This window comes from Lepeophtheirus salmonis, chromosome 1 (assembly GCF_016086655.4).
Source record: "Lepeophtheirus salmonis chromosome 1, UVic_Lsal_1.4, whole genome shotgun sequence".
Classification (NCBI taxonomy): Eukaryota; Metazoa; Arthropoda; class Copepoda; order Siphonostomatoida; family Caligidae; genus Lepeophtheirus; species Lepeophtheirus salmonis.
In genome coordinates this window covers 11,973,906-12,045,994 of record NC_052131.2, presented here as the reverse complement: position 1 = coordinate 12,045,994, position 72,089 = coordinate 11,973,906, and the positions used below count along the sequence as shown (strand labels likewise).

The 72,089-nt window shown below is 29.0% G+C and overlaps 2 protein-coding genes across 11 annotated transcripts; both read left to right on the top strand.

Annotated features, from left to right (window-relative positions):
• The first annotated feature begins 3,516 nt into the window (after positions 1-3,516).
• On the top strand, positions 3,517-14,124 carry LOC121132103 (epithelial sodium channel subunit gamma-like). The gene is made up of 10 exons (XM_040727551.2): positions 3,517-3,756; positions 3,819-3,931; positions 4,617-4,844; positions 10,911-11,261; positions 11,317-11,695; positions 11,753-11,860; positions 12,411-12,537; positions 13,408-13,547; positions 13,600-13,764; positions 13,827-14,124. Exons 1-10 carry the CDS (start codon positions 3,604-3,606, stop codon positions 14,016-14,018), a joined length of 1,956 nt encoding a protein of 651 aa, XP_040583485.1. The 5' UTR covers positions 3,517-3,603; the 3' UTR covers positions 14,019-14,124.
• An 18,503-nt stretch (positions 14,125-32,627) lies between these two features.
• wupA (wings up A) lies at positions 32,628-42,820 on the top strand. Of its 10 annotated transcripts, XM_040711198.2 has the most exons (10): positions 32,665-32,751; positions 32,933-32,961; positions 34,539-34,672; positions 34,736-34,859; positions 34,921-35,021; positions 39,202-39,245; positions 39,306-39,447; positions 40,729-40,731; positions 41,794-41,847; positions 42,593-42,820. In XM_040711198.2, exons 3-10 carry the CDS (start codon positions 34,544-34,546, stop codon positions 42,614-42,616), a joined length of 621 nt encoding a protein of 206 aa, XP_040567132.1. In that variant the 5' UTR covers positions 32,665-32,751; positions 32,933-32,961; positions 34,539-34,543; the 3' UTR covers positions 42,617-42,820. The 10 variants fall into 10 exon arrangements, with proteins under 10 accessions (XP_040567120.1, XP_040567140.1, XP_071744090.1 ...); XM_040711186.2 differs by lacking the exon at positions 32,933-32,961 and having other exon boundaries at positions 32,628-32,751; XM_040711191.2 differs by lacking the exon at positions 32,933-32,961 and having other exon boundaries at positions 32,658-32,751; positions 34,520-34,672.
• The last annotated feature ends 29,269 nt before the right edge of the window (positions 42,821-72,089 follow it).

The following is a 72,089-nucleotide window of genomic DNA, read 5'->3' as shown; positions in this document are numbered from 1 at the left end:
CACATATTTTGGTGTAGATTATAACATTACAAGATGTAACACAACGAAAAAATGGTGTGAAATTCATATAATAAATTGGTTATAACTCCCTTAATATTGAAACTACAGACATGATTTTATTATCAATATGTCTTTTTTACTATTATCTAGTAGATAAAACGGGTTTAAAACGGAAAAATTGAATTGGATTTTTGTTGTAACATACATTCATAAAGAGTTGTCAAGGTCAAATACGAGTGAAAAATTTGCGGTGCTCATTTTCATTGAGCGGGAGTGCGCTCACAAAACTAGTTACTGAGCGGGAGTAGGAGCGCACACATAATTTCTTGAGCGGACTAACGCTTTGGTAAGAACTAATTCGTGTAAAAAACTTTATAAAGTATTGTCAGGTGACAATCAATACCTCATTTTAATTCACATTCATCATTTTGAGTTATTTTATGCAAATCGATGAAAAATTAAATTTTGAAAAATATTTGATATAGTAATAGTAACAATTAAATAATTAGTTTATGTTTTTTGGTAGATATTCAATTAATATGAGATTGTGGTAAGCCAAAAATGAAAGTGGTCAGTGTGATAATATGAAGAATGTTTGGAAGAAGAGAAGCTTAATTGTCATGACCTTTCATCACATAGCTCCTCGCAGATCCAACGATATAGGCAGGAATGAATCTGATGTTGATCCTCAATTCTAGTCCGACTCCAAAAAGAACTTACACTTATAAATCCGTGACAAATCTTTTGTGTTACTTTTTATCTTTCACAAACAAGTGATTACATAATCCTTCGAAAATAAAAGAATAATGATAACAGCAATGAAAAAATTATGTGGATGTACCACAAATCAACGTGAGCAAACTTTTGTTCCTCCTGCATCTTAATTAAGTCATCCGTGATATTACTTCAAGACATTTACTAAGCACACAATGACATATTATTTATGAATTTAATCTCAATTGCTCTCAATGACGGTCTCCAAGCGGCCACGGAAGATAGAGATTGGAAGAAGTGACATTGTTGTGGTGTGATCTGCAGGGCTTGGACTCGACTTGCCACCAGATTGAGTAATCCAAAGGATTCAGATTGGGTATCTTGGGAGGCCAGAATTTCTTGGACCAAAACTCCATGTTCTCTTCCATCCAAGCTTGTCAAAACATTGGCTTTGTGGGCGGGTGCCCCATCCTGCTGGAATACGTAGGACGCCATGCCCGACATCCTGGTGATCTTGAGGACCTACGGGAGTATCTTGGTCTTCAAGATCTCCAAGTAGTCGGGAAAGGCGTTCTACGATTTTCACCAGGATGGGACACCCACTCATCCGTCTTGGACACATGACAAATGTCTTCAAATGTGTCTTCAAAGTAAACAACTCGATTTTTCTGCTTGTTGAAGACGGAATCGATAGTGAATGTTTTTTATCCGAGAAGAAGATCATACGGTTGCCATGAAGCTTCAGGCCATTTAGGGAGGTGTTTGACCCGTTCCAAACGGAGACTTGGTTGATGTCGGTCATTAATGGTCTTTCCCCGTATATCCTTGACTTTCTTTCGACGGATTTGATCGCTGTGGACACAACTGAGAGAGCCACTCACTTTTTTTTGGCAAATTTGGCATGGACATAGTGGGTTTGGCCTCTAACACCTTCTTGCCCACTTCTGAGGTCAGTTTGGCCAGCTTTCCCCTACTGGGTGTGATTTTTAAGGCGTTTCCCTCTCTCATGAGCTTTCTGACCCTGCATACGGTGTTGTTAGACTCAGAGTATGATTGAGGATCGTTATCAGTGTAATTCTTACTTGTTTATTTCCTTACCCCTCTTTAGTCAATGCTACTTGTAGCTGATTTTACAAAACGTTATCATACGTAACTGCTCTCCTCCCAAAATTCTTCAAGTTGTGGGAGTTTCTATGTTGATTTTTGGTTTCTTTATAAACATACCCAAAATGAACAAGATTTTCATCATTAGATATATTTATATTATAATACCAATGTTTGTCCGGTTTTTTTTTCATTTGCACAATACCGGTACTTCTGCTGGTACTATGTATATACAAGGTTGACCATTAGTTTTAAGCCTCAGTATTTTTTATTAATTCAGTGATAGGTTAATCGTAGAGTAAAACACTAAAAGTAAATTTTTCATAAAAACTATTAAACTAAACGGAATTTCGATTTTTTACGAAAAATATTATTCTAAATTTCATAATTTATTCAATAGATTCGTCTTGTTTATTAACTACTTCTCTTAGACGATATTGAAATGTTTCATATGCTTCACACACCACAACTTTGGGAAGTTTGGCCAATGCCGTCTCAATTGTGACACGTTCATTTTCCAAATTTGAATATTGGCGCGATATTACCTTCAACTCGAGATAATTTTACACAAAGTAGTCGAGAGGGTTAAGAACTAGACTCGAAGAGGGTTCCATAAACTTGTCTCAAAAAAGAATTTTTGCTTTAAGCCACTCTTGGCAATTAATGCTGGTATGGGTTGGAGCTCCGCCTAGCAAAAAGATCATCTTTTTCGTTTTGGATGGTTTGGCCTCAAGCAATGGAAGACAACAGGCTCCAAAACATATGAAATATAATCATCTGTCTTCATTCAGCCGGGATAAAACCCAAAGGGTGCTCTCCTCTTTTACTTGAAACCCCTACCCAAACCATAAGGGATCACCTATTAGCCTACTTTGGAACTTTTCAGATGTGTATTTTATAAGGATAACATGATTTGGTCGTTTTATGGGTTAAATTTTTATCATCCGAAAGAAAAATCTGCATGCAAAATTCTAATTTTTTAAACTTATTTCAAAACTTTTCATCCGTAAATTTAATGTAACTAAATAGCAATATATTAATAAATAATACAGACTTAAGAACGGAGTGGATATAACACACCATAGTTCATATTTAACTCATAGCAATTACGATTTATATTTTATTAATAAATATATTTATGTAACGGAGAAAAATGACTGTTGCAGCATCTCCATAACTGAGAGCTGGTTTAACAAAGAGATGCAAACATTGAACAGTTTATACTTGGATCTGTTTTTTATCGATTAGATTTATGTTTAATTTATACCTGCTACATGCTTTATTTTGAAATTAAATGAAATATGACCTGTCAAATATTGCATTTGTCCTCATAGCTAGAGATGGTTCCAACACTTAAAGAAATATGAATGAAATGTATTTAAACTCAAGATATAATAAAGATAAATATATTATATATATATGCATAAGAAACACTAGTTTAAAGTTTGCGTTTGCCACAAACTACCATAAAAGTTTTTCTTAATGAAGCAAGAAGAATATAAAGATCCGCATATTTTGTATAAAAATTCAATAGTTATTTACTAAAAAGGTTAAATTCAAATATGTAATCAATAATATTAAGTCATTAATTGGTCTCTTTGTGACTCAGTCTCATAAAACTAAAATATTAATATATGGTTATTCTTCTTGTTCTTTTATTAATTATGATAATTCATAGGTACGTAGGAAAAACACATTTCTCTTCTGTAGTTAATCTCTCTATAAGTAAAGAGAAAAACAGTATTCCTTTTCATTTCAACATATACCTATGTTCATACAAGAACCATGGGAATATTGCATATATTATCTGAAGTGTGTAAAAACTTTGGCAAAAAAACTTCAATTGCTGGCTTAAACCATGCAGTCAACAGTTCTTCGCATTTAAGACGATTTGCTTGGCTGTCCATTTTTTTTATTCTAATGGTGTTTACTTTCCAGGTAGGTTTTAGCTATATATTTTTACTCGATCTCTTAAAATTCTTTGATTTTTTTTCAATTAGACATTCCTCGACACTGTTCTTGATTTTACATCATATCCTGTCCTCACATCCGTCAACGTCACTCGAAAGTTTAATTTACCCTTTCCTGCAGTGACAATTTGTAATTTAAATAGGTAAATATAATTAAATCACAACAACTTTATAGAAAAATTGACCTATATTATTTTTTCTATATTGAACTCAAAATACCAAATCAGCTAGAACTCTTGAATAGATGAAAGTTGTATTTCTAAATAGATGTCGGAATTATTAATAAATTCATATTTGGTACTTTAGTGACTTTTTTATATTTAGGTATAACATTAAAACACTTTTAATGTGGTTTCTTCATTTATTACAGTATTTCAAAAAGTCATAAAACATGAGGATCATACAAAATAATTTTAATAATTTAAAAATGTTGAATATATTCAATACATAATTATATACTAGTTTTTATAAAGAATATCCACAAAATTACAGAACCCTCGAAAATTGAATACTTTCTTCCTAAATTATTGTTTCTTATTCTCTAAGTTATCTTAATTATTAGCTAACAAAATAATACTCCATATTTAACCTCAATTCAAAAATTTACATACTTATGAGACAATTTAATGCAGTTTGGGATTTAAAAAAATCACTTTGACTTAAAATAGGACAAAATATCAAAGTAAGGATACAACTTTCACTTAATTACAGTAGATCAATGCAAATGTATTTCTTTTTAAATGAAAAATGATTTCTCCCAATTTGAATTTGAAACATTGATATGTAAGAACCTATAAATATTTTATATATGAAGTTATTTTTTCTTAGAGTTCAATGCACGAATTTGGTTTATACTCAATACCAGGAATCTGAAAAAATGAAGCTCTCTCCAACCAACGGCACTATCGATACCGTACAATTACTGAATGAACTCGTTGACTTAACAAAATGTCTGGAACAACTTTGTAATAAAATGAACAAGTTTGTTGGGCCTGTTCGAGTTGGACCATTAGGAAATTATGTTGACACGACCTTGTTAGCAATTGCTAACTTAAAGTGAGAAATTCATTTGTAAATATGTTGATTTTAGGCTAACTAGTAGGCTGCTTGACATTATTTTTCCAGTTGCTATCCCTTACATTATCGTTAGCTCCACTTCTAATTATAACTGGTTAACATTTGAAATGATCACTAGATGATGCCATTGATAAGCCCTTATATTTGAATTAAATCAATGTAATATTTTATGAAAATGAAATGGTTAGATATGAGCAATTAATTATCTTTTTTTTACAAGAAAAGTATATTAATTAAAGAAACATAAAGAGTCTTTGCATATATTACATATAATGTATTGTTTCTACTAGGAGTCACCTAAGGTTAATATAAATACAAGATTATACCATAGTGTGATCGGACTTTCCAAAATTTCCAATTTGATGTACCGTTCCGACTGCTGGGCAAAATCGACAGATTTTGACGACATAGAGTATACCAATGGTACTCTAACAGCAACAGACAAGGAAAATAAATATAGTAAATCTTAGTTACAGTTTTACATCACAACTAAAAAGAATTCAAAAATCAGTCGGAAAAACGTTATGGCATATCCTTTTATGTCTATTAATCTACATTACATTATTACATTATTGGTGCCTTATAATGTTGTTATAAAATAAGTTACAACTTAATTTTTGTCGTCCAGTCTTTTTAAAGTTGAGAGCAACCAGCTTAAAAATATGTAAAAACAAATCAAGAAATCAAAATCATTCATTTTTTTTAGAACAGTTCCAGTGGGTGATTAAGAAGAAGCTAACAGGTGACTAGTTGCCTGTAGGTAAAGGATTTATGAGCCCTGACCTACACAATAGAAATAAGATAGTATAAGGATGAAATACCATGCTTTTAATATATCTTATGCCCAGATTTATAATTATCAGAGGATTAGAGGATCATAATCTTCTAAAAGAAAGTACGGGTATCAACCCTTTTATTCATTGGCTCCACCTTGAGATCTAAATACACACTTATAGTTCACTATTAGTGTAATAAAAAAAAATTATTTTTCTATTTGTTTATTCTTCTAAAACTTGGATTTTAGGCCCCTAAAATGGACGACATCAACAATGCCGACGTCAATGGAGACTTTACATATTTGGGAACAAGAAAAACATTGAAAGGGAGGACGGGGTTGGTTTTTACTTAAGTTATATGCAGAATATAGGTTCAATATAGGACTTATCCTATAAAGTATACTTTATATGTCGTTTTTGGTGAACAAACGGCAAAGTAATGAACTATTCCATATAAAAACTTTCCAATTACCAGTATTGTTTGCTCTTGTGTCTTTCGATCAATTGTTGGTAGAGTATTGGGTAAAGAGGCAAAGTAGAACTATGAAATCATACTCCACAAAATCCACGCAAAACGGTACATAGAGCAATAAGGCATAGTTCATTACTAGGTAATAGGCATTACTTGACTTACTCAATTTAGTACGCCTTCAGTTTAAAATGGTTCTTGGTAATTATGTTGCAAGCATTATCGATGCATACCTTTTTTGCCACCTTGGAGATTTTCCCACATTATATTTTTAAGTTTGTATATTATAGGTTCAAACTTTACATTTATTATTTACTGTTGAAATATTTCATTCGAAGGAGTTTCCTGCATTTCTTCAAGCCTCGACTAAGTTCTATAATAAGAATAAGATTCCACTAGTCAATGAGTGCTTTAAAAATTGACTCATTGACTCACGATCCTAAATCTGTGTGTCCTTCATCCTTAAAACACAATTTCTTCCTAATTTTATCACTATTTTCAAAACAGTAAAGAAAAAAAGGTAAGTTCTAACTTATTTTATAACAATATTCAAAGGCAACGAATATGTAAAATAAAATAGAGCTAAAAATTACCAAAGGCAAAAATGTTCAAATCAAAATTAACGGTAAATAACCGACTATTAATTAAAAAAAATATATATTTAACGAGCTTCAAATCACAGACTCATTATTTTTCATTAAAAACTATGTCTAATGACTCAAGTAAGAATATATTTAATACATTCATTATTAAATTGATATTATATTGACGTCCATCAATTCAAATGCTTTTTTCAGATTTGAGGTTCATGAATAGTTGCATATATAATGAATCAATAACAAACAAAATCCAGCTAAATAATTATACCCTCAAAAGTTATTCCAAGCATAAAATGAATCAAAGTTAATCATACTGTGACAACCAATTCATGAGCGAGCAAGTTTTTCATATTTGAAAAATAATTAAAAAAATTTAAATTAGTAGTTTATGATGAAGGTTCATCAAAATTTATAAATAAAAAGTTACATTCAGTTCAATTTCAGGTGAAATAAAGGAATACATGACATGGTGTTGCCATTCTAACTCAAGATTTGTAAGAAATAAGACCATGGAGAGTGAAACTTTTTTCAGTTGCACTAATATAGTGTTTTTATTTTTTAAGCTGTTACAGTAGGATTTTGTATGGAATCAAGGAAAGAAAATTCAAAACCAATTCGTGATAATATTGAATACTATTTTTAGCTATATTTTTTTTATTCAATATATCATTCATTGCAAGCAATAACAGCTTTGACACGCGAGCAATCAGATTGAATGCTCTTGAAAATAAAGGCAATGTCTATGGTATACCCTACTGCCATAATGGTAGCTCATAGCGAATCCTAATTTGAATGAAAGGTCTGGTAGAAACTCTTTTCCAAGACATCTACCTCTACAATTCCAAAGCGTTAAGATTAGGTATGGAAGAGGGTAAATAGAGGCAGGACAGAAGTTTTGCAACAGTATTTTTGGTTCTGCTTGACTTTATAGGGATCCAATGCCCTTACTGCTATTGTATGCAGCCCATATGGAGATACCAACGGTGTCTGCAGCTTTTTCTGTACGAATCCTGGTGAAAAGGAGATCACACACGCTTTGTCTTTTTTGTTGTTGTTCCAACATTTTTAGAATTAGAGACATGGGGTAAAGCCATAACTTGCTTATTTTTGTTTCAGCTGTCCTTTAATAATGAAATCTTTTAATTAATAAATAATAGGTATAAAACTGTTATTCAATGTTCCTGCAAGTTTTTTGATCCCCCTCTGTAAAGTAATCACAAGTACTTCGTGAAAGACTAAGAGTATCAGTGAATAATTTAAGTGTAGGTTCGTGTTAGACTCGGAGTAAAATTAAGGAATAATTTCTTGTTTACATTTATGTTCTTGCTTGATATAGAATGGGAAATGTGTTTATTTCCTTCCTCTTACGTCGCTTTGCAACCGATCTGCTAAGTCGTCATGACAACTAAGCTGCTCTACTTCAAAACATTCTTCAAATCGTCAGGGTTACCAAGTTATTTGATACATTGATCAGTTTCTCTTATTTTTGTATAGCGTGAGGTCATATTTTATACAACTCTCATTATTAAGGTTGTTAATGTTAAGCATTTTCTAGTATGATAAGTTTTTGGTTGGTTTCTGAAAAGTGTTTGAGGATGGAACACTTATGAATACATAAAGTGGGTATGCTCTTGAATGACCGATACTTTGTTGGGGTTATTTCTTGTTATACTTGTAGTAGAATTGAGAATCGACATCAGAGTAATTACTGCTAAAGTTCTTTCCTGAGTAATTGTGCTTAATTCCTTCACTTTTGAGGTGCTTATAGGTAAACTAATGAACCACTTTGACAGTTAAGTTGTTCTCCCGCAGAACATTCTTCAAATCGTCAGGTTTACTATAGCAATTATTGTTTGCTTTTATTCTTACATATCGACATATAATATATTCTACAACTCTACTGATAAGTTGAGATATTTACACTTTCTTTACGTTATAATTAAAAAAAAATATATTAGTACTTTTTAATAAAATAATCGACATTTTCTATTCATTTAAATATATACAAACTCTCAGATCAAAAACCGTTACTTTAAATTCCAAATTCAATTTGATTTTAAAATTTATTGTCTTGGTATTATGGTACACGTGTCCACAACATTTGCATTGTTAGTTTGTTTTTTTACGAATAAAAAGGTTAGACGTCTTTTGGAATGCTCCACAATTTTCTACTATCGAGAAAAATTAACTTAGGGAATTATTGTGTGGGAAAAATAATTTACAAAAGTCAAAACGTATATTCTTTAAACATGATCATGAAAACTTATGTAAAACGACAAAATATGACGATACAAAAACAATTTGTATATTAAGTTGTGTGATATACATTTTATAATACAAGGAAATGAGTTCAGTAGATGGTCAAAGCTAAATAAACGAAGTATCTCTTTAGTTTCCATATAGGGAGTCAATTATAAATTGTTATTAAAAAGTCTCTTCTGAATGTATAATTAAGAAGCATCTCCCAAGCAACCACCTCAAACAATTATTTATTAAACGAAATGAACGAAGGAATTTGTATCTACTTGACTAGATAACGATTTTGTGTCTAATTGTTCTTATTTTCTTGCTAATTCACAAATTTAATTTTTCAAATGACTCTTTCAATCAATCGACAGATCATTCATAAATAAAGGTGTAACAATCCCTTAGAAATCAGTATAAATGTTATTTATGAAAAATGTTATCTCTAATGAAATCTGTTTACTTTATTTAAAAAAAGTAATAATTAAACATTAGGAAGAGGGTGTGAAAGTTAAAAAAATGACAATAAGTATTATGCTTCTACAAATGGATTTACACGGTTATTTGCATACAAAAATCATTGCTTCCACTTAGTTTGCTAAGCCCAACCCTTTCAAAACTACGATCAACGCCAATTTTTTGGGAAAATATTTTTTTATGCATAAAGTTTGGATTTACAGCTTCTTCCAGACAACCATTTCCATTCCTTTGATCTGGAGGACCAGCATTGTTTGGTTTTATAAAATAGTTATTTTTTTACAGAAGCCTTAATTTTAAGAATAAAAAATCTCTCTAAAAAATTAAGTAGTATTTTCTGAATTTTAAATTTATAATTCTAGTAGAAGCTAAAATTGATACCAACGGATCCCCTTTAAATAGAGAATTGATGTAGTTCATCAGGATCAGTTAACTGCAAATTTATTTATTTAAGAAAAAACCTACATTTTTAAAATCTGTGCGGAGTAGTCCATATCTAGGGTTTAAGAAAGTATAAAATTGTAAGATGCTTTTTTTTTCTTCGATAGCTACTCTTTTGTTCTTGAATGAATACCAAAGAGAATTAAATAGACCAATCTGACTGGAAATTGGTGTGTGTTCTTTGAATAGATACTATTAACTAAATATAACATCGATTCGCGCCAGTATTGCCATCTCTCGGATGTTGCGAGAACTTTTCCATCGACACTAGTATATCATTGCTAGATACGGATTGGGGTTTGTGAATATTTCCTGCATCTCAAAGATACTCGCTACTAATTCAGTGGAACGCCATGACAGCTAATCGGCTCTCCTCCCTAACATTCTTCAAACTGTCAGGATGACCACGTTAAATAAGTTTTTTATTACATTCCGGCGTGCGATGATGACAGTGATAGCACAATTTTATGTGGGACGGAAATATAAAAAAAAATCTTACTACATAAATTGTGCCATCACTGTTATAATCACACTTTTTTTGGATTTACCCGTCTTCCTCCCCCGTTAGAGGAAAGAACCTACTTTTATTGCACTTTTATTTTTTCAAACAAATTATGCTTTCTAATAGTATATAGCAATGGAATAATAATTTAGGAAATAAGACGTAAATTGAGATTTAGTAATTTGCATATCTAAGACTTTTCGTTCTATTATATTATCAATAACATATATATTTAAATCTCTGCCCATATCTCATAAACTAATTTCAAACATAAAATCAAATGACTGTATACAACACCTTATTTAAAAATTATGATTTTTTATTTTATTTTTTGAAATAAAAATTCGTGGAGCACACCAAAATATACCTTATGTCTTTGAAAAAAAAAACTAACAATGCAAAAAGGCTAATATTGTCAACATATTTTGTTTACATGCTTACTCAAATATTTACAAAAATATATTTGAGAATCGAATGATAATATTTTTCAATCAGAGTAGTAATTTTTTCTTTTTTCTTGTATGAAACAATATTTAGGTGTCCCGTTTCTATTCATATTGGTCGGAATTGTTACTATTACAAATCAATTGAAGAAGAGGCCTATAAATTAAATAATACTGAATTATACAATCGAAGTATAGAAGCTTGGAATTATCAAAAATGTAAGGCGGAGGAAGCGTGTTCATACAAACCTCAATCGGATGTACCTTTACAAGTTAGATTTGAACCTCTCAAATTTTGTGAAGGAAAGAAATTTAAGACCCCTTCACTGTTTAAAGGCAAATTTACAAAGCGTCACAAAAATCCCCTTGTCATGGTAGAAGAAGCTAAATTTTTTAACATCTTCTTCAAACTTCCTATTTACATTCAGAACGCAATAGGGCATCAGTAACTTAATGTTTTGACTCATGAAAAATTAGAAAAATAAATTTGTATCCAACAGGTTTGAAAGTAAATTACAGTACATCCATCAATATGAATTAACCACAAAGGGATTCATATTGTCATGTCAATATAGAGGAGAGTCATGCCTTGAGAAAAATGCTTCGTGGACGATGATCAATTTGCCTCGATATGGAAACTGTTATACCCTCAATTCCATGAACTATCCCTACAATAAACTACAGTCCACTTCTCTTACTGGTGCTGCCAACGGAATTGAATTATCTTTTTTTGTAGATCAAGACAATTATATTGTTTCAAGACTGTCTGAAAAGGCTGGTGTTAGAATTATTATTCATGAACCTGGAGATTTTCCCCTTCCAGATGAAAATGGGATTGATCTACAACCCGGAACAGCAACATCAATTGCAATTCAAAAGGTAAACAAATACCTTAAAATAAGAATAAAATATTTGTAAAATAATTATCATTTGAAGAGTGATATTATTCGATTACCAAAACCGTACAAATCAGAATGTTTCTCTAATTGGTCTGAAACTCCATACGAAAATATGACGTTAGACCATCCATCCTATTCAATTATAGTAAGTATCTGTTTTCCATGTATGCCAATATAAGATAAGTTAAGATACACTAATGCCAGGTTCTCCCAGACTGACATAAATTAAATGCAACAACATCTTAAGTTCCTACATAGTTTGAATTTAAGTCAATTAGGTCTAACCGGGTCAAAGACAGTAAGCGCATTTGTAAATGTGATAAACATTTTGTTGAACCCATAGACTACACGAAGATATTTACGCAAATATAATTTCATTTTTATGTAATTTTGCAAATGTTACACAGTTTAAACGTGCCTTGATCCAACACTTTAGACATAGACTGAGAGTTTGTACGCGTTCCTGCATATTATATAAAATCAAAAACGGCGAGGGAAAATGTCATTACTGTGCAAAAAACTAACTTTTGAAATAACAATTTACAAATGTGAGCTATGTGGCATTTATTTGTGGTTTATATAATATTCTGTAGAATATTATATCAGCTGAAATAAGATTCATAATTTTTTTCCCTTACTTTTTAAACATCTCCCTTTTTGAGATAAACAAAGATAACAAAATATTTGGATTCCAGGTATGCCAGCGAATTTGCCTTCAAAAGTGGTTGAAACAGAAATGTGGTTGTACTCATCCCCATATTAGACAAATAGGCGGATTTTCAAAAAGGAAAATATGTAATATTACTCCCGATGCTAAAGAAAGTAAGGTTGTTTCTTCCATTTAATACATGTATCCCTTCTTTTGACCAATGAATGTAACATTTAACAATCAATTAAATAAATTGGGGAAAAATACTTTTGTATTTCGTGCTCTTTTTTTAACTATGTATATCTTGTTTATTAATGATCACATCGAATTATACGATAAAGCGTTGTAAAGGTATGAGTGTAAACTACAAACACTTTTATAGCCCTTGGACTGTTTAGTCGTGAATTATCATGTGTCGAGTATGGAGGTATGGTGGAAAACGCCCTAGAAAATTTACAATGTATACATTATTATATATAATGTAAATCGAGGGATTTCCATCTCGCTCAATTCTGCCCAGTCTGTACTGTGAACAACACGACCATTTGAAGTTGGGATCGAACTGAAGCGACCAGCATTGGTGAATAGGAGACAACAAGACATTATCAAGACAACGCTCGGCCTCAGCCATTTTTGATGATGAGTCAGAAGCTCCAGTAGCCATAATGGGAAGTTCTTATGTATCTACCCTATAGTTGGGACTGGCACTAAGTGACTACCACCTGTTTCTGTCTATGGCCAACCTGCTTGACGTACAAATTTAGTCTGAATAGAGGCCTGTGAAAATTGGTAGTCCGAGTGTTTTGCCAATAGGACAAGGTAATCTAAGAGAAGAGCATAATGAAGTTGGATTCTAGTTGGTAACAAGTTATCAAGCTGAACGGGGTATACTTGGCTTAAATTGGATATTTGTTACACTTCTTATAAAGCATTGAAATAAAGTGAAAAGTACGAAATTATTTTTTCCCCAGCCTATTATTTTTTGAAGACTCTTTGGCTTGTATGAATACATATTTTTTTTTATCTCAACAAATATTATGTAGATATGGATTATAAATGCTTTTTAGAATTCATAGAAAGATTTGACAATGGATCATATAATTGTCAATGTAATGTTGCCTGCTTAGAAGTCGATTATTCCTGTCAAAATACAGTATCAACATGGCCATCAAATGAATTTTGGGTAATTATAACAAGTTACTCCGTATTAAATCCACACTTATTTTTGAAAATAGGAAACCTTGGCTCTGGAACTCAATCTCATTGATGAAAATCTTTTACCTCTCCCAGAAACACTTGAAAACAAATTTCGAACGGATATACAAAAGAATTTTGTAAAAACAGATATCTATTATCAAACCATGAGTGTCAAGGTTATAGAGCAAATTCCAAAATATTCTGTAAGTTGTATTTTTTTAATGAAAATATGAATCTATATATTGACCTTTCATTTGCATAAAAGTATGGAACTTTTATAGCTGGACTTGGGGGATCTCTGAGCTTATATCTTGGAATTGCCATCATTATGATATTTGAAATTTTAGAGTTCATCATTGATTTGTTCAGTCGTTTGGGATATTATTTTGTTAAGGGGAATAAAGTAAAAATCATCAGCATCAAAAACAGAAGCCTAACATCTCATCCGAAATATTAAAATATTAAATAAAAATAATTTCATAATAAATTAGACATATATTTAACAAAAAAAAAAAAACATTATTCGTCAAAAAAGGTTTTACAATTTCATTACAAATGAGGCAAATGTGAATTTTTATTATTTCAATTTATTCAATTACTTGGATGTCATTTTGAATTTATTCTAATCTTTACTCTATAAAATAAGTCTAAACTAAATTTAAATTAATTTACTGAAAAAATAAAATTATATTTATCGTCTTTCCTAATTGGCTTATAATTGTCAACTGCTAAAAGTTTCCAAAAATTATAGTAGGTAGAGTGTATATAATATTAGTTGACTGATACGGTAGCTAGATTGTATTTCTTTTTAAATGCCATCCTTACACAGTTCTATACAACAAGGAAGGCGACATAACTGGAGAAGTTACTATTTTTCCTTTTTCCTTCTACTTTTCCTGTGTAGTAGGATTAGAGGAAAGATTCCGTTTTTTCTTCAAAGGTTCACAATATTCGTGATTATTTAATAACGTTTAATAAATGTACCAAAAATCCTAAAAATCGGTTATGGTCATGCCGTGAGGCTGTGTACAGTTGACATGGAATTACCCTATATTGTATTATTATATTTGTTCTGGGAAATCAAGTTTAAAAGTTATAATTTTCATTATTTAGAATCATAGGATCAAAACCAAATCCAAAAGTTGCAGCCTCTAGGATGTTTTTCAGGTCTGGGTTGATCCTTTTGCTCAGAATTACATTTTTTTCTAGCTAAATTTCGTCCTAGCTCTTTTTTAGTATCGTTGACAATATTGGCCTTTTTTATATTGTTGACTCAAGACACAGTTTCTTTAAAAATTATAGCCTTTCCATTTTTCTATTAACATTTTTGCTATATATGAAGAATGCATTGCTTCAAAGAACATTTAGTACGCGTAGAAAGTAACAAATACCCAGCCTCTAGTATTCCTGGAATAATTATATGCTAATTATATTTGATTAACATAATCAACTTCTCCTTTGGTGGTGTTTAAAAATGTTCATGTTTCTGGTTTTTATTTGATCTAGTATTCTTGCTAATTGTGCCATCGTTCTGTAGTGTCAAAAAAAGATAAACAGGAATTTTAGGAATATACGTAACCAGAGTGCAGTTATTTATAAATTCATGCAAAGTTGATTTAACATCTTTGTCCAAAAATTTACAAATTCCGGATGAATTCCTATTTTATTCTTTCTCAACATGCCTACTAAGACCAATTTTTACTTCAGCAATTTTGTGTAGAAATTTATGGCTTATAAACCAATTTTCCTCCTCAGTTATACCTTTAATCTAGACGTTTCACAACATCTGCAGGACTAAGACTAACTTCAGGAGTACCATTTGCCTGTAATCCAAAATACATTGTTTATCACTTCCAAGGTATCGGCGGAAGGTATAATTTTTTTCCTTTGATTGTCAGAAAAGTATGTTTCTATGCCATATTATTTCGGCTTTGACGGGATATACTGGCTTAAACAACATGGAAAGAAGTACAACAATACAAATTTCTGTTAATTTGATAAAAATATAAAAATGTTCGGGTATATAATTTTCTCAAACGATTAACTGTTTCTAAATATGCTTTTTTAAATAAATTAACTACGCTTGGGTCTGTCAAATCCAATGCAAACTTGCCAATGTTAACGAACAATTTCACACAGTGAGTTGATGCTGTAGCGTGGCTTCGATTGAGATTTATTGAATAAATTTACCTTACGGGTATAGTTGTATCGGAACTAATAGTGTTGTGTCGTACAAAACACTAAAAATGTGAACTACTTAATCTAAAACTAGTTCCTTTTCCTACGTTAAAAATTGAAATTACAATTAAATCGTTCGTTGTTGATTTGTAAAGGGTAGGCTGGATGGGATTTTTGTAGAACACAAAAAGAAGGTGGAATGAAAGTTCAGTACTACTTCTGAATTAAAAATATTGTTAACATCAACTGCCTTTTATATATATTGTGATCCTAGAAACCTTGCACATATTTTAATAATATTTGTGCAGTGAATATGTTATGAAATTATATTTCAAGATATACATATTATATTGATGCAATTATCCTTAAAATTAGAAATCCTTGTCAGAATCAGCAAAACCTAATTTTGGTTCCACAACTAGTTAAGTACAACCCAAATAGAAATTTTTAGCAAATTTGGTAAACTTTGATCTCTATCATAATTGCAATTTCTGAACACGTAGAAGCAAAAAAAAAAAAAAATTGTGAGTTATTTTACGAACATGTTTTTCAATAAATGTTTCTATGAACAAAAAAAAAAAAAGATTAGGATCTTATAGAATTTTCTTTTGTGACTCTAATTTCCTTGATTTTAGAGAGAAATAGGGGATTGGGCATATACCTTTATTAAGTATAATAGACATTATTACACTTCAGTAAAAAAGAAAACCTTTCTTAATTTTTTTCTTATAAATTATCCTTTTAATATAATATAAATTTAAATTTAGAATGTAAATAAAGTATTTATATTCTGTTTTGCATTCGGAGTGTTGCAGTTCTCCCCTCACCCCCCCCCCCCAATCATAAATCATCATCAGAAACAGATGACCCTTTCTATAGTGCTGCAATAGCATCAGTTGAACACATATACAGATACCATTACTAGTACATATGTAAAATTTTACTGCATAGTGCGTAATTTTTCATTTTTTTATTTTGTATCAAGTAGGTAATAATGATTGATGAATTTGAATTCGCAGGCCATGCTTTGTTCATTAGTAGCATCGGTAAATATTTGAGTGTTGAGTTAAACTATCCTTTAGTCTAAGTCATTATTTTGTTGCAATATGAAGGACCTCAATGGCCCATTCTGGACGATAGACTAGAAGTGGAGAAGAAGATATCCTTCAGATTTGCATAACGTAGTTCACTGAGTCTTTTGTTAGAGGGGATTGTAAGGAACTGGTAATGGTAGTAATTTTCTATGTAAGTGAGGTAAAGGATAACGTTTTTGAAAGTACATCTGAACTAGTGCCTCACATTAGGCAAGGTGAATATCAACCTTAACCTTCTCTATGCTATAAAAATAGAAAGGAGATGCAGCAATCAAGGCATTCTTGTTACCCAACTGAAGAACTTATACCATTAGCATTATTTCTTGATCAAGTTTGAAATGACATCAAAACATACAAGGTATCGAAATTGCTTACTTTAACACAAAGACTCTTCAGTGACAGGCATGGCTCATGATTAAATTAAATTAAAGAAACAAAAAGCAAAAAAAAAAGTAGTTTTCAATTTAAAAATTGACGAATGATATATGTCTTTATAGGTGTAAAGTAGTTAATAATTTAATTATATTTTCATATTATTGTATAAAGATGATAACTATTATTATAAAAAATTACTACAAAGGAAAAACGATTATTATTTTTCTTCTTCTTTTCTCTACCAAAGTTTAATAGTGTCTTTTTTATTTACTAAATGGTGTAGCCACAATCACTTATTGTTTAATACAATCAAAGCAAGTAAGGTGACAAAAAAATAAAAACAAGAAAATCTTTATTTGATTATATAAATATGTTATCAACATGTTTTTTTTTATAAACCCCATAATAACAAAGTTTTGCTTAATGCACGTTTACAAATTGCAATTGTGCTAGATGTATACGTTAACCAAATTTGTTATTACTTTTTTTCTTTTGTATTTGTGTTCTACTTACCTATTTGCAGTACCAAAATTAGATTTTGCTGATTCTGATAATGTTAGAGCAACTGCATCACTCTAATACATATATTATTATCGTATTATCCATTAAAAAAATACAAAAAAATACACAAAGAGTAATAGGAAATTAATTTATTTGGGAGATATTTTACTCTACGACAATCTATGAAAGAATGAAGCAAATAGAATAGTAAAAACTCTTTTGTCCTTTTCTAATAGAAAACTGATATTTTTATCATTTTTTTGTTCATTCTTAGTTATTAAGTTATGTCTGTATCTTAAACTATTTTTTATATTTTATATTAATTATCAATCTATCAGAGAATAAAAAAATTCTTTAACTTTTGAAGTTAATATTTTCAATAAATAACCCTAATAATATTAACCTTATTAAAAGTTATTGGACTTCCATCACATATTAAAATAGCCCGAGCATTCCCGGGCAACCCTTTGCAAGTATTTTCAAATGAAAGGGTATCCTCAATGAAAACTTTTTTTAAAAACTATATCAATTAAGTAATGATTTCTTATTAATAAGTTAAATGATAGTAGTCAACTACTTGATGATCATTGGAGAATAATTTTTCCAATGCATCAAAAAATAATCCCAAAACAGTTTGAAAAATCAAATTGGCTGTTAAGTATCTATATATAATCAGGGTTTGTTTTAGAAGATGAAGACTGGTAGAGATTGTACGAATCCCCACTTTTGGCCGGAATGATATTTAGGTTAGTTTTATTTTGTCTCCATTCAATGCAACTACAAAACTTAGCATAATTACTTATACTTGATGTTTCGTCTTAGATATTTCATGGATTTAATTGTATTATATTATTATTGATGACTGGATTAATATGGAATCAGAAAAAATATAAAAAACTTTCAATCATGCAAAATCAAATTAAATACTTGCTTGAAATTGAGACGACATTTTCTCTACCTAAGAGAACAGATTTGGTAATAGAACGGTTGGTATACGGTGGCAAAATACAAAATTGTTCTGAGAAAACTCAACCCTGGATATTCTTCGAAGGTTTATTTGTAGTATCTGGATTAAGTTTAAACAGACCTTTCTTAGCGAAGACCATTCCAAGAGCTTTTTCCATTTTATTCGCGTTGACTTACTTTGTAAGCTATAAAATAGTCTATCTTCAGCTGTTTACTGATGTCGGGGGCGATCTTGACGACACAGATTATATTTTTTCATATAATGATAGACGAGTTGTCAATGAAACAATAAATAAAGTTATCACTAGATTTAAAAGCATTCACGCACTAAGCTAAGAACCATCAAATGCTCCATTCGAAGCAACAATCTTTTGCTATGTCCCAAGATATTTTCATTATTCAAATTTACGATTTATCGTCTTTATTTATTTTAAGCTGGTAACTTTATACGGTTATTTTCCGAGAATATAACTGCTCTGACCATCCAACGAGCTTAGTGCATGGCACCGGGAGGTATATATATATTTAAATCATTGTTTCTACATAAAAATATAAAGCATAGTTCTATGAGCTCCATTTATTCATCTCCCACAATTTCTTTTAATAGTTCACTACGATAATATTCTAATAAATCTTCAATTTCCGAAAGTTATTGGTTATTATGTACTAATGATCGTAAGGATTATATTTTGAAGGAGTCTATATTTTATCAATAATCTTTTAATTTGTGAAAGAAAGGAACATTTGGACTTGTTGTTACATTTTTCATTTTCAATTCGAAAACTCTTTTTAAAACCTAGTCAAGAAGATGATGACGCCAAGTAAATAAAAGCATTTCTCTTTCAAATTTTAGCCCCAACGGCATAAGGGTACTATTAATACGACCAGTATTTGAAATTGTGGTATCACAGTTAAGAAATTGCACATTTTCTTTGACTTCCCAGTCTAAAATTGCTTTCCATATGTCAGAAAATCGACAGATTTTCTTCATTCATCTTCCCGTTATTCAATGCAGGCAGTAATTTTCCATCCCAAATAAAGCTACAACATTTGGAAACAAAACTGTTTCTGGACGCTCCTGCTATTTTCCATTTATATATCACAATATTGAATATTACAAATGCACTCTTGCTGGGGATAGTCGAGCTTGGTGTGCAATCGACACTTATACAAATACAAACGAAGCAAAATTTTAGGAATATGGTTATTGGACTTGTAAGGTTGCAGCTACAAGTCCATAATTCCTTTTTTTTAATTATTGTTAATTGATTACAAAGGTAAATAAAATAGTTTAAAATTATTGGAAACATATGTGAGAGTTGTAATTTGCCTAAAGCAATTGTAAAGGGTCGTGGACTAAAAGTGGAACAAACTTTGACCTCTTCCAGTTACTAAACAAAGGTATTTTTACGATTTTGTTGGCTTTATGTGATAGCATAGATAGTAAAAAAATTAGTTAGTTAGAAATTTATTACTGTTTACCATAGTACATACAAATAAAATAAAATAGTACAGATATGCTTACATTACAAAACTATACATACATTTGGCAAAGAATACGACCACACAAAAGAGTATACCATATTTTCTACTACAGCAGAAATGGATCTTAAGTCCTACCTAATTTTATAGTTATTATCAATAATTTGTTTATTTTTGTAAATTTAATAAATTTAAGAATATGAAAATCTTCATCCTCTTCTTACTGGGCTTGATATTTCTCATATGAGAGCGATAGACTTCTGTTAATAATGTTGTCTGCGCTAGCATTGCATATCAATTTCTAATATCCTCCATGGCCCTTAATTCTTCCACTAACTTAACATTTTTCTTCAGCGATATTGAGTCGTTTTTCTACTAAATTTATTTTTGATTTCCTCTCTTATTTCATAAACAGTTTCCCTTATAATCGGTTGCCAACTATATGTACATTTGATTTTTACAATTTATGTATGTGTCACTTCTATTACTTCAGCCACTAGCAATGGTTTGAACTGAGATTTGATACTTATTTTATTCGATTTGGAAGTCTGTACTCTGTTTTTGATTGTTTGAGTATCCTAAGTAGTTTTTTAGGCTACAGTTTGTTTTCTTCAAATAAAATATGGGAATTATATTCTTTTGTATCACTTAAGAAAAATAACTTCAGTGAAACGTTTGAAAATAAGTATTAAAGCTTTAAATTTTAAAATTATAAACCTCTGTATCCCTTTACATATATATTACAAATGTTATTTTCAAATGGCTATACAATAAATATGTCATAAAAACTATCTTTGAAGACTTAAACATTCCACACATAGTTTTTAATCAATCCACAACAAAAGATACAATCAACAGATACCCCTATAAATAAAAGACCCTAGTACACATGATAGATTAGAATTGCGAAAAAGGTCAACTTTTTATGACCTTTGACCTCTAATATTATTCTTGTTGTATTTAAAATGTTATAAAATTATTCAATCAAATATAAAAAGGCTTTAATGATCATAACATACTTGAATATTTTGATTAAGTCCAGTTCAAGTCCTCAAAAAATAAAAATAAGTGTCTCAAGTCTTTGCACTCACAAGTCCAAGTTTTATCAAGTCCAGTTTATCTACTTGAATATTTCCATTGAGTCTAGTTCAAGTCCTCAAAAAATAAAGGATTATTTAAAAATTACATCATATCCAGAAAAAAAAGTTGAAATTAGATTCGAGTTCAAGTCGATTTGCAAGTCTTAGCTTTTGAGTTCAAGTCAAATTGATAAAGCCTTCCCAAATGTTGTATTGGTATTAATTGGGAGATTAATGAAGATTTATTTGCTTAAAAAAGTTTCTTAACAGTATATTTGGATTTATATGAGTCAATTTTTATTAATTAGATTTGAATAACCATTGTGTAAATGTAGGGCAGAAAATCTGTGATGAATTTCCATTTCCATAACTCTTACTGAGGATTTAAACCAAAGCTAATTAGAACTATATCTAATACTAAATTTAACTTCGTCTAAATCTGTTATATTGAACGTAAAAATTATCCTTTCTTGTAACAAATGTTATACTTTGTGACATTTAGTTTGTATTTAAAAAAATATAAGTTCTATAATAATCAATTATATTTGTAAAGTCCACTTTTAAGGTGTGTATTTATTATGATTTGTTCTTAACATAAAGGGAAGTGTGTATTAGAGATAAATAATACAATAAAATGTACCTGTCAAATCTTGTGGTATTTTTCTATGCGGAAAAGCAAACGTATATTATGAGTAAAGATATTAAGCAACAATCAATCAAGTACAATCGTGTTAAAAGTATTGAAATAAAAATAAAATTATTTTTTATTGAATAAATGATCATTTTTTCGTAATTTATGATGTCTGATCCCTTCAATATTATCCATGAATAGGGAATGAGCCTAATTTAACACATTTAACAAGAAATGTCTACTTTTGAATTGCTATAGTTTGAGTAAAATTGACAAATGTTTTATGAAGTTTATTCCTTTTTTTAGTGAACTTGAGATCTGGATATTGTGACAAGTAACAATTTTGCTCCTCCCAGACTTTGTTTTGCCCAAAAAATAACCTTAATAGTCACTCATATTAATTTAAAATGACAAAACAAAATTCTTACTCTGCTTAATTTGCAAATATGATACTGTCTAAAATGTGTCATATAAATTATCATTATAGTAAATATACATTATCATCTACTAAGAAAATTATGATTACTTATCAATGTTATTGTAAATTGATATTTATTAAATAGACTAATAATTAAATTTATAATACATTGATGTTATTCTCTAATGATGTTATTTAGATAAATTGTTGAAAATACCTCATGATGTCTTTTATATTATATACTGATAAGATGTCGCATATGTTTGTTCCAATCTGTCAATTTAGATAAAGTTAAAAAAATAAATAACTTTATTTTGTGTCTTGCAATTCGTAGCATAATCCATGCAATTTGGCTATCGTTTTCATTGATTTGTGACACGCATTTTTTTGATGAAACATCACATTTTCCCCTTTAAATATGGCATTTAAAAAAATCATCCAAAGAAGGTTCCAAAATATTTTCAATTCCCATTTTCTCTATTTTTATCATTATTACTAATTTTGTGTGGGTTTGTCTTTTTTAGAACAAGCAGATTCTACTTTTTAGAATTCAGTAATATGATTCAGCTAACAACTACAAAAACTTAAATTGTCAATAATAAAGATAATTTTGATAGAACTAGGGTTTAATATATTTATAAAATACATTACCCGACCTAATTAAATTTACCTTATTATGAAATAATTTAATACAGGATTTCCCAGGAATTTTCCCTGAAAACAGGATCCCAGAAGAGAATCCCTGGTAACTAAATATTAAGTATACTTCATAAGACTCGTATGTGTACAGTGATGGGGTTTGGTATGGAAAACTTAGACTGGCCGTAGGCCATTATAGTTTATCTAAGACCAAGCTAATTAGGCCAAAGTTTTGTTTTTTTCTCTATTGGTCACATAGAGTTATACCAATTAGGTATAAATATAATTTATGTTTATAACCTTCTAAAATGTTTACTTCCTTTTTTAGGAGAGACCTGGTATCTAACTAACGCAAAATGATTTCAGTACAATAATTAGGGTTGTGGGAATTGTGTGTTTGCGCATGCGCGCCCGCAAATACAACTTCAACTATCTGGTTCCTCCGTTTTCTTTCGGACATAAACAAACTTTTATTCATAAATCATACTAGATGGCCGATGGGTAATTTCGAACATACTTATAAGATATCTCAATTATGATTTTTTTAACATTACACCTTATCTGAAAATTTACTAATATAGAAGCCTTCCTTTACCAAAATATAGCTTTACTTTGTACTATTTAACCATAATAATATTATCAAGAAAATGCCCTTATGTTAGCTATAATTTATTGTATGATCCAAATAGTATTAAATATTAATTGTCATACTATAAAATTTTGGTTACGAATATCAATATACAAGGTGGATATAACAAATCGTAAATAGCATGTGTGTAAATTAATTACAAACTATCATAATTTTTGCATGAGGCTGTAGATGTTCATTCGTTACAGGGGGACGTAAAACCATTTAGATAAAGAAAAATCTGTCGCGACAATCTAAGTCTAAGGGAGAAATAGTCTTAAATTTGGTCGAAATACTTATACCTTGTGAGTAAGAAGTTGAGTAACATATTATGCAATGCCGCAATGGTAATGTGTGAGCCCCTAGAATAGAAATCCGCATAAGGGACGTCTTGTATATTATTAATATATAATTACCATATAAATAACTAAATATAAATTTTTATTATATTAAAATTATGTAAGACAAAATATATTGTTCGAAAAATATATTATCCACCCAAAAATCGTTTAGTTTCCTTAATGTCTATATAAATTATTGTCAATAATTTAACTCCAGCGCATTATACACTGAGCTATGCCGTTCCGGTTGTTGTTCGACTTGATCTAGTCCCGTAGTAAAATTTGGTGCTAAAAAAAAGTTGGAATAAAATCAAATTATTTTTAGCTCATATCAACAGATTTGTAATCAGAGGATGTACCTAGTACTGCAAGAATTGAATAAGGACTTCAATTTTTTGTTGACTTGTGTCATCAGAAGAGCGGAACGCAACGATTCCAAATTGCGTGGAACTTCCTCAAAACAGCATCCTTTCATTGATTACTGCATTTCACGATTAAATCATTTACTAGGTATGTTAATAAAGTAGAGGGCGCCACCGATAATTTTTCCACAGGGGAATTATTTAGCTCTACCATATGATTCATTTTCAAACCGGTTCTTAAACGAATGTTTGCTTATTGAATAATTAAACATTATTTGATTTGAATATTGTATTTTTGGTAAAATTTCGCAAAAGGGTATTATATGTATTGAGTTTAACGTTTACAAAAACATCCCAGCAACATCACTGCTTAAAAGAATATTCAATTCCTTGAAATATGAATATATTATTTCGTCATTTAAGGTAGTGCCTTCAAATTCTTGTCACAGATAGTTTTTATATTTCGACTCCAGATTCTCTCCAGTTAACTTGAAAGATTTTATGAATACATGTTCCACAAGTTGTAGGGTTTTATACATTATCTGTCCAAATTTTATCATACATTATACTAGTTATTGACCTTCAGGTCGTCCGCTAACTACGGCCATAATTATTTAAGTTGAATTAATTTGATTTTTTCCGTTTATTACAAAGGGTGTGATATAATTGAACCATGTCTCCTTCTAAGAAGAGGCAAATGCATGAAAGTGCTATAACAAAGACTGAAATTCCTAAAACGTTTATTTGTCAGCATTTCAACTCATTTCCAGGGTCAAGCCAGGATCTTTGAAATGGACACATTCTTTATGTCTATGTAACATCTGAAAACCATAATGCAATGAAATCTTGTATAAAAAATTCAAATATGAGATTTTCAGACGAATACAATAAACTGTTCCTTTGGTCGCCTAACGCTTTTGAGCCTATAAATCCTTCTCCATATACCTCGAACTTAAATGACCCTCAGACCTCTCTTTCTCAAAGTGCCTCCAAAAGAACTCAAAATACCTTCGAGTTAAATGAAACCCAAGCGTCTCTTTCCCAAAGTGCACCTAAAACATTCAATGAAATATTTGTCTCACTTTCTTCACTCCAAAAGAAAAACACAGACTTGGAAATTTTAGTGTCAAAATATGGGGTAAAGTCCGAAAGACTGGAACATTCCATTTATGAAGATTTTAATAATCCTACTTATTCAACCCAAATTCATGTTCTAGCTGTGCTGGACAAACTTCTGACGGGGAAATGAATGAAGAAATTTTACAACTCATATGATAGCCAATTGAACTATCTTGATATGATTCAAATAGTTAAAGAAGTTGTCGAACGATTAAAAAAGAGTTTATTAGATCCTACATCTATTTCTAAATTAAATAATGATTTCTTTTGAGAACCATTAGTTATGGAGAGCACTTTTCGTAAACTTCAAAGAATTAAAATTAATTCTTCCTTCAATGATATGATGAAAGCTTGCATTTCTTTCACAATAGTTTTTTTAGAGAGAAAATATTTTTAATTAGACTTTGATAACTTATTTGAAAGATTGAAGGAAGAAATTACGTCGGCAATGTGCCACAACATGGACGCTAAAGAACTGATTGGTATGTTTTCAGGAATAAAAAATTAATTTTTAAGTGCTACTATAGACTATATATTATGTCGATTAAGAGTTTCAAAGAATGGTACTATACATTATTTAGAAAAGATGGATACATCACTTAGAGAAGACATCATAAAAAAAAGTGTAAAATTTGCAAGAATTCATATAAATATTTAATATTAATGCAATTAATTAGTATTTACTTCTTGTAAATAGAGATTATTACTGAATTAATAATGATTAAACTACATAATTAATATATTTATATAGATTTCTAAAATTTTTATGTTTTCATTAAGTTTATTTATTATTATTCATAATAAGTATGCGTCATGTTTATTATGATTTCTGACGTCATTTTCAAATTTGCAGCGCCAACAAGTGTTCAACTAGATTAAACATACACAAGTTGCTCATAAACAAAGGGTGAGGTTTACAAGAATTTTTTTAAATTTTTTCCGACGAAAAATTGCAATTACTTTTTTTTGTAAATATTTTTGTTATCATTGCATTATACAGCTAAAATTACATAATTGATATTATATAAAAAATACAAAAAATGCTGTTTTGATTTTTTGTTAACATAGCTACATTTAAAAAAAAAAACATAGTATAAGGAAACCCTCATCATATCCCAAAATACATACCAGCTCTCAAGTTGTACAAATGAAGTACTGAACCAAAATAAAGTTCAACTGCAACACCGCCGTATTTCTAACCACCAAGAACCCTTCTAATATGCTAGAATACACCCCACCCACTGGAGTAGGCTATGGGTCCCTAAAGTAGGTTATATTCTTCTACAACTGCTTCTCTGAGCATTAAAAGAACTTTTCTAATATCCAAAATACACCCCCCGTCCGTCAGGTTGTACAGGTGAAGTGTAGGCCAAAATAAACTTTAAGTCCTACCGCTGCTGTTTTTCTAGGAACCCGTTTAGTAAATCCCCGCCCACGGGTTGTGCAGCTGAACTGTTGGGTACCAGTCAAGTTAAATATCTCACCACAACTTCCTTGAGCATCAAGAAACCTTCTTAATATCCAAAAATAAACACCGGCTCTCAATTTGTGCTGGTGAAGTACTGGACCTCAGGCAGTTTAAACTGTCCTGTTGCTGCATTTCTTAGCACCAATAACCTCTTCTAATATGGTAAAATACACCCCGCCCACGGATTGTGGGCTGCTGGTCACTGAGACAAGTTAAATTTTTCCATCACCGCTTCCCTGAGCAGCAAAGAACCCATCTAATTATCCAAAATATACCATGGCCCTCAAGTGAAGTGCTAAAAATTGATATTTAAAGGCCACCACGGCCCTGAAGACCAAAAAAGACTATATACGTACGTAACTTCATACTAGCATATATATTAAATAATAAGATTGTATAATTAAGGGGAGTGTCTTGTATTTCATTTGATACCTACACTTAGAACTTTTGGTTATTACTCAATATACAAACATGAATGCTGAATAAATATTTGTTATGTTCTAATCATTTAAATTTTACAGTATTGAGTTCCAGTGTTGTCTGGCTCACATTATTAACCATACTAAAAGAAAAATATTAAATACATGACTTGAATAATAATTTTTTCCGTTTTACGGGTTTTAGTACTAAAAATTCCCGTAAAATCCCGATAATCAGGGACCACTTGTATATGAATTAAAATACTTTACCTACAATAATGCAATTTTTAATGTAACTGTATTTGATTTTCTTAACCCAAAATCATTTAACAGGCAGCTGATATTAATAAGGTTCTTAACTCAGGAGTACCATTTGTCTACCTACCGCCTTCTTTTTGCACTCTTACAAAATTTTCATCTCTAGTAAGGGGATAAAAAAAAGGAAAAATAAGAAAATATAAAAATGATACGAGGTTGAGCTAACTTATGCTTATAATAACTTCCGTTCAAAATAATTGTATCATAACTATAATAAATTTTTATAAATCGCCTGATTTGTTATATAATTATGTTTAAATATGCTTAAAAATTGTGTATTATTATGCCTCTGTATTTCAATTTTATTTATTTATTTCTATGATTGAGCTTTTTATGTGAGACGTACTTTATTGGATTACAACATTTTTAAAAGAAATAATAGGATTTTTTTATTAAAATTGATTTTCTTTTATAATACTGTTATTTATTTAAATACCTAGAGGACACTTTTATTCCTTAATTCAAAAAAGTTATATTAAATTTTAGTTTTATTCAATTGATTCTATATATTTCTTATGTATTAATGGGGTTAAAGAACTCAAAGGGAAAAAGTGAACAAGTTTATTAAACAAGATAATTTATATTTTTCGTCTTTGCAAATTAGTTTAAAATTGTCCGGTATTATAAGTTCACAATAACTCACGTGTGGGTTTTGTTAGATTCCTACAATAGTTATTTGTTTTAGTAATTTTCACGTAAGTAATGTAAATGCAGCAGCAAAATCAATTAGTTCTAACTATAGTAAAAAAAAAAAATGAATGCTCATTATGTTTATAGCAAAACAATTTAATTAAAATATCTTAAAAAATAATATAAAAAAGATAACATTTTAATTAAATTTATTCACGTATAATTCATTTTAATTTTGTTCGAAGTATCACTGCATCAGAGTCGACTTTTCTTCTGATATGACTGTATCTCTCAACATTTCCTCCAGAAAAAAAAAAAAAGAGTCCAACAGAGGCAATTCCAGCTAACTCTGTATTAATATATACTTCAATAGCAATTTATAGAATTGTTTAAAAAGTGTTTATTTAAGTTCGATCAACACTAATAACTTATAATAATTTGTTCTTGAGATATAGCTTTTTGAGTGAAGTAACTTTTTTTATTGTTAAGCCAAATAGATAAACAATAACTTTGGGTGGTTATTAATTTTTTTGGTGAAAAAAATAATGTTGACGCTAAGGCTGAGCTTGATAAACATTATTCAGACTCTCGAAATAACTTGATATAACCAGAAAAACTGTCATTCTTTTAAATACTACCTTTTCAAGCATTATTACCTGTGTAAGTATCTACTAAAAAATAATTTTATGAATTAAGTTATTCCTGAGAAAATTAGTTCTGATAGTCGTAATAAAAAGTAATTGGAGGAGATAATTATTATATTGGAATGAAGACATTTTTTTTATATATTGAAGCTGATGTTTATTTACGGGGGTGTTCTGTAAAGTTTCCGACCTAACAAAGATACAAGATTTTTTTTTCCCTGAATTTTATTTTTATTTTTCAACATAGTCTCTATGTAACTCTACATACTTCTCCCATCCACGCATTGCTTTCGAGAAGTGCTTGATTTAACAAAAAAAAATGTGGGCCAAACTCTAAATATTGATATTGTTTATTTATGTTTTTTTTTGCGTTTTACATTGTAAGTGTACATAAAAATGTATTCCTTTTTTGTTTTTTTAGTAAATTTTATTATTTTTATGATTTACGTACATAAATTATTAATATACTTAATGTTTTAGTATAGAAGAATAAGTTTTTTACAAAAAAACAACTCAATGAGGTTAGTTAGATAAATCATTAATGAAAAGTATATCATAAAAAATAACCTCCACAAATTTGCGAACTTATCCAAATTAAAGATTTTACTTTAGAGTGTACTGAAAAAGTGTAAGTGGAACTTGTAATGATGTCAATACTGTACTAAGAACCTTTTAAAATTCGACAAAATTTGTTGAAACTACTTTTTTTTCACCATAAATTCATTTAAAGACTCCCTGCTATTCTTCAGATGATATCTTTAAACACTCCTATCAATATGGATAAATTTTATGATTATACATTGAAAATGTAACCTGTCCAAAGTAGTACTCGGCGTTGTTCTCTGTAAAAAACTTTGTTATTGGCTCAATTACTCCGCGTTGGATTGACTTCAACACGTCAAATTTTAACACAACACACTTTAAATTTAAAGGTTACACTTTTATTGAAGAATATTTAATGCCAGCTCGATACTATATTTTGTCTATTTTCCCGAAAACACTTGCATCAACTTACTGTAACTGGCGTCTTCACGTTGAGGTCTGAAACTTTTCAGACCATCCTCGAATGCTTGCAATCTACTAATAAATAAAAAAAATAAAATGTCAATGAATAAATTGTTATCAAAAACTATTTATGACATTTTTTGTCAAATGTATCATAAGTATTTCACTTATCTCTCATAATTTGATAATTTTTTAGTGTTTAAAAATAAAAATATTAAAATTGAGATCTCTAGGACGACTGAGACACGTTTTATTGATACCGAAGTTTGTCAGAATTTCTCTTGTTTCAAAATTTTGAAACTCTATTTCTCCTCTCTTTCAAGTTCCATTTTCAAAATTATGGTTTCTTATTGTATAAAAAAGATGAGATTTTCAAATTTTATACTAATGCATTGATATGATACAAATTTCGTTGCTTCTATTCGTGGTATTTTCGTTAAACTTTTAATAACTAACAAACAATACCACTAAATGAGCTAAAAAAATCCTGGTTATAGAATTACATTTTTATATATATGAACAAAAAAAAAGGAAAAAAAAAGAAAAGAGAACTTATACCCAAATATTCGGAAAATGATTCTTTTTGTCTCAAAATCTTGGATTATGAAATGAATATTATATTAATAGTTAAACAAAAACAGGTTTTGATGCTACAAAGTAAAATTTTCTGAATGATAAAATTATTTATGAATCTTTGAGTCTTAAGACATTAACTCCAATGGTCGGAAAATAAATTAATAACAACACATCAGTTATATTTGGAATATTTAAATGAATATTTCAACAAAATCAAGGAGGTATGTTGACCAAAATTTTAAGTTTTCCTTTTGAAAATGTAGATTTTTATCTAAAATATCATTGTCAAATTTTGAATCCTTTTGAATGGCATTAAAGTTATGAAAATTTGTGTGAACAAATATTAAAGTTAACTGAATACTAGCTTTTAGTCAATTTGTTTGTTTGTTAACAGTCAACCAATTGACTAATATATACTAAAATTTGGATGTTTGTATATTTTTTACTTAGGTAAACCGAAAAGTCTGATTTTTGATTACTTTGACCTTGTTTACCTTTTTTCTGAACTTTATGCAAGGGGAGTTTAGCAGGAGTCCTTTAAATGTAGAAGGTCCGTTTCATTTCCCTTCTCTAATTATAAGGTGAAAATGTGCGGATTTTTAAGTGTACGAGAATAAAATTGTATAATTTTCTTGTACGAGTTATTATAGTTTGTAAGTTGTACAATCGTTTGCCTACACAATCAAATGTGTTTAATTTCACTTTTCTATTCCTATATTGTATAAGTTTATTATTAGAAAAGGGAAAATTAGAGCATTTGGAGTCTAAAAATATATGTGAGTAGCTTTTTATTTACGAGTGCTGCCATCTACACGTTAAGGTGAGAAACTTTTCATACTACCCTCATTTCGGAAAAAACTAACTACTCTTATTAACTTGAACATGGAAATTTGGTACTTCTATATCATAAAGACAATTTGTATTGAACGATTCTTATCATGATATATCGATACATAACACTCAGGCCATAGTGTCATATCATGATTTAAGAAGGAATCCGTGTAAAGAAAAAAAAACTCCTTTTTGCGATTAGAAAAGGAAAAATGGGATTTGCGTATGCTCTTGATTATTTTTTGTTCATTATTTAATAGGTCGTCGCCGTGTTAACTTTTCCCTTTGAAGTCAGAATTCTTCTCTATCTTTGATGTAAATTAATAAAATAAATATTTATGAACATAAATATAATATTTATTCTGCACTCTAAAGTAGTAATTCATTTTCACGCCCCCCAATCGTTTAACAGGTTGCTATTATTAACAAGGGTCTTAACTCAGTAGAGCTATATGTATCTCTTCCGTCTTCTCTTCACTCCTTGACAAAAATCCCATTTCTAATCATGATACAATACAGATATTGTGACAACCCTAGTAACTATTATTGTTTCAATATTAACGTTTTTGTACTGCTTAGTATCGGTATTTCTATATAAATATAAAACAAAAATTGTATTAACCACAATTCACATTACTCAGAAATTGGAAAACAATATAAACAACGCCAATTTGATTAATATTCTTGCTTTATTTTAAAAAGTACAATTTTTTACCTCTAAAGTTTTGGGCGGTTACGTTGCATTAATTTTTTTATGTTACATAATTATGTTGATAGAACTGGTTCTAATATTATTTTTGTTTAGTAGCGTTTTAAACACATCGATACTCCAGTGCCATTATTAAGAATCGGTATATCATTCAAAACAACTAATAAGTATTCAAATGTAGCAGAAAAACAGCTCAAAATTTGTACATGATATTTTGTGACTTTAAAGATCCAAAATCTCCAAAATTTCAAAAAATATGGCCCACCCTAATAGGTATACATATTTGACATACATGACACTTGTAAAAATTTAAAGAATTTATAGGTCATGTCAATTCATTGGGAAAAAAATGTAGACATAAGGCAGACAAATATGAAGAAAGCGAATCAAGGAGTAGCTAGAGACAATTTTTTAGCTTAAAATCAATAGGATAATATTTCGTTCTAGAGTTTTAGTAGAGTTTTTTTTTTTTGGAAAAAAACTTAGCTTTATTCATGTCCTTTTTCTTCCTTTATTTTTGAAGGTATGTGTAATTTGCCCTTTTGCTTAAGCAATTCCCCCAGGCTATATGTATATACGTGCTGATATATACAAGCAATGTACATAACACTATAAATAACTTTTCTTGGCTGGATTTCAAGAGAAAAAATTAAAAAGAAAATCTGTATTTAATTTAATTTCTCACTCCACATCAGGATTGAAGAAGAAGCTACGTCTCTCAATTTTTGTGTCATTTACTTCTTTAGTTTTTAATCAGGGGAAAAACAACATCAAAAAGTAAGTGCCTGCATGTTTTAGTTAGGTCATGTCATTTCTCGTACAAGCAATACAGAAAAGAAAGTCAATTTTTAAACTGTTAAAATAAATTTCTTCGTTTCCGTGCAAAGCTTTTTTTCTCAAGGCAAATATTAAATGCAATATTAGGGTGGTTTGTTTTTAAACTTTTTTAGAATTGCAGTTACAGCTAGTGGGGAACAGTTTTGTGGGGTAAGAAAAATACCTATGCAAAATTTCATTTTACTACAATTTCATTTTTAGGTCGCACATCTTGTTCAAATTTTGAAAAAAAGGAAAAATTCTTTATTTTGTCAATATAGATTTAATTAAAGTGTTATTATTTCTTCTGCATAAAAATATTTTCCTAGACATTTGTATGGCCTATTAATAGAGTTATGTTCTGTAGTCATTTTATAAAGCAAAAAAATAATAATTATAACTTTTTATGATTCGCTTATAGTGATCATCTTTAATACATATTTTAGAAAGTTAAGATAGAAATATATGTTCCAAATTTCCTTAAGTATCTGTTTTTTGGCTTCAAAGGCAGATTTAAAAAATAAACAGTATTGTCAAATAATATCACTGTGGGTATTTGACTTTTATAATGCGCCATAATATGCAAATGTCTGTGTGTGTGAGTGTGTCCAGAAATCAAAGAGAATAAGACGAAACATTTTTGACAATGATATGCAAGTTAAGCGAAGGACAGTTCAACTTTTTTTTTTTTCTCTTAACCATATAATCTCCTTTAAAAAAGTGTGCAAAAATACCAAATAACACACAACAAGAATCATTCTTCGATTCAGAATTAATTTCAATTATTTTAATGTTGCAGCAACGCTGGGCAAACCTACTCTAGTAGTTATGAAATGATAAAAGGAACTGAATTATAAAAATCGGTTGTTAAGGATTTTTTTTTTGGGGTTGATCTACATATTTTCTGTATTACCTTTAATTAATAATTAAGGTTCGTGTAATTCATTATCATATTCTTAAACGATTTTTAAATTCATCCCCATCTATCATTTTATCACTTTTCAACAATTGAAAAAAATTTGGCCTTAGTTGGTCAAAATAAGGAAAAGAAAAGAAAAGAGATGAAGGTTCATTTATAAAATATTAGCATGTGTACCCCCCCTTTCCCTCTTACTCGGAGTTTAAAAAAAAATATGACGTTAAGTTTTTAATTGCCTTTTATACACATATTCATTTTATGGTCAATTTGAAAAAAAAAATACTTTTTTTTTATATCTATAAATAATTATTCACAAATTTTAATTTTAAAATTTATTTAAAAATTAAAATTGCTTGGATAAAAGTTCAAATTATATTTAAAATAAAAGTCGATTCAACTATTCAAAAATCGCAAACACAGATACTTAAGTACTTCTTTTTAAACAATATTTGGTACTTCTACTTTGAATTAGGATATACAAACAGTTTTTACTATTTGAAAAAACCATAAGATATATATATCAGGCCCTGAGTGTCACACATACTCGTTGCTACATTTTTTATGTTCACGAAATTAAAAGATATATAAGTGTACACTCAAAAATGAGTTCTCCACATAAAAATAGACAAAAAGACATACTTTGCTTTATCAATATATATTACTTGATTTCTCTAAAGTTTAAATACGTTAAACAAATATTTTTGATCTAAGTTCATCTCAATTTAAGTAAAAAAAATCAACTATATAATAAATTAGTTGCATACAATAATTTATAAATTGTACTCGTTTCGATTACTTTTATATTAAAAGGCGCTAATTTTTTCAATAGTAAAAATGGGTGAGGATAGACAAACCGAAATGGACAAGAAAAAAGCAGAGGTTAGAGCTCGACTTGAAGCCCAAGCCACGAGTCGAAAAGGAAAGTCAGGTTTCATGACCCCAGAGAGAAAAAAGAAATTGAGGGTAATTAAGCGGGATTTTTGAGAATTTTGGTGGTGATATATTTTTTGTTATTATTATCCATAGCTCCTTTTGAGAAAAAATGCAGCGGAAGAACTAAAAAAGGAACAAGAGCGCAAAGCAGCTGAGAGACGGCGCGTTATTGATCAAAGGTGTGGCACAGCTAAATCATTGGAAGGACTAAGTGAAGGTAAAATAAAGTAAAATAAATTATATAAAGATATTTGTTAAGTCTATGAATCGTTTTACAGACCAAATACGAGCAATATGTAAGCAGTATCATGGACGCATTGCTGAAATTGAAAATGACAAATATGATATGGAAAAGGAAGTTGAGTTTAAAGACTACAGAGTAAGTGATTTGCTTAGATAATTATTTTTATATATTAGAGGGGTTTTCTCGGGATCTTCAAGAAAATCGGTATTTTATAACATAAATTTCAAAAAAATGAACTTTTTCATCAATTACTTTATATTTCAAAGGACCTATTTGTATTTAAAATAAGCTAAATCATTGTACCAAATGTTCTCAACAAAAATAGATTTCGATTTTTTTTTTCATGTATTAATAATTATAGTTGTTCCAATATAAATATTGTCATATAAGGATAGAGTTGTTCATATATAGATATTATGGACTCATATTCTTCACGCTTGTCTTAGTACAAGTATTATTCATAAAACCCCAGAAAATACCTATAAATATCCCTCTGCTTGAGTAAAAACCCTTTATTGTCACATATAAAAACCTCATTAAAATATTTAAATATTCCCATAAATGGGCTAGCATATTATGTAGCTTTAAATAAGAACTGAGTATTGCTCACAAAACTTAATGTATTTTTATACAATAATATCTTGAGATACGAGTGTCTCAGTACATGAGTCTTTTGAGATACGAGCTGGATTCTGAACCAAGAATTGTAATGACATACAAGGTAGTTTAAAGAGACAAGCTAATCAATAATAAATTATGGGATGCGATAACTACTTCGAGCGTAATTTTTTGAAATTAATTTCTTATGTGATAAACTCCTTGAACTTACAGGCTCCGTCAAGGAACAAATTTAACTCGTATATAAAAGTACTACTGATACACTTTTCGCGTTATTTTCTTTCCATAACTCAGCGTGTTGGATTGATAAAACTTTAAAAAAACTACATAAATATGTAATTTAATGAATAAAATAAAATATAAATCTAATTCATTATGTGGCATAATAAACTCTTGATGTACATTTTTCTAAACAATAAAAAATAATTTTGTATTTTTTATTATATTCAACCAATGGAGTAAAAATGAAGAATAACAAGGAAGTTGTTGTATAACGCACACCTTTCTTTTCGTATTTTCATATCGGCAAGATTATAATATATTCTCAAAATTTCCCTCCGTTAAAAAAATGTAATTATGTTTTCATTGACTAAACTAGCAAAAGTACTCAAATTGCTCAGAGTTATTAGGCGTCGACAAAAAAATGTACACTTTTTCTTTAATAACTAAGATTTGTACTCCCCTCTTTTTTTTTTATACAACGCTATGAGTCTGAGCTACACGTGCTCGTTACTACATTTTCTTTCATAGGTCAAGTACTCACAAATTACTGGGTGAGTACTTGACCTATTTAGTTACTATGATATTTGTCGGCACATTTAAAAATGAGGTGTCAACACGATTTATGTTTTATTTTAATCGTTATTGACTAAGTTACACACTGCACTGAGTTATATAGCGTCGACAAACAGATATACAAACTTTGCTCTAATAATGAAAATATAAAATCCCATTTTTTATTCATATGACACACTGAGCTTTATGTACACACGCTCATTACTACATGTTTATTTCTTATATGACGTGTTCACATAGTTCTAAGATATTTGATACAAACTTTAAAAATTCAAACTTTACTTTTTTAATATATAAGTTAAATATCCTCCTTAAAACTTTGATCGATATGTGTGCCCTAAAGAGGACATTTTAGAAAAATAAAATTTTGTGTAGGTTTTTTTACACCATGACAACTTAACGAGCAATAGCTAAAATTTTAAAAAAGTTGAAAAAAAACCCTACTCTAATGTGTAAATCTACCTGAGGAACTCTATAGTGTAAAATAAATTAAGATAAATAATTGTACTATATGTTAGATACTTTACAGATGCTCTTTCTTCCTGGATACTAATAGAGAATAAATGAACAGAATTCCCATTGATCATTCATTAGTAACATTATTCGTGGTTTCTAAAGGGCCATAATTACACATTTATCAAATTGAATTAAATTGGATACGGTGGTTTTATTCAATATTTACATTTAACTTGTATATATAGACCTCTTACCCATTGAATACATTACACCTTTTTTTTATTTATTAAAGATTTATATTAAAAAATATGAAAATCAAAATTAACTTTTTAACATAAAAAATTTGTAATAGCTATTACTGAAAATCACCATGAAAAAAGTAGTTGTCTTGGCGGTTCTGAGGCGCTTTAAATCCATGTAAATCAAAAAATATTTTATATGGTAATTTAAAATGATCACTACGGCTGTAAGTAATAATTATATAGATTTGTAAAAAGTACAAAAATCCTCTTTATTAATGATTTAAATAAATCAGTATAATAATTTTTTTTCTTCATGATGGATGGAGCAAAAATAAGGTTTACTCATCATTTTATTTTTCTTAAAAAATGACTACTTTTATATTATCTTCATGTACCATACGTGAATATTCCATGAGTATAGAATTCCATGGATAACTCTATTATTACCATTCAACTAATAAATAAGACTATTTTAAACATTAGTTCTCTGTTATGTAATTTAAAAGGAATAATCATCAGATACTCTATAGCTGCAGGTTATAGCTTTGGCTTATAGCACATACACATCTGTAAAAAATCACAGCCGCAAAGCCAACTGCAATTTTTATAATCGATATTATTTAAAGATCACGACTGGATCCCATTCAGCACTAGTAAATAGAGATAGGACAGAAGGCTTGGGACATTTGTATTACTTATTGTTTTTGGCTCAATTAGTCCGAATTGGTCGGATTTAGACCCACTAAATTTGAACACACCAAACTTACATATACCTGCTTATGTTTGAACTTCAGTAAAGATTATAACAGTCAATAGTTAGACCTTTACATTTGAAAGTAATTTTTCAAACGTTGCAACAGATAAAAAATATTATTTATGAGTTTGAGAGTAAAAATGGACTAAATAATATTTTTTGAAAAATAAATAACTATACTTTTTATGATTTTAAATGACTTAATTTCAATATATTTTGGAAGGTTAATATGTAATAAAACTACAGAATCAATATTTTAGGTCAGATAAATTCACCATTAAAAAACTTTTTAGTACCCTACTAAAAATTTGCTTAATGTGAAGTGTAATTATACAAAAATAATAAAGAACAATAAACAATGCTAACTAATTGTCTTTAGTTGCAACTGTGCCATTTTTTACTGAGCTGTGTAATTTCTCAATTTTCTTTCCATTGTTTAAGTGATGAATTATGATGAAATTATATCACTGATAGTCAAACAATCAATAGTTTAAATGATATAAGTTGTAAGAAATAATGAAAAAAAAAAGTTAGTATTGCAACGGTTCACAGTCTACCACGTAATATTCCGATGTATATCCATACATTGAAGCAAATGAGATTTGAATATATTTACATATGATTTCTTCATTATAAAAGACACAAACAACAAACACAGCAATGCATATTTTTATTCAAAGACCCTCAAGAAAATAATTTCAAAAATATGCCAAGACAAATTTATATATTTTTTAAATACGACAGTTTATTTTTCATTCATTTAAAACTAATAAATAATATTTAACTGTCAAGTAACTGTGTGGGCAGGCTTAAGAATACATTTTCTTTTATTTAAAAAAACAACAACAAAACAAGCTTTTCCATGAAATGTAGAAATGACTAGATTTGTGCCCCGTTAACACAAAAGTAAGCTAGAATGATTTTTCACAAAACGGAGTGCGAATTACATTTAAATTCTTCGACCAATCATATTCTATTTCTGCTAGCAAATTATTCTTATTAGCCCTTTGGATGAGCTGAAAACTATGATTAAACTAATTAAAATTGATTATCGTGATAAAATAATGAGAAATGGGTAGATCTTATTTCAAAAAACCATAACCGGGTTAGTACATGTATCTGAAATCAAACAAGATTATAGCTTATACTTAAGACTTTTGGGTAACTTAACACCTACCACAAATTTGAATAAAAAGCCTATAGTTGACTCTAATATGCTTTTGAAAAATATTTGCCTGTATGTATATATATGAAGTTAGAAAAATGAGAATTTCTTCTTCTCTTGATTTTGTTCAAGATTATTTTTATATCGACAAGCCCAAAAAATCTATAACGATCTAGCTCTACACAAAATAATACTTATATCATTTTATAATTTCGTACTGACTCACTATAGCTAAACCAGTGTAAATGAATACAAATTAACTTATATTTATCCTTTATTTGACAGATAAATGAGCTTAATATGGCTGTTAATGACCTCCGTGGAAAGTTGTAAGTTTACATAATAATGAATAATTAAAAAAACTGACTTTTTTTAATCTATAAATATAGCATCAAACCCACTTTGAAAAAAGTTTCCAAGTATGAGAATAAATTTGCTAAACTTCAGAAGAAGGCAGCCGAGTTCAACTTTAGAAATCAACTCAAAGTTGTTCAGAAGAAAGAGTTTACTATGGATAACGGAGAGCCTGGAGTAAGTATTCATGTTCAATAATTAATTAATTAATTTCTAATTTTGTCATATGGTAAATATGTTAAATTATATATCAATCTTTCTATTTCACGAAATCTAGTGACATTCATATTGTATATATAAGAGTTATGAGAAGTAACTGATGACGTAAGGCATTCTAAATATATATATAAAATGATCAACAGTTTTTAGACACAGTTGATGTTTTATTATTTGAGTTATAGAGCATTTTTGTGTGACGTTTTCATGCTGGAATTTCATCATTTTGTGTAAGGTATAAGCAGACATATATGATAATATGAGAGTCAAGATTTTTGCCATATTTAAAAACATAAGAAGTTTTATTAAGTTTTTTAAGGAAGTTGGTATTTTGTTTTTAATAACTAGGAGCCTCAACAATTACGTCATATTTCTAGAACATGACGTCAGTAAAAATGCTTTATCATCAATCCATTTACATAAAAATGGTAGTTTTTTTATATTCTTTATATAAATTTTTGTTAGTGTCTGGTTCAGACAAATTCTAACTAATATTTACGTAAATAATTTTATATAGTTAATTAAGTAATCGTGGTCATAAAAATATATTTAATTAATGAGGTCAGTCAACACAAAATCAGACAAGAATTATTTTTCTTAAAATTGAGGGTGAATTATGTAAATTTATATTTTTTTGTTACAAAATTATCGTCCATTTTTATCAACAAATTATTCATAATAATTTTTGTGAGACGCTTCAAATGGCACTTAATGTAGAAGCAATGGATTATCGTAATAAAAGAATGAAAAAATTGGCAGATTTTATTTGAAAGGCTATATCGGTGTCAATATTAGCTTCTTAAATTAAATAAATATTTTAAACTATAGTTAAAATTCCTTAATTCATCCGACAAATTTGAATACAAATCCCATAACAGACTCAAATATTCCTATGCAATATTGGGCTGTATGTATCACATGGAGTCAAAAAATAAATGGAATTGTCTCCTTTTTTGTTCAAGATTGTTTTTATGTTGACGCACCACATATGTAGGTTGACTATCTAAAAAGAGACTTATGAAAAAATATTTACATACTTCTAACAAATTTGACATCTAGACGACAAAAATACCTAAACGACGATCAAAGCCAAATATTTTTATCTTTTTTTACTATTATTGCTTCCATAATAACAATATATTTTAGTTTTTTTTTATATTTATAAAACTTGTTTTATTTTGATGAATAAATATGTATAATTTTTTATTTTTTTATTTACTTTTAACTCGAAAAAATTTATAGGACGTGAGTAATTCTTCAATTATTTTTTAACTTTTTTATTGATACAAACAACTTCTTCTTTCCTTATTGACTTTACTTAATTATTGCATGTATTTCGTAGATAGACCCAATTTTTTAGTAGTAGAATTAATGTTCAGCGATGTAATTAGAAAACTCAATAAAGAATAGTTTCGATTAATTCCAAACAAATAATAAAAAAGTAACAGATGAATGAGTGACGTTTTAAAATACATATTTGTGCGTATTTGCTCATTAGAGTAAAGTAATTTTTAGCGAGTTTCATCCTAGCAGCATTCATTTGATTTATTTGGGCGACCTTCTTTCAGCAACATATTCATATAATAAAAATTATAAGATGAATGATATAATTTCTCACTAGAGTTGTATGATTAAACAAGTGGGAGAAGTCGAGCTGGAGCAACTGAAGCTCTTGTAATTATTCTTTTCAACTACTAAAGTTTCTATGAAAGGATCAACTTAAATAAATAATCGAGTGTGATGGTGCTCAAACACTTCGATTGATGCGTTCTTGCAGAGTAGGAGCTGAAAAAAGATGTACAATTAATCTTGTGGCCAATGTTATGAACGTAAACCTTTTCATTCATACGACATGTTTGTCTGTAAATGAGATTAGTATCTTGTAATGTATGCTGTATATTATTTTTTTTCTGAAAACAAATCATACAAACCAAACCAAACAAATTATCGCTCAAATAAATGTCGCTTATATGACAATCGCTGAGAACAACCTCACTCAAATGAATGAAAGCCATATGCGTGTGTTTTTAATAATGAAAAATAATTTGAATCACTCCATCATCTAATCTTTTTCGTAGTCCGTAACGTTCCTACTTCAGTTGTAGCTTTCCTTTTCATTCCCCTTTGTAACCTTTTCATGATGAAACGCTCTGCTTTCCTGCTTGCAAAAAGAAAAACGAAGTATTTAATTTGAAATGCCAAAGAGCAAAATTTATTTTTATATCCTCTTTCTAACATTTACTTTTTTAAATGAATTTTTGCTAAAAATAAGATGTAAGAGTTAATCATGTTTCAAATACGTTACAGAAAAGACGTGATTGGGCCGCAGATGAGGGAAAGCACAAGAAGGGAGCCACTAAGGTATTTTTGGTGTTATGTTAATCAAACTTTATTAAAAGACTCGTTAGACCTATTTGAAGCATTGCGTCGTAATATTCAAGCATATTTAAAGTGAAATATATAATTTGCAAACGCATTCACACAAACCATAGCACTAATTAAGAAATATTTTATAAGGCTTTTTTTTTACCAACAAAGGACAATTTTTGTTGGCTCAATAGATTTCAAACAAATAACGCAATTGAATTAAAACAATCGTGTAATGAATATCTAAAGGAAATACAAAATATTTTTTAACGAATTATTTACTCTCATCGTAACAATAACTAGTAAATAAAGTTCTTTTAACTCCTTCAGATATTTATTTCATAATTGCTAAAACTGAAATCCTTTTCTTATTTAATAACTATTTTTCTCAAAAAAATGAAAAAAACACACCTTAAGCTGGTCAAAAAAGGAATTTTTTTTTTTGAAATACATTTACAAAATAATATACTTTTTTGAACAAAACTTCATTGCTCATAAATAGGTTGAAAAAATTATTCCAATTTTTTCAGTTTATAATTTTCCACGTAAGAACATCCCTCCTGAATGAAATTTTTTATAAAATAAAGTATTTTAGAGTCTCTCGCTACAGTGCAGTTTTAAAAATTACGATTTGAAGCTAAAAATATGTGTAAACGTTTTTGTATTTTTTCTAATTTATTAAATTTGACATTAATTTGATTAATTGAAATGTATCTTTTTTTTAATTTTTTTTACATAGGAGGAAATGGCTGTGGCTGCTTGAGACCATTAATTCATCTGAAGAGACCAGCATTGTTTCATTTTAAGAATGATACAAAAAACCAAGTAGCTGGCTTCGTGTTTTTCTACATATATATATATAATTGTTATTGAAATGTCTATGTCTCTTAAAAAAATCACAAAAATATTCAACCTCATAATGTAATATAATTAAATGATAAGCCAAAATACATCAATTTCATCAAGAGTTTCTATTACGGTGCGTCATTTTGCAGGGCTTTCATCTTTCTTTGTTTTTAAATCTTGAAAACGGGATATCAGGATTAGTTGTTTATTGGTATTAAATCTTTTTGTCAAATATGAGTAGGAAAATATGGCTTTCAGAGGTTCCCAAATGTGTATATTCGTAATAATAGGCGAAAATATTTATAGAATATTCATTAATACAGTTTCAACGGGATTGGAAAACTTCTAAAAAACTTTAAATTTTCCTGAAAATTTGGGAGGAAGGAGCTTTTCATTGTTTAACAAATATCCTAATTGATTTCTAAAATTTTAAATTTCGACTCAATCTAATGTCTATATACCAGAGTTGTATTTGTAAGAACTCCAGTCAAATGACAATTCGTTTAACAATTAGATGGAGTCAAACGTTTAGTTGCAGTTTATTGAGACCTAAGTGTGACTATCATATTTTGTAGAAGTACGCGAGTATTCTTGTTTGATATTCACATGTAATCCTCGGATCGTAAATCGATCCTATGCACTGATTGAGTTCAAGTAAATAAATTATTCAGATTGGGTTGTTCACTGAGCTACGTCACTCCATAATAAGATGCTAGTTAATATTGCGCCTTAAGACTAATTGAAGTTTGAATCTAGTTGTGTTAAGTATAACGTTATTATACTAAATTAATATGGGAAAAAAATAATCCTTCGGATATTCTTAGAATCTCTTTTAGTAAAAAAAGTATTGAAATACGAAAATGAATTTTACGGAAATGTGTCATTTCTTGAAAGCCCTAAGACCTACAAGGCCAACTAGTACTTGATTTAAACAGCAATTTATAAAAAAATTGCCTTGATTATAATTGCTTATGTCCTGTTTCATCAAAAATAATTATAACAATGCTTTCAGATGACTGAAATTGTTGTTTCATTAGCCAAGTTACAATCAAAGATGTAATTAAAACGTGAACATGTTACAAATTTCTTAGCCAATGGCCAAAAATCAAGAAAATTGGCAAGACTAAAAATGTGGGTAAGGTGAATAAACTTTGGATCTGGCCGAACGTCCAATAAGGCTTTGGTGTTTTGAATGTATGACAGAAAACAGATCTCTTGGATCCTAGAGTCATCAAGGTCAGACTCTAGGGGCCAAAAATACTGCAATTATTAGCATCTGATAGGTAGGTATTCCTATCACAAGACAAAGTCTTATAATATTTCCATCGAACCCAGTTCCAGGTTTTAATATTTTCAACTAGTCCAGTTAAAGTTTTCATGACATAAAAAAATATTTTAAAGACCTACTTTATAATAAATGAAAAATTGAAATGATTTTCGATTCCCATGTCTTAGTTTTCGAGTACAAGACAAGTCAAAAAGTCTTTCATTATATGATCAAGTTGAGTCGCAAGTCTTCAAAAATTGGCTTGAGTCCAAATTGATTTACGAATCCAAGTGCCAATATCTGCCAATTTTACAAAAATATTGGTATCATGACAGCTGTAATTTGGCATTAAACTACGGAATTATACTCTTGCCTCATATTATGCATTTTCGTCAATCTATGAGTCGCTTCTACTATGAACATCATATCTAATGATAAGCTATGATTACTAACGAAGAAGTGATTATCATTTTCTCCTATTCGAATTGTTACCGTGTTTATTTTTATTTTTTTGTTTTCTTATTATACATACTTATTTTAATAATTACTTTGTCTCTGGTTCGAATTCATTACATAGTGTGATTTTGTTGGTGTTTGGTGTATGTATTAAAATATTGGGGCAGGATTCCATAATTATCCCAACAGAAAACAAACATTAAAACATTTTGTAGTAATATATATTATATACTTTGATTTAGAGAATTCAAATTTAACATCAATTTCAACAAAATGTATTAAATAACGACGTATAAAGATCTTTTATTTATACATTAGGAAGAAATGTCCTTGAAAAAAAATGGCTTTGGCAGCTAAATGTCCTAAGACAAAGTTGTTTAAGGCAAAATTACCAGCCACACGTGACAACACAGTCTGAATCTTTCAACTTTTAGTTTCAAGTTTGTTTACTTCAATTTGGAGTTGATAATAATGTCATAGTGTAATACAACTTCGTTACGACTCCAACACAAATTTTCATCTCTGATATGTATGTTACGATGTTCGAAAAAAAATACTTAATCTATTTTTTTTTTCTGATTGATTGCAGTAACACAAATATATTTTTTTTAAATTCTTTATAGTAGGTGCTAATTTGAGCTCACACTTTATCTATTACTTGAAATACAATAAGAAAATCTATAATAAATTGGCTTAAAAAGTGTTTTCGAAGTTATAATCAAATAAGTAATTAATATTTCCAACATTTATCACTTTAAAAAATTAAGACATAATTTTAAATTGATACAACATCAATTTCTTTCTAATATACTCATTCGAATATTCGACAGTTTTTATAATTAAAGACCTATTGAAATATCACCACTTTGAATTATATAAATATACTAAATTTACTGTAAGGAAGTCATGAGCAGTTGAAACTCTTCACGTTTAGTTAAATTACACAGATGAATCGGATTAGATATTCCAAATAGAAATAAAAATGGAGGTTATGCATTTAAGATTTTATAGTGGGAAAAAATCCTTCATATTAGGGGAAGTCTTATTAATCAGTGTTATACTTTTACTTGTACATTTTGTTCCATTCATAATATAACTTTCCTGAGCAAAATATTGTTGAAGTTGATATTTAATGGTGGCCTTTGCTTCTTAATGTTTTGTCCTATATCGAAAATTTAGCCAATATAAGTAATCAATATCCGCAATTTTATTTTTGGCTTTATTATTATCATACATGTAAGTATTTATACAGATATACAACACATAAAATATATATTATATGGATTACTTGGAGGAATTGCGTTATATTAACATAAATAAGCATTTTAGTTTAAAATTATACCTCCTTGCCTAGATCTACAGCCCAAAATATACAACCATTTCATTGTTTTGGGTGACGGACACAGTTTGCCTTTAAGACTTTGACTTTGCTTCAGAGTTATTAGAAACTGGATTGATCCGTTAGGCCAGTAGCACACAAGATTGAACGTTGAATCATATTCAGCACCCTCGATGTTGGGGATCCTGATGTTAAACACAGAATATCTTCCACCTGCAGCATTAAATACCAATTTTAGATCTCCTGCAAATATTATTTCTTATGTGTAAGTCTCTTTGAATTAAGCATATCAAAGTTCAATGCTCTTACATTAAAAGACTCAGTCTTATTGCAATATGCTGATCCAAACAGAATTATCACTTTGATGAATCCTCTAGGGATCTGAGGTTCAAGGACAGGAAATATCTCAGGATAATTAGCAAAGGGCTGCTATTATATGTGTGAATGACGAAATTGTATAGTTCTAAACAATACATACCTCTAATTTTTTCAAATAACATAAAGGTTTTATGGTAATTGCTATTCCTTTACTTGTTTAGCAATGTTCGTAGTTACAATATTTATTCACTTTTAACATCAATAAGTTAATATTTTTGTATTAAAAAGTACTTTATTTACATAACCAACCATTATTTAATCCACTTTCTATCCTAAAATTTAAATTTAGTACACAATTTATTTGTGCTTTAATAAAAATGCCAACAAATTTTGAGAAATTTACAATTTTATTCAAAAGTGGCCACCTCTGAATACATCTCAAATGTAATAACTTTTAGCTCATCACTATATTTTAACTATTTGAGCTGATGAAGAAGGGAAGAGAATGAAAAAAACATTTGATTTTTTAAGTAAAGTACTATATTTGCCTCTGAACAGTCTATTATACATATATTTATATTGATGGAGAAACTCTCTCTCTCTCTTTAAATACAAAACCATAAAAGACCATGTACTTTTACATTCATCTATAATTTTTGTCACACATTAGCATAACACACAGGCATAATAAATAGCTATGTACATAACAACAAACCAATCAATCCAGGTTGGGTTTTCCATCTTTGACACTTTTTTTCTTCTTCTCTTATTCTTCAGAGTTAATATTTTATTTTTTTGTTTCGTTTATTTATTTATTTTTTTTCCAAAACTCACCAGGGAGTAAACCATATTTTTCATTTTATTCTCCTTAAGAAGAAGCGTGTCTCCAAAAATAAAAAAATATGAGCATACATTCACTCCAGTCTCAAAAAAAAAAAATATCATTTCATAATAAATGGGGAGACACAAACTGAATACAAAAATTGATGCTAGTAAAAGAGTTTCTTGAGGGGATTTTACCCTAAATGTTGCATACCTACTTTCCAAAATTTTAAAACGTTTCACCATTACACTAGTTAATAAATTTTTACCTTGGGATTGCGATGGTGTGCTACTGATTGATTTTACCTCGAGAAACGTGAAAATGACCTTTACAACCCATTTATTTTATTTTTGTGATCTACAGACTCTAATTGCAAGATCAGGAGCTTGAAGACTATATATCATAACGAGATAATGTTGATGAACAGAGTCCAAGACCTGAGTTATCCTGATGAAGAATAATTTTTAACCCCTAAATGTGACACTTTATTCTCTAAAAATTGTAGGATTAAATGATCCTCATTAGCAAAAAATTGAAACAATGGTGGGAATTCTTCTGATAGCATCATAACAATGATTAGTGCCCCACAAGATATGTCATAACCCATTCAAAGGACATTCTTTCATCATTTTGCTTATTAATCACTCCAAATTTTGCACAAATCATATTTAAAATGATGAATTTAGAAGGTTTTTGGAGATATGACTAGAATTGGACACCCCTTGATTAGACTGACATTCATGCCTACATTTGGTTATTGATATTGACAGATGTGTATTGATCTCTTGGTGTGGCTACTCCTAGTCTATGTGACAAAGATGGGGGTGGCTATTTTTAGGACTACAATGTCGTTGGAAGACTTTCATACATTTTCAATGATATCCTTTTGCCCCTCCAAAAAAGACAAGCAAACAAGTTCTTCATGTACAATATGTAAAAAATAGGTACGTCTCTCAATGTAAACTTAAGATTGATATTTTTTTTGTCCAACGTGTTCAAGCTCTATAAAGTTTTCTTGTATATTTTCAATTGTTTATTAACAAATTAAAAAAAAAAAAAAAAAAAAATAGGAAACATTCTACGCATCAAAGAATTACGTCTGATTTTTTTTATTGTACTTATTTATATAGAATTAATATATATTTGAATTAAAAATTTGTTACTAATTTGTTGATCTTAATATAAAAAATAATTTATTTTGAACTTAAAATAAATACAGTATTTTATAATAAATATTTAAGATGCGATAATTTTGACTCTTAAGGCAAGGTGTGTAAAAAGTAAAGACGAGACAAGGGCTACAATAAAATTTAACAGTGCACATAAAAGTCATCACTTAAAAGAAGTAAGGGAAGATCAGGAACAGTAGGAATAATTTTTGTTTTTGTTTAAATTACTTCAAGTTGTTTTGGCTTAGGCTCGTCAAATTTTAGCACATCATACCTGTTTACTATTGTTTGAATATATTAAAAGGTCATATTGTTCAATATTTTTTCGAATAATTGATTTATAAAGTGGTTTGTTAAGCTTAATAAACTTATGTTATGAACCAGGATAAGGTGTATTTCAAATGCATAAATCTTTCTATTCAAAAGTACAATAAAAAATAATATTTTAGATTAATAAATTTATTTTTTGAATAAATATATTATTGGGGATAATTTATCCTAGAAACAAACTTTCATCAGGATGAGTTTGCCTTTAGATAAAAAGAACTTGGAAAAATTTACTGTAAACTATACAATTGAGTGGATTTTGTTCTGTAAATTAAAAATCATTTCAATTCTACTACACTCTCAATCGGTTGTAATATTAAAAATATATTCGTCTGCCAAAATTTGTAACATCTCATCGACATTCAGAAGTAGCTTAGCTCTTAAACATTTGAAAAAAATTGTAAATTACTTACTATCTGATAACCTTTTTATTATTCAACACCAATGAAACATTGACTACATTAAAATTTTACCAAACTATAGTTCGTTTTATATATAAAGTATTTTGTAATACAATCAATATTAAATGACCTAATTGATGGCAGAAAAGATGGAATATTGAGACTACATAACAAATAAAATTTGGTTTTGGCAAACAATTTATTTATGTTTACATAAAAAGAGGGCATTGTGAATTTATGTTATCAGAATAAATTGGAGATATCGAATTGTTTCGGGGCTAATTTTTTAATATAGACAGGAGCATTAAGAACAAAAAGTCACCATTTAAATATTAATTAAATTCAAATCATATTAGATCAGCGAAGTTTTATTATTAAAGGAACAAAATGAAAGGATGAGACATGCAAAAGTAAGAAACTTATTTGTGAGGGACACCCTACTTTCACGATTGCAATGCAAATTTTTTGCCTGTAACCATTTTTTGATGTTTGAGAAAAAGGTCATGTTGTAATTATCCTCAATCTCTCCTACATATGATAATGAAATACATAAGCTATACGCTGTTTTGTTCTATTCAAAGAATTGAAACAAGATCCTTTTCAATCTATGACACAAAAAAGTACCCTTGAGTGAGTTAAATTATTATGTATGCAAGAAAGGAGATCAAACAATGTACAATACTTTAAATATGACACTTTGGTAATAATTATGAGTATTGCCTCAAAAAATATGTTCATGCATTCGACCTACCTGGGTACATATGTACTTATAACCAAATTGAATAGGTAGTTTAATGGAAGAAACCTGAATTATTTATTAGACTTCATTCAAAAACATAACTAACGGATCATATTTCAACGTTGATATAACTTTACATATTTGTTCAAAAGAGTGTGGGATGATCCTGTCAATCTGCATTTGCATTTAGAAATACTGAGTACTGAGGTATTAGGGAGGGAAAATATGAAATCAAATTGAAGTGAAAGCAAGATAGATAAAGAAGAAAGTCGAAGCTACATAGCTAATTCATGTCCCACCTCGTCCCTCTAACAAAATCCAAATTGTTCGTAATAAACCTAACCAGTGATATATCAAATACTCTGCCAAACCGCATTTAAAATAATGTTATATACATCACTAATTCGTGGTTATTTTATGAACGAATCCCTAACGCGGTCATATTTGTTATTTGATATTTAAATAATTGTAAATGGATTTTTTTTCTTTTATAAATAACAATGGAGTCTAATTTCTTAAACAAAAAAAATATATATTTAAAGTACATTCAGTGTACATACATTATCCTTGATTTAAAAAAAAATAAGAGTCAACCATCCTACTGAGTTTGAAGATTAGTAACTTATGTTGAAAATAAACGTCTAGACATCCACGATATTCTATGTATTTTTTTCCATACTTATAGTGTGTACAATAATAATCATTCCTATCACAGCATAATATGAATATGGACAAATCAATCTTTAATCAATTATATATTTTTATTAAAGAAACATCAACAGTTTAACAAATAATCCTAAAAAGTTATCTTTTTATGTCATTATCAATTGTTATTTAAATATTAATAAACTTTTATTTCTTGCCATAAATGGAATATTGATTGAACATCTATCAGATGCAATGTAAATAATCAAGACTTGATCATTGTGTCAGACAAATATTAGAGAGGAATCTATCCGAATATGTTGAAATATATTCCACATAATTAGGAGGAAGAAAAAATTCGTAAGTCTAAAGGGGAACATAAGACCTTTTCTTTGAGTTAATGGACAAAAGCTTAATTTTGAAAGATTTTTTTTAATTTGGAGGAACAAAAGTTTTTTAATTATGTCAACATTTTTTTGTTATTTAAAGTATTGATTCTTTACTAATATATTTAGTATTTAGTTTGATAAAATATGACTATAATGAGAATTTGTAGCCATATAAGTATTCCTCAAACTTTTTACATATACGTATGGTAACAACTGAAAAAATATCAAAATCTCCCAGTTACAATATTACATAAAATTTGACGGTTTTAACACAATTATATGTACAAAGCTAAGATTACTTTTTTGTATCAGCAAAACATATTGTTGATGGAATTTTCAAATTAAATACAAAAACATTTCTTTGATGACTTTTTTAAATAGAAAATATATTTTATTGTTGAACTTTCTAAAAAAAGATATATTTTATGGATGAGCTTTTCTTTATAAAAGAAAAGGTGTTTATTTCTTTGATACATATTTATTTAATTATTACTGTAATTTTAAGAATGTATTTCTAGTTTTGACGACAAAATTTTGTCTGGGAGTTGTATCTTTCTTCTCCCTAATCAGCCCTCCCCCCCCTCGCTACCCTCTAAGATAATTTGAGTACAATCAGTGGAACGCGTACTACAATTTGAGAACCACAAAAACAAAAAGTGTTGCAACTGTTCCAATTATCCTCCCTACAGAGAAAACTAGGATGATTCAGGATAATAATCAAACCCAGAATATTAATACAAAAAAATACTATCATATTACCCAAAAATGGGTACCCTGCGGTAAATAGTAAAACAATTTGGATCTTTATTTATTAGTAAATACTCCATTTTATCTGGGTATTTGTCATACTTATATCACGATTAATAAGTAATTTCAACCTTTTCCCCTATATACCTGTAAGAAAAACTATGTATAATTTACAAGTGATGACTGAGTAAACGAATAAGTTTATGGTTTTTGTGACTTCATCTTCTGTCTAAAAATCCTTAGAATTACGTTGCATATAATTATAAACTGTTTATTTTTCACACTTCCACATATCACCGGAATCATTTCAAAGGGAGGGGGGAGTTTGATAACAATGCCGAATATATTTATGGTAACATAATTACACAACTTTTAATTGTTATTTTCTTTCAAAAGTGAGGGGTATCAATGATCTCCTCCCCATCTGTTGTGGCGACTATGCTTTTCACTCGTAACTTAGTTGGATTATTGCATTATTCTTTACTTTTGAAGTTTCTTTGTAGTTACGACTGTTAAAAAGCTACGAATTACTTGTAGGTATTAAAATATTTGTAGCTACCTATATACCCCAGTTCGAAGATTAATTACCATTTCTACAGGATTTTGAAATAAATATCCAAAACCCATTATCAATGGTGTACAAATATCTATATAATCTATAAATAACCATTTTATGAACCCAAATATTGGATAATTTAGTCAAATTACGCTTAAAAAAATTGTTCCCGCGTTCTACAGATTTGCTTACTTTTTTTGGTGATAATTTTTGTATGCAATTATCAGCAAAAATAAACTTTTTAAAAACTTATGATTGGTACCCATGTAAGTTAGAGTGAGATGGATGCCCAAACTGTGTTCAAACAAGCATACATTTTGTTTGGTACTGTGTATGGTCCAAATGCAAACATTTGCACAATCTTATTAAAATATATTTTCATATTTACTTTGTCTACAAAGCTGATGAAATTTTACAAAAAGGGACAAAAACCTAGAAAATCATATTTTGGGTTTTTAAATGTGATCAAAATTTTTTAATGCAATATCTATATAAGATAATTTTTTTTATAAATCTAGTTCTGAAATAGTGCACAAATGAAGTAAAAAAATAATTTTTTTTATAACAAATGTGTTTTTGAAAAAATATGAAAGACAAATAAAAGGACCGGAAAATGAGTTTTTCATAGTTTGGTCACTTTAAAAAAAAAAATTAATTGACTCTGTGATGATTGTAAATATTAATATGTTTTAAATGAAACTGCAGAAATGTGCTTAATAGTATGTTACTCAGTACTAAAAAAAGGTTAAGCATTATTTGTCAAAATCTGTCTCACCCTAACGTAAATAGATATAACAAAATATATCTTACAATAAGTAGCAACTTCTTACAACATAAGGGTACACCTTAATTATTTTGTATCATTGATGTAAATATTTTTCATAGCTATCACTATTTAACACAAGTAACCCAGTATTTAAAAAAAAAAAGGGTATTAAATGTTAGAAATGGGACAATTCCAAAAAAATAAGTGAGAAACACCATTTTGCTATTAGGGGCGTTCACAAAATTATAAATGCAAACTTTTTTTAGGGAGGGGGAACTTTGTTTTTGGACTTATTTTTTAAAAAAATTAGAAAATTAATTTTTTCGGATTTCAAATATACAATTCGATATTTGAAATTTCTTCAAAATCTACAACTATTAAAAATTTCAAAAATACGCACTTGGTCACAAAAAATAATCTTTTTTGGAATTTTTTTTAATAATCCCCAGCTATTTCTTAAAAAACTAAATTTCTAACTGAAATATTTTGGAAAAAAAAAGATTCAAATATTAATTTTTGTTTGGGATAAATTTCAACTATCAATTGATATTAATAGAAAATTAACTTTTTCTGCAAATTAAAAAATTAAATATATAGGAAAAAAAAATTTGAAAAACTAAATTAACTTTCGAATGCAAATGTTTCTGAAAAAAAATTTCAAATATTAAATTTTCTACTTAATAGACAAAATTCCTTATTAGTGGGAGGCTAATTTTTCTCATAACTTAGAAAACTATTAAGTAGTTAATAATAAGTAAGAATCGGAAGTGCAAATTAAACATTATTTTCCCGATGCCGATTCCAGCAAAAACAACCAATTATCCGATTCCCCATTCTGAATAATCTTCCCATCACTATTTAAAAAACAAATTCTTTTAAGCTCAATAAAAACAGATTTATTGATTTAAGGATTCGAGATTAAATAAAATTTTCCCATGGTTTAATAGTTTTAGTGAATGAACGAATTTTGTGAAGTTTTATATTTTGACAAGTTAAATATTTAATTTGAAATTAGGAAGGGGAAAGGCATGAGTAAATATTAAAGCCCTTAACTACAGATTTACAAAATTTGATAACCAACTGAATATTTAATCATGATGCGTAAGAATAACTATGTTTTTATTTGCTTATTTTTCAATTTGCCGCACTTTGAATTTAATAATCTCCAAACCTCAAAATTTCTCAAGGCATTGAAGAGTCAAGACCGATTCCTTAAAAATTGCATCGAAACCTACATCATTAGTAAATGAAACAGTGCTTACATGCTTGTGTGTCTTATTGTACTGACAAATGTATCCAAAGCCTTTAAACCATTCTTGCACTTAATTTGGAGTATGAATTAAGAGCCTCATTGCAATATTCCTGACTTAGTAACAAAATATTCTTAATTTAATTTTGGGCTCTAACTTTGAACCAATCTGTAATATATATACATATATTTTTTTTATTGGGTTGGAGGGGGAAGTGGGGGGTGTTATTTTTAGGGATTCGTACTTTTTTTTTCATCCAGTTTCTGTCATCTTTTCACATGAGTACATATTGAGCTGTAAAAAATATAACTTTAGACGAGTGCAAGACATTTTGTAGTTGCAATCTAAACAAGTGTTGTTTAGTTTCCAAAATTATCATCATTATTGTGTAAAGATGATCTAAGTAAAGATATTGTGTGATCATGAAAGGTGGGGGGAGCTCTTAGGGAGTTAGGAGTATAATCGAAAGTTCAAGTTGGACCCGGAGAAGAATTAAGGATCGTTATCGGAGTCATTCCTGCCTATGTCATCGAAGGATATGTAGTGGGAATTATGTTTTTCCTTTCTCTAACTGCTATCTGTAGCTAATCTCATAAAACGAAAAAAAAAACATATCAGCTGATTTTCTTCCAAACATTCTACCAGATGTACCATTTCATTTTTTGGTGTCTAATTTTTAAGCATACCGGGAAGTCAATTTTTCTACCACTCTATACATGTATTTAAATGTGTCTTTGGAAGGAAAAAAAACAAGAATACCCAATAATGATCATAATGGAATACTTATTTTTATTTTACTTTCTTTATTTCTTTTAGGTATATATGGGTATAGGTACCCATGTATTATGTAGCACTCCTCCTACTGCCTTCACACCCATTTTTATTACCACCGTCTTTCTAAGTCAATTCCAATAAATTATAAAAATATGATCATTGTCGCGATTTTTATGGTTTCCACCTATTGTACGTACGTATTAGATAGAAGTAGAAAAAACCTGAGAAAAACGAAAAAGGAGACAAATAAGTTTTTTTCTTTTTTCTTTCCTGTCGACTTATATAAAGAAAAAAAAATAATATAATATATAAATGAGTACCAGTTTTTGAGCAGAAAACGTGCCCATGATTTTAAATAGATATTTTTCTCTCTGATAGTATTTATATTAGGGTGGTTTGTTTATCAACTTTTTTCGAATTTGGATTACGGCTATTGTAGAAAAGTTGTCATTTGGTAAAAAAATAACGTGTGCAAAATTTTATTGTTCATTGATGTTGTCTTTAGGTTGTATCTCTCGGTGTAACTTAGAAAAAAAGCAAAGATTATTTGTTTATTCAATAAAAATTAGATTAAAGAATTATTCTTCATTTACTGTAAAAGGATTTTATATAAATGGATTTCTATAGAAAGTATTAATCAATTTTTTTTTTCAAAAGTCATCTTATGAAGCAAAAAGAGGAATAACGTAAAAAAAAAAATTGAAAATATGGTTTGATCTTTCCTGTCAGTAAATGTTAAAAATAAACACAGATCATTTAATTTCCTTAGGCTATTATTCTCTCTGCTTGCTTCATAGATATGAATTTCTTAAATATCTTTATTGAAACTTTTTATAGATAAGACAAATGTCAATCATAATTTTTCATTGCAAAAGAAGAATGATGCTTAAATTAAATCTTCATAGACTAAGTTAAAAATATATTCCATTTTTTAAATTTTTTGATCGAGATGTGGACCTAATAATGACATTATAGAGCAAGGAAATTTTGAATTTTGTATACATATGTTATTTTTTTACCATATGACAGCTTTTCCACTCTCGTCAAAATAGCAAATCGCAAAAACTTTAAATACACCCCACCCTAATGTATGTTTGTATATTCATAGGACTCATTTGGAAGTCAAATATAGTAGAGTGTTACCCTGATATTTACATATTTACTAATAATAATTTAAATTTATAAGAATGTCATGTAGTATAATTCATAAAAATATGATTGTCATAAAGATATTTATCATCATGAGGCTATGAAAAATAAGTTATAGTTTGGTTAGTTATTTTGCAAAAACAAGACAAAAAATCCCCTAATATAACGTCAAATGATGGCTTATTCATTCATTTATGTTGGTACATAGAGAGTCAATGTTAATTTATTCTTTAAAACATTGGCCTAAAGCTCTTTGTTTAGTTAGTTATAAAATAATTGAAGTAGTTAAAGAGGGGGTTGTGCGCCTCATCAGACAAAAAAGTGAATGGAAAAACATTACATTATGGAATGGAGGCATTATTTAGCTTCAAATTCTAAAGTGAGTAATTCCCTGTGTAGTTTAGTCATCCCAACGTTCAAACTAACTTTTTAGCATAATCAATGTTAATTTTACGTTAGTAATTTCACATACAGAACGTTCAACATTAACGTCAGTATTGTTGATATCAGCTTAAACTTAAATTTGAATAAAAACTCTTTTTCCATATACATTTAGAAAAGTGATGAAGGATTGGAGGTCAAAATGGGACCAATATATAAGTAAGCCTGTAAAATTGTCAAGAACATTTTAGCCTTCGGTAATTTCCCCTATAGAAGACTTTTTCGTATGAAATATTCACTGCCTTTTCATGTTTTTATATTATCTGTTCGAGCATTACTGTCGCATCTCGATCAGATTAATTTGTATAGCGAAGAAAAAAAGAAAAAGTGATTAAATAATTAAAAAATAATAATAAATAAAGAATATTTATGGTATATACTAATAATAATTATACATTTGCTATATAATTACAATCACAACAAATATTATAGCTTTATAATTGTACAAAGTTCATATCAGTTGACCAAGAGAAATTTCCAAGGTTGTGCACTTAGCGGTCTTGCAGTTCGAAGAGTTGAAGCGGTTCCGGTTCTTGAACCGCTATAACCGGAACCGAAAAAGTCGAACCAAAACCCTAATATATTACTTATCGGTCTTGTTTCTTGTGCTTTTGTTCCTATATATAGTATATAAAGAAAAAAACATATTTTTATAATATAAAAGAAAGTAGCTTTAATCAATCAGTCAATATTCTGAGTTTTTTTTTTTTTTCTGTGCAATTGCACAAAGCCGTTTTCCAATGATTTTTTTACGTTGTCAGGGTGATACAGTTGTATCTGAGCTCCAAATAGCTAAGGACTTCTTATTGATTGGGATAAGGGAGTTTAGGCACCAGACTGTGTAAGCACAAGAAGGAAAGGGGGTAGGCTATGGATCCAAGTACGATACTAAGCATGTCAGTGCCCTATAATATTTCTGAAGCCAGGGGTTCTCAAACTTCACTACGCAAAGCTCCCACTATACTAATACATTTTAAACTGAGGCCCCTTAATTCGAGTTTTCAGGGCCACTGTTAGAACTTGGGGTACTACGCACTCTGTATATTAAGTAGCTGTGTCCCTGTATGTATGGAATATCATTTCCTGGGTACGAGTTTTCTACTGACACACCTTGTTTTAAGAGTCCTGTTACCAAACTGATCATGGGGTAAAAAGAACCAAGATCCATACCGTTGAAATGAAAGAACCAAAGAGCGATATAAATGCTGAACATGAACCGGGCACAACCTTGGGTAATTTCTCATCAAAATTATTATTTGTTAGCTATTCCATCACTATTTCCTCTTTTTCTTTTTCTCCTAGCTATTTAGTTAATATGATTGAGATACAAAAGTTAAGTTTGAACTGATGATATAAAAATATAAAAGACGGTTAAAATGTTATGCATTAAAATAATAGACAGCAAATATGCTCGCCGCAAAATTAAAGTTATAGAAAATGTTCGCGGCTAAAAGACTTAACCCTTACTGCTTATCAAAAATGTATCCCTCCAATGGATAGCTTTATTTTATATTATACCCTATTGTCTATTAGAAAAATGTTATTACACCGTTAAACAATCTTATTTCCATATTGTAGACAATAATTTACTTATAAAATAAATAAGATATTTTTATCAAATTATACTACTTTTTTATCCGTAATACATTTACAAAAAAAAAGAGAAAAAAATCTAGTTATGCCATTTTGGCAGAGCTCAATAAATTTTACGAGCGCTTCACCTCACTTACTAATTATTTGAGTGTGCTTTAGCTCGTTTTGAAAGCAATTAGCGCACTCCCGCTCAATTTAAACATAGCAGCGCTCAATTTTTCGCTGTTATAGGAGTATTTGAATTTGACAATTCTTTATGATTGAAATTAATTTCCTTAAAATTTTATATATCATTTATGCCACAAAATGAAGAGAAATAAGGTACAAGAATAATTAAAACTTAAAGATCAAAAATTATAGTCAAAATAAGATAAATCTATAAGATGATTTTCCCAATGTTTTAACTATTAAATATTTGATGGTAATTTTTTTTGAAAGTTTTCATCTTTTAAACTCTGGCTTCTATCCTTGAATAATTGACAACCTTTAAAAAATACTCTCTCAAACGTAGTTGCAGATAGCAGTGTATAAATCAGACGGTAAAATTTGCACTTGATTAGATCTTATGTCAAATATTCAAATATCTTTGAACAAAAGTTATTAAATTGATAGAGTTCACATTTTTCACATATAAGAAAATTGTATTTCAGTTGGGAAAATATATTTAAAAATAAGAAAGACTTATCTTCCAACGTAATCTCCAAACTCCATGGAGCAGGTGGTATCTCGTAGAAAACTTATGTTTGAGTCCTCTTAGAGTCGCTAGCTATATGAGAGGTAAATTCATTAACCGAAGTTAGCAGAGGGTCATAGATACAGCATAGAAAAAAAGATTCTAGCTTATCTCGAGACATAACTTTAAGCGTCTTTTCTTGTAATCTCGAAATTTATTCTTTAACTCTCTAATTTTTCTTTTTTATCTTATTATATTCAGAAAATGTAAAATGTAATACAAATTTATATAATTTGTGCTAAAATTTAAGGGACTTTTTTGCCCTTCTAAAATGGCGAGCCCACTCCTGCTCTCACTCAAGATTCAAAACAATGAGCGCACTCCCATTCAAGAATTTTGAGCAAAATCGTAGTGGTTTATTAATTTTATTTAATTGTAATATCAGTATTTATCAATGGCAATAAGTAGTATTCAATCTTCAGCCTTTTTTTAATTTTTAATTTTTTTAACAAGTTTAATCAAATTTTTTTGAAATTTGTCCTTTTTAGATAGTTAAAATATCAACACTAGGAACTTAAGATGGCGGCACCTACTGCGATGATAAAATTTATGACGTCAGTGAAAATGCTCTATTACCAATGAGGATGCGAATGTTACTCAAATGAAGGAAGATACAAGTATTAGATACATTACTATTAAACACACAGTATGGGTAAACTGTAATGAAAAATAGATTCTAAGCCTCTACAGAACAATCGGTATTTTTTTACTCAGTCTGATTAGTTGGCATTTCCTAAAAAAATCATTTTTACTATTATTATTTTTTCAAATGTTTTTGCTGTATTTTAAGTTGTTTTTATATAATGGGGTTGGTTGGGGAATCCAATATATTATATCATATTACTTTATTATAAAAAAATATATACATATATTTATTAGTAATTGGACAGGTTTGAGGACTGTAAAAAGTAGTACAGAATGAAAATGCAATAAAAAAACATAACAGATAATGAGCATCTACTTCTAAATATGGAAATCTCGTCAAAAAATTCGACCCATATTTATATTTTTTTGAAATAACTATATTTTGAATGAATGAAATTCTATTGGATCATTTGTATTGAGTCCAAATAGAGCCTAAATTCTTGGCGATCGAGTCCAAGTCAAATAATTAAAATGCATCAAACTTTCTTTGCTCAGAACAAGTCTATATTGAGGGACTCCAATGATCCAGATTACGGTTGCAAGTCTCTGCACTGAGTATGATTCTAAATTAGGGGAAATTGAAAATGTGTCCTTAAATTTTATCATTGTGATATGAACTAATTAGGAGCCAACTAGTTATCAGACAAATTCTAGTTTTTAGATTATTGGTATTCCTTTTTGGATACATAATAACTTAGTGTGTTCCCTTATACCCTGCGAATAAAGAATATATTTGATTCACCATCACTATGTTTATCCTTAATTTATTAGATTCATAAAAGATCTAGCATTTGACGCATAGAGGTTAATGAGTTTTTTACATTTGTTTTGCCTTAGCGAGTGCTTCAATGTTCTGCTCCACTTTTGAAATGGCGAGTACAAATCAGATTCAAGGTTAATCAGGTGGTTTGCAATTTTATTTTGACCTCAACCATGCTCGAAAATACGGACTTGTATAGGTCTGCGGAGGGAAATGCAACCAAGTATGAGTGTCACTACAACGCTAGATGTCGATACATAGTGCGGTTCCAGAATGCCTTCATGCTTTTCTCTGCAAAAACAGTCTTTGCTGCAGAGTAATGCACCAGGTCAAGAAACTAGTCTTCGATGACTTCTGCTTCCTTTGGGAAGTTATCACACTCGAAAGCTGAAGAGATCCCTCTTTAACTCCATCATTGGCTTGTCGGTTTTGAAGGTCGGAAAATAGTGCTGAAGCTCGCTTAGCAGCCTGTTGAGTTTGTGCTCTTGACTCGACCACCAGTTTTGCTGATTCCCACCAACTTTCGTAAAACAGTTGCACTGTATCTAGTCTCCAACTTGCCTAGTTTTTCCCCTTACATTCACAAATCTTAACCCTTAACATAAAATATCATCACAACGCCCACAGTAAATAAAATAACCATAAGAATATATACGTATGAATAATTACTTAATAATGAGAACTTTGTTACCCACCTGTTACACCTAGGAGAGATACCACAGGAGTGAGTTTGCAAGGAGCCACTGTTGACATTTCTAACCAACAGTGTTGTGACTATTAATCAAACACGACTTACCCCATATATAAGCTGTTTTTGTTATTAAAAGAATCTATAAATAGTTGTGATTTGAAATTTGGTTGAAAATTTAGAAAATGGTTGAAATTTGAAGGCTGTGTTTCTTCTGTCTGACCGTCATTCCTCACCAGTGGGAAATTCCACTGTTTTAGATGGAGATACTAACATCACAGCAATCTATTATATCAACCATTTTTCTTTTTCTAATATACACACTTAGTTTTCTCATCACAAAGATCCATTCTTTACTCTATATATATATCAGCACTCATAAACTAGGTTGAATGAAACAGATTTCTTACTTGTGTGGACGCAAAACTTTGTTAATCGGATTAAATTAATGCAGCATCGTGTAAAAATGTTGCTGTGTTGACATGCCTAAAATGCAATGATAACTATAATTTTTGTATTCCAATGATCTATAATATAATTATAAATAGCGTAATGAGACGTGAAAAATTGTAACATCTACAGTCTGCTTATATAAGTTACACAACATATAAATTTACAAATGTGTCCATAGACAAATTGTATTGTTATTTGAAAAATAAAATAACTACAAATATGAATATAAACAATATAGATGAGATAAAAATCGTGGACATTTTTAAAAGTGCCTAGGACCCAGGTTATTTATAGTCAAAACCATCATAATTGTATTCATACATAATATTTAGTTTGGTATTTCCTTTTGCTAATTTCATATATCACATCCATTTAAGAGAATCACTTTTTGTAATCTGCATAAATGAATGATTTTATTTTTTCATTTTTTTACAGCTTTTTATTCCAAGAATGTCTCAAACAGAATTTTTTCAGAGATTCAAGCTAATATTAACTAATAATATAGGTTGAAAATATACAAGGTGGTCCAGAATTAGAGCCCGTCCACACGGCAACTTTTTTAAAAGGATCCTGTTTTTCTTTTTATTCGGATTCAAAACTTTTGCATCTACACAAAGGAAAAAACTACTTAAACAGAGATGGTCAAGAATTTTGATATATTTAATGGTAATATTATCATATTAAAGAAGAAAAAAGGAGCATATTAGGCGTGTAAACATTATTATTAGTTTTTTTTTTTTTTACAATTTTTTTTTTAATTAAAAAAAAAAAATGTTTCATTGAGATAATACATGGAAGAAAAACTGATTTTTGTATATTTTTTATCTCTCATTACTGATTAATAACTACCTACTTAGTGTGTTAGATGATGTAACACCATACTAATATCTAATCAAACTTACCAATAGAGTTATTGTTGAAATAAAAAATATAATAGTTTGAGAAAATTTCAGTTAATATAATCTATAACGACGTTTTTTTGATATGTTGTATTTATCAAACTTCTACTCTTAATTTTTACAGTTTTCTTCTACATGTTACAGTTTGTGCAAGTTATTTTACACGTAAACACCAGTGTTGTCAATTTTTTTTTTTTCCTCTGGAAGATGTTTTAGAAAAATACCTTTTGAGGTGAAAGGGAACGCTAGTTTTCTGTAGATCCAATCCCAATAAGTATAAATGTGTAAAGTTTTCCACATCAAACGTTTCTGATAGAATCCCCTTAAAAAATTAAATTACTCACAGGTACTCATAATTTGTATTAGAGTATGTATCAATACTTTTTACTGGTTTTACATTGTCTCACAATAGAACGTTAAATAACGTTAAAGTTAATAATTCTGAAGTGCCCTGTATGCATAAAAAAATATGAATGTAGAATAAAGGTCATAGCATGTGTTCTTTTTCTGAGAACTATGCATTACTTGGTGATTCGATATCTGTTTCCATACTAATTACTTCGGATAGAAATATGTGTATAATCTATATAACTTTACTCAAGAATTAGTAAAATATATTTGAAGTTTAAATATTCTTCAAATTATTGAATAATCTTTCAACATGGGGCAATATAAATATCAGTTATATGAAGGAGGGACATTCTAGGAATTTTATAGAAGCCATTGGATCCATCCAAATTCCTGCCGGACGAAATTAGTACTTTGTCTGTATGCAATCATAATATTTCCGACTAACATTACATTTTACTATTTGTTTTTATGAGTTGTTTTTTTCGTGTGTATTTTTGTCCCTCATAATAATATTTTAAATATTCTATTAATTTGTCGGATGGAGTAGCTAAGATTAAGTATAAGTAAACATTACAATTAATTCTTCTGACCTAGAAATCTTCTTTGAAGTCCATATATATAATGTACATTTCCTACTCTAGGATTGCTTGAATTTCTTTTTATCCGACGCTTCTTTTTCTTTTGCATTTTTTATCCAAATATCTGACCTCTTGAAATTTGGCACTTAACTATTTGGAAGTGTGATTATTCCAAAAATGAAGTCAAAGTTAGAAGATTGAAATTGCTTATGACCTCAATTTTGATTTTAAAAAATAATTATGAAATACAATAGCAAGTACTTGACCAAAAAAAAATAAAAAAAATTGGCCAACTCTTATGAATGTGAAACTTTAGGAACATGTTTTAATTAAATAGGGTGCCTAAGATCGTGTTGGTTTTTGTATAATAGCTCCCAGGGTGGGATCTCAAAATTAGGTTAATTTTCTCCGGAACTTTGGTCATTTTTACTTACGTTTTTATATCTTAAACTTATTTTATGAATTATATAAACTGAAAAAAGAAATCTTAACTACAGTAGTTCACATTACTGATTAGAAGTGAACAAAAACAAAAAAAATATGAGTAATTTTTAGTATATCACTTGTTTATACTGCTGGATATAATGTTAAAATAGTTTTTTGATTCTTTTTTAGACTTTGAACTGTTGTCCCTTCCCTCTGACTACTGTTGTTATCACAATGGACTGGATAACCCTTTTTTAGGCCTTTAAAGCACTCCGAATTATTCTAAATCCCTCCTCCACCCCTCATATAACTATTTATATATGTAAGTAATTATATTGATGGGCTCATAATTTTTTGAGCTAAGCCAGAAATGTTAAAAGCTAGCATGGCTCCGATCACACATATAAAATGGGTATTAAGAACCCAACAAAACATTATGTCTAGGAGGCCAGACCAAGAAGTAGATTGAATATAAGAATGGAAAAACTTAATTCTTATATCAATGAAGTTTTCGTCATCTTCATTTGTAACCACGACATCTATACAATATTGTTATAAGTCGAAGCAGCAAATTACAATATGTTACAGCCACAACTGGAGATGGATAAGTAAAATCAAGCTTATAAATTCTTCTGTAAGTCTCATGATAGCAGGGATTGACTAAAAATATTTAAAGTTCCTTGTATCTAGAATGGTTTTTCATCTTCATACCACTTCTACATGTTTTCTCACAATTGATCAGCACCACTTTTATCAAAATAAGCAATATGATACCTGCTATAACATCTCGGCAGAAGTTTAAGAAACAAATTGGGTCAAGTTCTAATGGTCGCCGCAGACTTGCTCATGCTACAAATCTTTTCATGGTCCCAACAATTCTACCACAAGGTGATTTACTATGACTTGAGTCAAAGGTTCAAAAAAAGTTTACAGTTCTTATACTTACATGAACCAGCAATGAAATCACGAACTATATTATGCAAAAAAAGTATTGTTCGTATTTATATGCTAATAAATCATTTGCAAATCCTATATCAAAATTAAGTCAAAGATTTTAAATATTTATTTATAAACAAAAATATATGTAATATTAAACAATGGAAAAATATATTTTGATTTACTTCTAACTTTTGATATCAAATGTTAATCAAATTTATTTAATATAATGGGATCACAAAAAAGTCTTTTGGATTAATTTTCAATGGTAAAAATGTAAAATCTTAATTGTTAAAGTTTAAATACACGCAAAATCTATTTACCCATAGTTTTTCTCGACTAAATATCAAATTATAGAACTTTGTCTTGCTATTGTTTAATCGAATGAACTAATCCATTTCATGGATTAATATTTCAGGGACTAAACATTCAAGTTGTAATTTGAGTTCTAAATCTGTATTAGTAAAATAAGGGTTGTCTGTAGAGGCGTTTTATTTGAATGTTGCCTTAAAATCTTAAAACTGCATCTCTTCCTGATTTAAGAAATACCAATGAAGCAACTAGCGTATGTAGCTAAAGCTCATCACATCTTTTAAAAAAATAAAGAAAGTGCATCTTCTATATTAATAGAGCAAAGTGCGTTTGTCTGTTTGTTGACCCCTATAACTCAAAGTATCCGGATAGTATACATATAATTTCATTCAAATCTAAGATATTTTCTATTTTCTAATGGCAATTATTCTTAGTAACGCACGGTTGTAATAGTATTCCGTGATTCTTTTTAAATACTTTGAAACATACCCATTAAAGTTTGAGTATTTGTGACTGGATAAAAAGGGGATGAAGGTTATATTCTAAAGATCTTTTACAAGTCCCAGCATCATCCTATGTCGAATGAGGATGATCATTGTAGGATTCAATCCAGAGCTGCACTTATAGCAGATGAGTGTACGTGATCCTGGAAAAGGGTTTGAGGGGTCCGAGCAAACTTGTTTATTGTTTACATATATTTGAATTGTGAAAAGAGGAAGGAAAGAGGATGAAAATGAGGATAGTCGATGGATGAGCAGGAACAAGTAGTGATAGACGATGAACAAGAAGAAGAGTAATGAAGGGATTTACTTTTATTTTCCAAAGTATAAATAATATCCGCGGATCGGGATTCTATCCATACTTAAGATTAAATATTTATCATGACGTCATTTCTAAGCCATAAACACAATACATCATTTATAACAAACAGGTTTTTAGTGGCACTGATGCTTTTTAATATAAATGCATACGTAACAAATACATTATTGACCATAACTTTAGGACCAAATTGAGAGACATGTAACATAACTCATTTTGATTTTAGGCGGAGGTTTCAGCACGTACTGAAATGTTCTTCGGGAGGAGGGGGGCCATTTTCAAAAAAGTTTTATATCTAGGTTACTTATAACGCTGTTTCTCTATTAACATATTATAAATGTTCATGAGCTTTGATATAAAAATAAAAAAAATTACACAAAAAAACAAAAATTAAATAGATGTAATGGAATTAGAGTTGATTATCAAATGAACTTTCATACCTGATTATTATGTATTTAATTTTTTGCTTTTATATAGTCTTCATTTCCTGACCATGATGCAAAAGGCTGGTGAAGCATATCTCACCCTATAATCAGTATGGCTACAAAAATGCAATTCTGAACCAATAACATTAATATTTAATGTAGTTTTTTTTAGTTATAATCTAAAATATAGGTTCTCCTTTTCTAAAGCTGTCAGGTTTTTCAGTCGAAAATAATTTCAGGCCTATATTTCTCTTTTGATTATCCTCTAAAACATTGCTTTATAGAGCGAAAAGAACTAAATCTTGTGTCAAATAACACATGTGATAATGAAGCTTTTTCATGACAACTTCTGCTAAATCATTGTCAATTCTTATGAACAATAACATGTCTGGGAAAATTTCAAGTCATCTACATGAGCAACGGTTGCAAATGTTGATGTCATCCACCTTGGCGAATAAAACAAAGTTACGAATTTTTTCCTCCTATACAGCTTTTTCATTGTAACTTTATCATATTTCGTTTCCTCAGTGAATAAAAATATTTTTGGGGAGTATATTTTTATGGCCAACCATGACGCTTATTGAAGTGTTCCTAGTTCCTTCTAGTGAGAACCTAGAGGAGAAGTGAAGTTATATTGAGTTCTGCCATTTTTTGATAATTAATTAGCTCTTGTAAATGTGTCTGATGTCAAAATTTTATCTATCTTCTTTAAAGAATTTGCACTTTTTCCATTCGGACATAACCTTTTAATAGTGAGGCTTTTGGTATGTTCTTTATTAAAGTTACCCTATTTGTCCTTGTAGTGTTTAAACCAGGAATTTTCTAGAGACTGAACTTTCCTAAAAACTTTTCGAAATCTGGACCAGCAACTACCATCAGTAAATGCTGTCTACATGCTAGATAAAATAACTTGATGTTTAATTGATTTGATATAATCTTAGCGGCTCCCTTATGAATTTCATTATTCCATTCAAGCTGTTTTTTTCTACTAATTGCATCTTGTTCGGTACCGTCCTCATACTAAATCTTCAAAAAAGCAAATACATTTACAATTTCTCCTCATGTATTCATTCGGTTTCAACCGCCAAAGGCTTATTTAAATTGATGAAAATCTTATTTGCAGTATTCCACCTTTGATATTTCAAGTCTGTTTGAATTATTATAGCAAATCCCATATCTGGACAACTTAATATTAATTAAAACTAGTTATCAATAATTTATTAAATAAAAATATAGTTGATTTTGTTTTGAACAGAAATTGAACTTCATCTTCCATTCAATCTACTATTATTTTTGTAATTTTTGTTTCAGCTCACAAAAATTTGAAATATCATCTCCTCTTAAAATTTCTACACCCTTAATTATATTTCATCATTTTTTCGTTTACGCCTCACATCAGCTATTGAGATTATATTGGTCCTTGGTCCTCACTTTTTCTAAATCCTAGAGATGTATAACACTTTTTTAATTAGTTTCTGTTTCAAAATATTATTGTTTAAAATGAAGAGAAAAACAACTTTTTAGAACTATCACCGGATTTATCAGGCATCTAGTTTATTACTACAGCTGATTACCATTTACTAAGAATTTCCATCATTGATGTTGGAACTTTATGCAAAGAAGTTCTTATTTTATTATCATTGAATTTCTGATTAATTGCTTTACAAATGTGTCAACAATTTGAAGGCATATTTCAACTCTAGGAAGAATAATCCCATTCTATGCCAAAAAATATTTATTGATAAGTAATTGTCGATAAAATAATATATTTATATAACTTATTAAATCAAAATGAATTAGTTCTAATATAGGGGTTGTGTGATTTCATAAGCGAATAGTCTATCCAGATGTTAAGTAATCCATGTCTAACGTAGCTTATATTCTGACTAATACAATTTTGTGCAACTTTCGGTAAAGAAACACTTGTTTGACTAACTTAAAAAAAACAAAAAAACTAATAACTACCTAGTGTAGGTTAAATCTTTTATCCCATCTTTGATTTTAGTCATCTGTCAACATACAAAGAAATAGGAATGATTCAGGAATGCTTCAAATTCATTTTCAATACAAAATTTATAAATCGACATTTTAGTATAAATTGATTCAAATAAGAAGAAAATGTTATTCTATTTTTAAAACTCGATTTTAACTGCAATTCCGTAACAATCTTAATTACATATTAACTATGAAAAATAAGTTGTGAGAATACCCCTGATAAGATATAATATATTGACTTAAATGTTTGATAATCAAGTTTTTAAACATGTAAATACTTATAAATATAATTTATATTTATTCAATTCGGCAAATAAATATATTATCATATTGATATAAAGGGGAAAATATATTGAAGATGTGATGTTTCAAGATATATAAAAATAAATTTTTATGTGTCATATATAATTTTTTGGCATAAAATAATTAAGCTTAAGATTCGTTTAAGATAAGTTTTGTGTTGTAGTCGTTGTTTTTGAAGCCTTGAAAACATTTGTTTAAGAATTTATAAAAAAATATCTAAAACTTAGATGGATAATGAAAAAAGATCCTAACTTTTATGTACGACAATGCCTTGTTTAGTCAGGATTAATTAAGTTTTTCTTCATCAAGGTTTTTATTTCAAGATCTTTTTAGCTTCGAAAATATCACTGGTTCCATAATTATTTGTTCTACTTCCCCACTTGGTCCAGTCGACCATAATTTTGTAACATTGTTTGTACTTCTATATACCTAGTAAATGAAACACATGTTTTTAATTTCTTCAGTCTAATATTATACTTTATTTATATTATCGATGTGCCCAATGGACTCAGTATATGTATATAAACTTATTTACCAGGCTTAAAAACAATTATCATAAGTAGAGTCATAGAAATACCATTATATGTTTACTACTTACCCAAAAGTAAAATGTCTTAATTTTTTTTTCAATGATCATCATTTGTTGTTTTAAGAGTGCGGAAAGATATACTGGAATTTCAGATAACAATAGAGAAAAAAAATATTTTGGAGTAAAGGGGTAAGGACTAGTGTTGTTTTGGTCCTTCTTTTCCCATCCAGTCCCATTTGTCGGTCCATAAAGTAGATAAAATCGATCCCTCGTGACGTGAACGCAAGTCTTTTTCCTTTTTTTTATTATTCCGTTAAATAATATAATTGATTATTTTACTAAGCAACAATATAATATGTTTTTATAATAATAAAAACAATAATATTTTTTGCAAGATATGTTCATTAATCTAAATACACATTTCATATACTTATGGCTTCAGAAACCATCGATATTCTTATATAAAATTCTAAGGACCGTTCCCAAAAAACCAATGATCCTAAGGAACAAGAGGATCAGTCCTAAGACAGGACTGGACCGAATAAATAAGGACAGACACAAGACTAATAAGGATTTGATGGGTTGATTATATCCTCGCTGGGTGCAATGAGATATTTATGTAATGAAAGTTTAAGTTGCCAAATAAATTTGTAAAGTTGTAACAGTTTTGTTTAGTGGCTTAATTACTCAGAGCTTGTTTGCCTCAGTCTCGCCAAATTTTAGTGCAACATAGTTATATTTGTATTTTTTTTATTTGAAATTATTTATAGATGCAGCCTGTCAACACAAAATCAAGCTAAAATGATTTCTCTCAAAATTTACATTAGTATTCTTCTACAATTATTCTCTATATCGAATTAAATTAGAATAACATCCGTCAAATCTGTACCCTTAGGCAGAAACGGCTGCAACAGTTAAAAAATGTGAAATTGGAATAAGATATGTAAAAAAAATAGACTAGGTAATTATATATATTTAATAAATTACTAAACGCTTCATTACGTAGAATTAATTAATTTAAATATATTTGAGTAAATTAAGATGAAATAAGATTTTTGTGATTTTGCACTCTCAAAAACTCTCCCTGGGCCACTTCTTGCAAAAAAACAAAAAAAAAACATGTTAGATGTTATGTCTAATAATAATTATGCAGAAAAAGTTGTATAATTTGTTGCAGCAGTCTAATTTGTACTAAGCGTTAAAACATCTAAAATTTCTTTACTCCTGTCACAAGGTACAAATTAAATAAGCTCAGATACCCTTTTGTGGGATATTTTGCCCTTCTATTTTGTCAAAATCATGATGGAAACGGATATGAAGTGTTGTTATTGAATTGAATTTCCCCTAGTTTTCATATTCCAATGTCATTCTAACAAATAAAATATTTATTTTTAACTAAGAACCTACTTTTTTTAACGGCATATTAATAGGATTTCTACTATTTACTATCGAAAAGATATTATGGACTTAATTCTAAACTATCTTGGTTAACGGACCCTGTATATACTAATGATTCACATATAAGAGTATGTATATTGTATTCATATGCGTTAATTGTATCTCAATACCATTCTAAAAATTTAATAAGAGTATCTGCATACGTTTATCTTAAGTATAGAAAATTAGCTACTCGGCGTTGCTTGGACTAAGGGGGAAGAAGGAAATCACATTGAAAATTGTGAAATTAAATATGAAAATTCAAAAAAAAAAAAAATTCAGGAAATACTTTTTTTTACTAATAACTATAATATAAAAAAGATCTTGAAAATTCTAATTCTCTTGGAATCTTCACACCATATCAATTCCGTTAAGTAAGGTAACCAACAAAGTCTCATATACAATAAAATGTTCCGGATATTAATAATACTTTTATAATTAGATAGAGCTCTAATTAAAAAAGAAACACAAACCTATCAATTTTTTTTTCGTAATTGCATAAACAAAAAAAAATTATGAAAAATAATGTTTTCTAAAAAATAACCCTCGATGACTGGTTCATTTTTGCAAATATTACAAAAGTTACTTAATAAAATGTTCTGAAAATCGAAAAGACTCCTTTAAAATAGGTAAAATTCTGAAATTTTATGTCCAAACTGTATTGTTTCGTGGCAAAAAAGTTGAAAATGTACGTTTGATGAAAAAATGGGGGAAAAAAGCACAAAAATTATTCGGAAAAAGATAGATATTTCAGTTAAACATCAATTGTTTTGGCAAATTTATATGGAAACAAATCTCCAGAAATTTTTTTAAAAACTTTATTTTTTTTACTAATCCCATTTTCCATCGGAATTCATTTTTTTTTTTTTGCACCTGAAATAAACGAAATTGCAATTTTCACCGATTTATTTTTTTGCTCAAATCTTTTTTGATTTTGAATAAATTTAGAAAACGTTGTTATTGGTATAGTTGTTTTTTGAAATGACAACCTATTTTTTAATGATTATGTCAAACCTCCATCTAGACTTCTTGAGTTGTAAAAAATGGTTTTAGTGTTTTGGGTATAGCATAATCCCCCATTATATTTGATTCTCCGAAAAATCCCCGTCTTAGCCTGTCCAAGCTCAAAAGAGGTACATATGTACAATTTCAGCTTCCTAGGTTCAACGGTGTGCGAACGTATAGAAGACATGTACACAGACACACATTTTCTTTTATATATATACAATCTAATGATTACCCGGCGTTACTCGGGCAAGGAAGGAGAGGGAAGTTAAATGGAAAATGGTCAAATTAATTGAGAAAAAAAATTCAGAACATACTTCTATATACTAATAATTATAATATGGATATTTTTTGTTGTCGAAAAAAAAGGAAAATAATTTAGAAAATGACAGATATTTCACTTAAACATCAATTTTTATTTGGTAAATTTATATGCAAACCAATCTCCAGACAAATTTCCACAAATTTTATTCTATTTACTAATCCCATATTCCATTAAAAGTTCATTATTTCGCACCTGAAATAAACAAAATTGCAATTTTCACCGATATATTTTTTTGCCCTTAACTTTTTTGATTTTGAATAAATTTAGAAACGTAGTTATTTGTATAGCTGTGTTTTGAAACATTCATCTCTTTTTGAAAAATAACTCAACCCCCTATCTAGTCTTCTTTAGATGCAGAAAACCGTTTTGTTTTTTGGATATAACATAAGCCTTACTTATTTAAACACTCAAAAATTGACACCCCTGTCTTAGCCTGTCTAAGTTCAAAAGAGGGACTCATGCAAAATTTCAAACTCGTGTGTATTATGATGATGTAATATGTTAAGGCTTAATATTTGTGAAGGTTCACGAAAAAATGGAGCAAGTTTGTGACTGGCCACAGGACAACAGGTTTTCCAGGGTATATTAGCCAGACTCTTTGTTGCGTCAACAACGAAGCCAT

What these genes read in the sequence shown, in the direction of transcription:
- wupA (XM_040711186.2), top strand. Translation starts at nt 34,544, where the DNA reads ATGGGTGAGGATAGACAAACCGAAATGGACAAGAAAAAAGCAGAGGTT. An exon ending in AATGACCTCCGTGGAAAGTT is followed by an intron (nt 39,246 to 39,305) that starts GTAAGTTTACAT and finishes CTATAAATATAG; the next exon opens with CATCAAACCCACTTTGAAAA. An exon ending in ACAAGAAGGGAGCCACTAAG is followed by an intron (nt 41,848 to 42,592) that starts GTATTTTTGGTG and finishes TTTTTTACATAG; the next exon opens with GAGGAAATGGCTGTGGCTGC.
- LOC121132103 (XM_040727551.2), top strand. Translation starts at nt 3,604, where the DNA reads ATGGGAATATTGCATATATTATCTGAAGTGTGTAAAAACTTTGGCAAA. An exon ending in CATCAATTGCAATTCAAAAG is followed by an intron (nt 11,696 to 11,752) that starts GTAAACAAATAC and finishes TATCATTTGAAG; the next exon opens with AGTGATATTATTCGATTACC. An exon ending in TACTCCCGATGCTAAAGAAA is followed by an intron (nt 12,538 to 13,407) that starts GTAAGGTTGTTT and finishes AATATTATGTAG; the next exon opens with ATATGGATTATAAATGCTTT.